The 72,089-nt window shown below is 28.2% G+C and overlaps 1 protein-coding gene and 1 pseudogene across 1 annotated transcript; both read right to left on the bottom strand.

The window, feature by feature from the left end:
* Positions 1 to 33,888: 33,888 nt before the first annotated feature.
* LOC111277663 (monooxygenase 1-like) lies at positions 33,889 to 37,773 on the bottom strand. Its single transcript, XM_022864061.2, has 6 exons — positions 37,598 to 37,773; positions 37,247 to 37,393; positions 36,936 to 36,986; positions 36,020 to 36,188; positions 34,958 to 35,186; positions 33,889 to 34,611 (listed from the first exon to the last, which is right to left on the bottom strand). Exons 1-6 carry the CDS (start codon positions 37,702 to 37,704, stop codon positions 34,085 to 34,087), a joined length of 1,230 nt encoding a protein of 409 aa, XP_022719796.1. The 5' UTR covers positions 37,705 to 37,773; the 3' UTR covers positions 33,889 to 34,084.
* Positions 37,774 to 41,687: 3,914 nt separating this feature from the next.
* On the bottom strand, positions 41,688 to 63,181 carry LOC111277989 (monooxygenase 1-like; annotated as a pseudogene).
* Positions 63,182 to 72,089: the final 8,908 nt, after the last annotated feature.

Genomic DNA, 72,089 nt, shown 5'->3' with positions numbered 1-72,089 from the left:
AAGAAAAGTTTCCTTATGAAGGCGTGTAATAAATCGGGGTGAAGCACGTGAATGTTGATTTTTGAGCAATAAAATATGTCTCCTATAGTTATCACACATGTAATAATAATAAAAATATAACATAAAACTTATAAAATATTTCACAAAGGTATTGTTTGTGTCTTACTCAATGAATGGTGCAACGATATCAGAATTGTTTAACTCGTATTGGTGTGCTTTTAGCAAAGTATCATTGTCCAGTGTGAATGTTTCCCCCTTTCCCAAATGACAACCTGGTTTATAAAAAATAGATGATGCTTCTGCATTAGACCTTTCATTAGAACTTTCAAGCACATCATTGTTTCTTATAGGGCGATGAAGTCTTGTTTCAACTCCATCCAAATATCTAGAACATAATATCACACATTCCTCTATTAAGTATCCTTCAACAATTGATCCTTCGGATTTTTTGCTATTACGAACATATGACTTTAAAGTAAACAAATACCTAAAAAGCAAATTAAGAGTGTTAGGGAAAATAATTTCTAACATATTGTAAGACAATATATAATCATCAAAATAATTATAAAAATTACCTTTCAACTTATTACCGATCCTAAAGATACAAAGAAGGCTGTAGAGCCAATAAGGAAAGGAAAACCTTCAAAACTGAGTCCTTTGGATGAAGTAAAAGCCCGAGCTGAAAGGCTAAGAACCTATAAAGCTGATCTTCAGAAACTGAAGCAGGAGAAGGTATGCTGCCTTTTGTGTGCATTGAATACTATGAAAATGCTTATAGTAAAACCTCGGCTCTCCGTGTAGCTATCTCATGTGGTTTATCATATAAATTCTTCATTCATTTTTATTTGTTAATTTATTTTTGGTTTACGCTTTTTTCAAAAAGAGGCTGAGATCAGGCGACTGGAAGCATTGAAGCTTCTGACAAACAATTTAAAAAGGTAAAATATAATATTTAATGTCTATCACAATTTAATTTTAGAATCTCACAATTCTAAAACCACTATTGCATTACGCCACTAATCCTATTATTTTTGTCATAAAAAAAAGTTAATATCAACTTTTTTTATCTATTCTTATGAACCATATCCATACTATCACATTATTTTATAATTAATTTATTCTTATTTCTTAAAAAAACAAAGTTAGCGCAGTCAAACGTCAAATCAAATAAATTTTCATAAAGCATTTGTTGAAATTTATCCATCAATTTATTCCAAGAGCAAGAGCATGATTGATTCCAAGACGAGAGACAAAAAAAAAAAAAAAACTTATTGCATTGACAAGTAGTGAAATAACTAATAAACATTTTAATTTTAAATGTTGTTATTTTTTTATTTTTATCCATCAATTTATTCCAAGAGCATGGTTGATTTCAAGACGAGAGACAAAAAAAAAAAAAAGCACTTATTGCATAGACAAGTAGTGAAATAACTAATAAATATTTTAATTTTAAATGTTGTTATTTTTTTATTTTTATGTAAAGTTAACATATAAATACCTGTTTTCAATAAAAAAGGTTAGAAGGTATATTTAAATCCTTGCCTATTTCGGTGCTATTCATTATTATTTGGTCCACTACATAAATAGTGGAACTAACCAATCCCCCAAAAAAAAAAAATTTTGTGGAACCGGCAGCAAGCATGCCTTCCAGCACGTGATCTTCTCAGCTATAAAATACAGTACACTATACAATAATTTCAGAAGAAAAAAATGTGGTGGAAGGTAAAAAGTTTTGAAAAAAAATTCAATAATTATTTAATTTTTTATAAAATTTATAAAAACTCCTCAAATTTTAAATGTTTTATTTTGAATCGAGTGATTTTTTTAATATTTATTTTAGCAAATTAAATTCATTATTAAATAAAAATATATACTGATGTTTAATTATTTTTTGTTTAATAAAAATTCAATTAATTATAATAAAATAATAAAAACTTCAATTATTATTAAATTTTAATTCAAAAATTTTTTATAGATATGCCAAAAATATTCAAATTTATGATATAAAAGAGAAATTGAATTAATTCTTTTACAAAAAAAAAAAAGTTGAACTGAAATTCTCTTCAAATAAAAAACTCTTTAAGTTTTCTGTGGTTTGTATGTGAAACTGATGCTCATTTTGAGTGAATTTACGCCTTGAGTTTTCTATGATTTGTATGTGAAACTAACTCTCATTTTGGGTGAATTTATGAGAGATTAACTCACTGAATTGAGTTTATTAATATTATAGAATTGTAAATTTCCATCTCATAGCATTATAACATGCATGTAGGCATGCAATTATTTACCAAGCAAAAGCAAAATCAAACCATGCAAAACCAAAAACAAAGATGAGATAAATTTATTGGTTATAAGCAGTTACAATCATAATCAGTGTAGATACCTATTTTGTCCCAAAAAAATAATAAAAAAAAAGATTTGGTTTCAACTTTGGTAGCTTGAAATCAAGCTGTTAGAGTGGTTCTTTTTTTCCTTTTACATTGCCTAACTTGGCAGCTTGAAATCCAGTGACTAAAAGTTATTGGACATGTCTCCAAAATTTTTCGTAAAAGATCCTAAGAGATTTGAGATTTGAATCCTAAAGGCTTTATAAATGGAGCCAATTCTTGCAAGCAGAATTAAAGGAGAATAAAGAGAAAAAAGGGAAAGCCTAGGGGTTTTATAAAAAAAAAAAAAAAAAAAGAAACACATAAACTAAAAAAAAAAATCACAGTCTTCTCAATGAAGAACCACTAGCAAAGAAAATTTTTTTTTCTTTTACTAGAAACTAGAAACCATCACTTAGAAAGCTTGGGATTTTTTTCGATAAATTTTTTTTTTTGAAAAAGTGTTTAAAACAGAAAAAAGAGCATTTAGGATTTTTTAAAAAATTTTTGAATTTTTTTGGGTTGTCAAAATCTGGGAAAATTTAAAATTTTCGACACCAGTTAAAATTTTCAACCATTAGATGAATATTTTAGCCACCAGAATTTAGGAAATGGTTGGAATTTGGGATTTTTTACATTTTTGGGTGCTAGTTAAAGTTTTCGACCATCGGTGCACGACAACCAATTGAAAACTGCGTAGCAAGACGACCAACATGGGAAGATTTTTTTTTCTTATAGAAAGGCTTTGGGTTTTAGAGAGAGAAGGAAAGAAAAAAAAAACAAAAATAGGCCTTTTTATAGGCATACAAAACAACATCGTTTTGGGCATATGACCCACACTTGACCTGCAAAGGATCCAAGTGTCAACTCGCGCGCTAACCCGACCCATTTGATAAGTTTTCCCTTTTTTATTTTTTGTTTTAATTTTTATTTTATTTATTTATGTTTGATTCTTATGTTATTTTATGTTATTTATTTATTTATTTTCTTTTTGTTGTGTCATAACGTCTAGATCCAGGGATCTATCGCTAGACATTGACTTAAGAAGTCGCCACCAATATTTTTTATCTAGGTGCGATTGACCACCTAAAAAATTTATCCTTTCAGGGAACACCTAAGTTTAAGGGTACCTGTAAGAATAGGTTTGGGTCTACTAACCCGAACAGGGTTCGAGAGTTCGGTTACGTGTCAGGAAGGTTATAACACCCTTACAACGCCCATCGAAAGAAGGTACCAGCTTAATTTGTGTTCTCCAATAAGCCTTAAAAATTTATCAAGTAATTAATTATAAAAAATTATTCTCAATTGACTTTAATACTTTTAGCAGAAAATCAAAAAAATCCCCTCACCTCAAGAGTATGCAAGAAAATTACTGTTTCACTTGCAGAGGTTCCGTCGTCGGATTATTTAACATTAAAAAAAAATTCAAGAAAATAAAAAAGAAAAAAATGATCGCTTTTGTACAGGAAAAATCAATATTTTCAACTTCTCCCTAAAAAATAATTTTTGAAAACTTTAATTTCGAGAAAAATTAATACTTTCAACTTTTTCAAAAAAAAAAAACCTTTTTTGAAAATTTATTTTTAAGAAAAATTGATACTTTTAACTTTTTCCCAAAAATAATTTTTTGAAAATTATTTTCAAGGAAAATTGATACTTTCAACTTTTTCTCAAAAATATATTTTTTAAAATTTTATTTAAAGAAAATAAGATAAAAAAATAAAAAAAAATAAAAAAAGGAAAATAAAATAAAAATAAAAAAATTAAACAAATCTAATCTAATAAATAAATAATAATAATAATAAATAAATAAATATATAAAAAAAACCTGTAAAACGGCTCGAAAATGCACCTCGACTTGGCTCAGCTAACGATTCGCACTCAGGTTGAACACGGGTCGAAAGTGGGTCGATGCTCGAGTTGGGTTAGATCTTGGCAAAACACGCAGATCCTCTGGGTTACTAACGCAAAAATGATGTCATTTTGGGGAGGGTATATAATGCTGAAGGTCAACTTTTTTTCTCAGAATCCTCCATCCCTCTCTTTCTCTTCCTTCTTCTTCTCTTCTTTCTCTCTAAAACCCCGAAGAACTCTGGTTAAATGCTCATCGGATTTTGAAAATTTTTGTCGAAATCTAGGTTTTTCGTTGAAAGTTCATAAAAAAACTGATCGGTTTCTGGGAATGGTTGCCAGAAACTGAGAAGTTAGCCAAAAAATTCAAAGTTGGCCGGAATAGTCATCAAAAAATTTAATTTTCGTTAAAAAATTCAACCGAAATCTAAAAATTTTCCAAATATTTCTAGAAAAAATTCACAAAAAAAATTCTTCAAAAATTCCTACCGATTCCTAGAGCTGTTTTAAACGCACTAAAACCTTTTTAGCTTTTAAATCTTCTCTGTGTCTACCTTTTTTTCTCTCAATCAGTATCTCATTTTCTGTCTTTCTGTTCTTCCTTTGATCCATGGGTTTTTTTATAGGGATTGATCAGAAGAGTTTCTAATCAATCTCAACTCCTTCTTGGATTGGGGTTCAATCATTAAATCCAATATGGACTCTAATTGAATCCCCATTCACGATAGGATTCCTCACAAACCAATCCAATCTCAGCAAAAAAAAAAAATCAAATAAAAATCAAATAAAAAATATTAATAGATAATTAAAAGAAAATAATCAGATAAACTAGAATATTAACAGATAAATTAAAAATAATAATAGATAAATTATAATATATAAATAGATAAATAATAAATATATAACTAGATAAATAAAAAAAATATAAATATTAACAGAAAAGAAAGAAAAAGAAAAGAAATAATAATATTAATAATAAAGATATATATATTAATAAATAGTAATAATAAATAAATAATAAATACATAAGATACAAAGGAAAAATATATAAAATATAAAATAAAATTAAAAATAATAAAATATAAAATACAAAATAAAAATGAAAATTTTGGCCTACCCATTTGGACCAAGCCTAATTGATTTGGGCCTGGACCAAATTGGGTGTCTACAGCTGCCCCTCTTTGCACATTTTCTGTAAAACAAAAGTTGCGCAAAGACGTAGACACCCATTCAAGACTCAACTCGACCCTTTTTTCTTTCATTTTTTTGTGTTTAAGATTTGATTAAAGCTCCTCTAAGTAGAGGCTCAACGACTTTGAAAAACATAAACAATGCTCCTCTAATCAAAGGCTCAATGACTTTGAAAATGAATAAAGCTCCTCTAATCAGAGGCTCAATGACTTTAAAAAATAAATAAAACTCCTCTAATCAAATGCTCAATGACTTTGAAAATGAATAAAGCTCCTCTAATCAGAGGCTCAACCACTTTGAAAAATAAATAAGGCTCCTCTAATCAGAGGCTCAACGACTTTGAAAATGAATAAAGCTCCTTTAAACAGAGGCTCAACGACTTTGGAAAATAAATAAGGCTCTTCTAATCAGAGGCTCAACGACTTTGAAAATGAATAAAGCTCTTCTAAACAAAGGCTCAACGACTTTGAAAAATAAATAAGGCTCCTCTAATCAGAGGCTCAACGACTTTGAAAATGAATAAAACTCTTCTAAATAGAGGCTCAACGACTTTAGAAAATAAATGGCTCCTCTAATCAGAGACTCAACGACTTTGAAAAATAAATAGCTCCTCTAATCAGAGGCATCATAACTTTGGAAAGTAAATTACTCCTTGACAATGATGTCCAAAGGAGTTGAAAATTGTGTTTGAAGGAATTTCAGGAGATTATGCCCAAAGGTCTTATAATCAACCCTGATACCAAGAAATATCCTATTTCAAGGATTAGAAACTTACCTGACAAGCTTTTTTTCAAAGTTGAAAATGTCTTCACATCTGTCTTCTCTATGTGGGATTTTGAAATACCCCTGCTTCTTGAATTTATGTAGTATATGCTATGGAATGCATATGAAATTCAATGCATATTATGCAAATGTTGGCTAATTAATTCCTATTCAATTGTGGTCCTCAAATTTCTCAGGCTCTTTTCTTGGGCCCCGAACCCTTGACTCTTCAAAGACCCAATTACACTGCTTTTCTAAGATAGAGCTAGTGTAGCTCTCAATCATCTCTTTCATTCACATTCTTCCTGTATGAAATCTTTTTCCAAATTCAATAACCTCATTAAAAACTGAACATCTCGATTTCGCCTTTATTACTCTTGACTTTTTCAATGTAATGTAAAAATCTTTCATGCTATTATTTATTCATCAATCATTATTTCAAACTCAAAAAGTAAGAATGCATTTGCACATTTCTTCCACTGTAGGGTATTAAAAAAAAAGAATAAGAATGGTTGAGAAACAGTCAACAGAATAAGGACACAAAAAGTGAAATAAAATGTTTTTTATTAACAAAATGTTGGTAAACTTTGGCCAAGGAAGAATTACAAAGATAGGTATTAGGGACAAAGCCCAAAAATGAACAATCGGATAATCATGATAACACATCTAAAGGTTTTTCAAAAAATCCAACCATCTGATGTATTTAACAACTTAGGGTTCCTCCGAATTTGCTAGTCTCCATACCAACAAATTTTCAAATTTGATGTTGTATTCTCTTTATCTAAGTTGCCTTCTCAGGTTTTCAATTTAGATAAACCCCCTATGACTCAAACTGCCCTTTTAAGATTTTTGCCTTAAGTCCTCCTTTTTTATTCACTTTTTTCTTTTTTTTTTTAATTTTCTTTTGTTCATTTTTTCATTTTTTCATTTTTCAAGCATAGTATTTCTTCACAGCATCAAAATTTATAAGATGGGATAAATCATTTCCATCCATATCAGTCAGTATCAGCACTCCATCATAGAAAGCCCGTTTCACCACATACGGTCCTTCTCAATTCAAAGTCCATTTTCTCTACTATCGTGCTGGATTGAGAGCATTCTCTTTAAGACTAACTCTCCTTCTCGAAAGTAACGGGATCGAATCTTTTTATCATAAGCCCTCATTATTCTTTTTTGATATAGCTGACTATGGCACAGTGCAGTCAATCTATTTTCTTCTATGAAATTTAAATGTTCGTAGCATTCTCGAATCCATTTAGCTTCTTTCAACTCAACCTCTTTTAAAACTCTTAAAGACGGGATCTCCACTTCCATTGGTAGTACAGCTTCCATCCAATATACCAAAAAAAATGAAGTTACCCAAGTAAAGGTATGTATTGATGTTCGATATGCATGCAGTGCAAATGGTAACTTATCATGCCAATCTTTATAAGTCTCAATCATCTTTTCTAAAATCTTTTTTATGTTCTTGTTGGTTGCCTCAACTGCCTCATTCATTTTTTGATGGTATGGTGTAGAGTTATGATGCATGATCTTGTATTGAGTACATATTTTTTACATCATCTTACTATTTAGATTTTTGGCATTATCTAAAATAATTCTCTTTGAAAGTTCATATCTACAGATGATCTCTCTTTTTATGAATTTACAAACCATAGATCATGTTACACTTGTATATGATGCTGTCTCTGCCCATTTTATGAAGTAATCTATCATCACAAAAATAAATCTATACCCATTAGAAACCTTTGGGGTGATAGGACCAATGACATCCATGCCCCACATTGAAAATGATCAAGGTGGTGCCATAACATGTAAAGCAGATGGTGGAGCATGGATCTTATCAGTATATATCTGGCATTTATGGCATTTACGAGCATAATCAATACAATCATTTTTCATCATCAACCAGTAATATCTCACTCTCATGATCTATCTTACCATCATATGTCCACTGATATGTGCCCTACATATTCTATCATGCACCTCTTCAATGATTTTCTTTACTTTAGCCTTACTTACACACCTTAGTAATACTTGATCCCAATTTTTTTTATACAGAACATCCTCATCCAGGAAAAAACTCATAGCCAATCTTCGAATGACTTTTTTATCATTTTTTATTACTTGAATTGGGTACTGTTGATCCTTAATATACTGTAAGATATCATAATACTAGGGCTTCCCATCTTTTTTCTCTTTTACATTGAAGCAATGAGTTGGCATATCTTTAACATCTAGCTTGATGGGTTGAATGTCAGTATTATCATTAATTCGAATCATTACAATCGGAGTAGCCAATACATCAGTAATTAGATTCTTTTCTCGAGGTAAATGATCAAACTGGACATCTTTAAATTATTTTATCAACTCTAAAATGTATTTATGATATATTTTGAGTTTTGAATCTCTCGTCTGCCATTCCCCTTTCAATTGATATATGACTAGAGTTGAGTCTCCGAACACTTTTAATGCTCTCACTCTTCTATTTATAGCAACTTGTAAGCCCATAACACATGTCTCATATTCAGCGATGTTATTTGTGCAATTAAAATTTAACCTTGCTATTACAGGACAGTATTGTTCCTCTGAAGAGATCAAAATTACCCCAATTTCATGTCCTAAGGCATTGGCAGCTCCATTAAAATATATTTTCTAACACTTTTGTCCATGCTCCCCTTTCTCCAGTTGGGAAATAGTCATTAGATCTTCATCAGAGAATTCCAACCTCATTGGTTCATACTCTTCAATAGCGCGATCTACAAGGAACTCTGCTACAGTGCCCCTTTTTATTACCTTTTGGTTCACATATATAATATCATACTCTGAAAGCATTACTTGCCATCTAGCAATTCTTTCAGATAAAGAAGACTTCTCGAATATATCTTTAATTGGATCCAATTTTGCTATGAGCCATGTGGTATGATAGAACATATACTGCTTGAGTCTCTTGGCAGTCCATGCTAATGCACAATATAATTTCTCTAATGAGAAATACTTAGATTTGTACTCTGTAAACTTTTTACTCAGATAGTAAATAGCTCTCTCCTTTCGACTAGACTTATCTTGCTGCCCCAACACACATCTTATTAAATTTTTACATACTGTTAAGTATAGAATTAAAGATTTTCCTAGAACAGATGGTACCAACACTAGAGGGTTGGACAAGTATTGTTTAATTTTATCAAATGCCTCTTGGCATTCTTCATTCCATTTTCCAAGATTATTCTTACGGAGAAGCTTAAATATGGGATCATATTTGTAAGTAAGCTGAGAGATAAATCGAGAAATGTAGTTCAATCTTCTCAGAAAACCTCGAACTTCTTTTGATGTGCTGGGAGGTGACAAATTCTGAATGGCATGTATCTTATCTGGATCGATTTTAATTCATCTTTCATTGACCACAAAGCCTAGTAACTTCTCTGACTTTATCCCAAAAATACACTTGGTTGGATTTAATTTGAGCTAGAATCTTCTCAACCTCTCAAATAACTTTCTGAGGCTGGTGACATGATCTTCATCCTCACAAGACTTTGCAATCATATCGTCTACATACACTTCGATTTTTTTATGCATCATGTCATGAAAGAGTGTTAACATGGCCCTTTGATATGTTGCCCCAGCATTCTTTAACCCAAAAGGTATGAACTTGTAACAAAAAGTTCCCCACATAGTCACGAAAGTGGTCTTTTTCATATCATCTGCAGCCATTTTTATCTAATTATACCTTAAAAAACCATCCATAAAGGAGAAAATTGAATGCCTAGCCGTATTATCTACCAGTGTGTCAATATGAGGTAAAGAAAAGTTATCCTTTGGACTAGCTTTATTCAAATCACGATAGTCTACACATATTTGTACTTTTCCATTTTTCTTAAAAATGGGTACTATATTGGCTACCCACTCTGGATACTTAGTCACTTGTAGAAAACTTACATCAAATTATTTCTTCACCTCTTTTTTGATCTTTAGTAGCATTTCAGGCTTTATCCATCTCAATTTTTATTGAACTAGCTTACATTCTAGCTTTAAAGGCAATCTGTGCTCCACTATCTCTGTGTTTAGCTCTGACATATCCTGGTAAGACCAAACAAATATATCTATGAATTCTCAAAATAGGTCTGCCAATCGTTGTCTATCTCTTGATGAAAGTGAAACGCCAATTCTGACATCTTTCTTATTCTCTTCATCACCCAGATTCACTAAGTCAACTATCTCCTGATGAGGCTCAATTGGTTTATTTTCTTGTTCAATCAATCTCATTAGGTCTGGAGGCATGACATATTCTTCAGAATTCTCTTCATTGTCAAGTTCATCAGTGTTAATTGAATTCTCAAAACTAACCTTTTGATTGTTATCATAATTATCTTCATGTTTATTTAGAGACCTGAAATTGAATGAAATGGGATATGTTGGCAAGATATGTTTGAAAAGATGAAAATAATGAAGACACAAGAAAAAGTGAATGAAAATACATCTTTCCTAATTTTTATTAAAAATAATAAAAGATAAATGGCGCAAACAATAAAGATCACCCCAATGCCTTGGGCAATAGCTATTGGGATGTTACAATTACATTGTATTAGTTTTAAAAGTCACAGGCATCTCGATGGCACTCCAATTATTTAGCTCATAATCTGGCGAATAAAGGCAAACCCACCCCTCTTGATTAAGCCTCACTTCATCTTCAACAGCATTAATGGTTAACTGGGTAAAAGCCTTTTCCACGTATTTTTTTGTATCTGGGTACATGAATCCTCTAGGTATGAAAGTTTCATACAGGTGTGGGATGACCATTAGTCTTACTATTTTTCCTGTTAGCCTTCTCTTGATTTCCTATTCTGCTACTTCATAGCCCAGGCCTAACTTTTTACTATTGTCTATCACCGTCGGAGGTTCTTTTATTCCCTGTAAGTTCTTACCTAGCCCTAATCCTGGATACCAGCCCTTATTGATGACTTGGCTCATCACTGTCCTTGAAAATTTTGATTTTTAAGTCCTTCACCTATAGAATTAACTAACTCAAAAGATCGATAAGAGCATTCTAATGCTTGTTAAGCAGCCTCTACATATGAAGTATTCAACGGTTGGGTTACTAGCATGTCTTCCTCTCTAACTACCACTATTAATTGACCTTTTACATTAAACTTGATCTTTTGGTGAAAGGTAGAGGGCACAGCTCCTGCCATGTGAATCCATGACCTTTTCAATAGACAGTTATATGATAGAGAGATGTCCATCACTTGAAACTTCACATTAAAAGTGTATGGCCTAATTTATAAAGGCATCTCGATATCCCCCAAGACTTCTCTTTTAGTCTTATCAAAAGCTCTCACACTCACAATCATCTGACTATCCTTCATATGAAAGTAGTCAATGGGTAGCCTCGTCAAAATTGACATAGGTATGACATTGATAGCAGAGCCATTATCGATAAGGACCTTGGCTATGATATGGCTCTTGCACTTGACTGTGATATGCAGAGCCTTGAAATTTTTTTTCCCTCCAAAGGAATCTTATCATCACTGAACAAAATATGATTCGGCATGACTAGATTTCTAGCCAGGTGGTTCACATATTCAACAGATACATTATGTGTCACATATGCCTGGTTCAATACTTTCAACAGGGCATTTCAGTGTGGCTCTGAGTTTAACAGCAATGATAGTAATGAGATTCGAGCTGGCATTTTATTCAACTATTCAACAACTGAATACTCACTATGTTTTACTAGCTTCAAGAATTCATAAACCTCTTTTTCTGATACCAACTTTGGGTGATCTTTTTCAGGTTCTACTTCGGTGTTATTCCATCTTTTTCCTTCTTTGGCTTTCTCTCTTCTAGCCTTCTTCAATATTTCAAGAGTGTAGCACCTTCCACTTTAGGTAATACCTCTTACACTAATTATATTGGAAGTGTCAACTTTAGAGACATCCTTTTCTTACCCCTGAACTACTGTATCACAGCCATATCTCCAGGGTACAACTTTATCATCCTTGTACGGGAAAAGAGTCGAAACTTTAAAAGTTATTGACCTGGGAATGAGTTTGTCTATGATTGACTTTGACTTGTTCCCATAATGAATTGTCACTGGCTTTGGAAACAACTTTGCAGGCTTATCTGTCATGGACACCTCAACACTTCTTAACTCTTCTCTTTTTTTATAGACCTCTATTTGGTATGAATCCAAGAGTTTTTACACCTCTTGGTGAAACTACTCATAGGTTTCAATAGAGTGGCCTATTGCCCACTATGATTTACAAATAGTGCTAGCTATATATACTCTATGATAATTGTGTGGACTCACTAGTTGTATCATGTCAACTTTTCATAGAACATCAAACAGTTGGCTAAGAGGTGTTTTAATATCTGCCATTTTTTTTGCAAATGACACTCTTGTTTTTCACTTAGAGCATTCACATTATGATTAGGCAAGGGATTGCCACTAACATTCGGTGCAGTCACCCTTCCTGTATCAAAGCTAATCATTCCATCTTTGATCAACCATTGCACTTTGTGTTTTAGAACGTGTAATTTTTGATGGAATGACCAGTAATCCCATAATAGTAGTCACAATGGGCTATGATATCATACCATTTGGGGTAAGGTGGCTTAAGGGTTTTAACTTACTAGGAGCAATCAAATGACTATTGTAAAGCTCCCTATATAGTTCTGTATAAGTAATTGGAATTGGGTTAAATACAAGTTTTTCGCGAGTAGTTCATTGTTCTCGCGAACTACCCATTGGGTTAGCTGGATGAGTTTGAGGTCTTGGGGTAAGCTGAGTGTTAGGACTATATGTGGTGTTCTTAGGTCTAGGAGGAGGTGATATGTTTGGGAATAAGGTGACTGTACAAATGGTTGGTATGGATAAAGAGAAGTGTTATTTACAGTAGGGTAATATGGAAAGTATCCTTGTAGTGAGTAGGGTTGATAACCCCCAAATTATTGTCTATCAAAGCTCACAGCCTGAGCTTCAGTCTCTTTCTTCTTCAGAACTCTCTTACTAAATGCTTCATTTCTTTCTAGCTTCCCATTCTTAATGGCACTCTTGATAATTTCTCTCGAAATTACCATATCAGTAAAATTTTTTATTGCATTCCCTATCATCTTTTCATAATATAGATGGTTCAAAGTGCTAACAAATAACACAGTGGTCTTTTTTTAGTTAGAGAAGATTGTACCTGAGAAGCTATATCCCTCAATCTCTGGGTATATTCTTTAAAAGACTCATTTGCCTTTTTTTCCAGGTTTTCTAAAGACAAACGATCAGGAGCCAAATCGATAATATGTCGATATTGACTGATGAAGTCATGAGCCATATCGCTCCAAGAGCGAATACGACTTCTATCCAGCTGCACATATCACCTGGTAGCTGAGCCTGTAAGGCTATCCTGAAAGACATGCATCAAGAGTTTTTCATCATGAGCATGGGCTACCATATTCCGACAATACATGGTGATGTGGGTTTTGGGGCACTTCGTACCATCATATTTTTTAAATTCTGATACTTTGAACTTTAGTAGAATGACTACATCTGGGACTAAGCATAGCCCAGCAACGTCAACAGAGCCATAAAATCCAATCCCCTCTACTGCCTGTAACCTTTGTTCAAGCTTACTAATCTTTAGATCTCCCTGAGACTCCACCACTTTTACTTTTTCTTTCTCTTTCTCTTTCAAATCATCTAGATCAAGAATTGGTTCTACTGCCCTTTTAGTAAAGACAAGAGTTACATAGCTATGGTAATACCCTAGATTGGAGGCTGATGGCATTCCAGGATATGTAGGATATGCGAAGTGTTATGGTGGAACCTCTTGTGCAGATTGGGCTTGAAGTGGACCAAAACCTAGAGGGTACAAAAGGTCAGCCACTTCTTGTAATGAGAGAACTTATTGGCTTGTATTTTTTTCAACTCTTTTTCCTTTATTCAGCTTATTGAGAGCATCTAGAATCTTGCTCAACTCATTTTCAATCTTTTCCTGTGCTTTTTCTAGCTTTTCAAATCTGTGAAAATTTTCTTACTCCATTTGTTTGGCTCTGGATCTTGTGTTGTATCGATGGACATGGTTCTCGCTAGATGGAGCTATCCTTAAATCTTGAGTACCATATCTTAGAATTAGTAAATTTACATGACTATCACATGGTTACTTTGTTAAGTGTAATGAATGAGAATGTAATGAATGAAAAATGCATATATGTAAAGAACATTTACCTTAAAGACGATATTCAACTAAAAAATTTCATTTATTTTAAAAAAACTTTTATTTACATTGAGTTTATCATCCTAGAACTATAACCATAAAATTACTTGATCTGTTCATACTGGGCCTTGGCTTCCTCGATGAAGTTCAATAGACGTTGTCCATGTTCTCCTACTGGAGTCACCACTTATTTCAATGCCTCTGCCTTTTCTACCATCTCCCTTACCTTGCATACCCTTTTATAAATTTGGGTCGTTAGGTGCTCAATGTATTTCTGTCTTCTTAAGTTCTCTCTTTTACCATACCAGACTTGGTACGATAACTCTCTATGTTCCCTAACTAATGTAGCAATGTAGTCTTCTTATTTATCCAACTTTTATCTTAGCCTACTCAGATAATTGTTTAGCATGTTATTCTCTGTTTGTACTTGGGTACTTTTTTCTTCTAATTCAGCATGCTCTTGCTTCAATCTTGCATTCTCCTCAATCAGCTCAACAATGGTTATTTCTTTGGCCTTTTCTCTCACACATAACCTTTTATGCTCTTGGTGTAGCTCTCTAAGTCTTCAATAGCTGTATCACGCTTTCTAGCAATCTTACGAACTTTAGCTTCATGACTTTCAGCTCTATCTTTCCACTGGTCTTTTTCATCTTGAAGCCTCTGGATTTCTTGCTTTAACTTACCCTTTTCAGACTCAAATTCTTTTGTTGCAAGCTCTAATTCTGATAATGTCTCTACAAGTTTTTCTTTTGTTGGTGGTTGAGAACTTGCGTAAGTGAATACCATTTCTTGTCTTCATTTTGCTCTTCAAACCAAGTACCCTGGAGTGACTTTATCAGTAAACGGTCTAGGACTCGCTTTTTGAGGATTTTTTCATGCTTTAATCATCTCATTCATCCTCTGAAATGCTTTAGGCTCACTGTAAGAGAAATCTAACTGATTAAGCCCATAAGTCATAGGAATGAATTATTCTGCCCCAAACTGCCTTCTCACTGGGAGTGGTGCATAATTTGTCCCTCTCCATAAACCCAGAAGTGGGACCACTGTATTATCCCCACATTGGTATAACATAGGTTCACGATTCATCCAAGGGGCCAACCATCTTACATCGGCACTAATCAACTTTTGTAGAAAAGTTATCCATTTCTTTTTAGACTTTCATTTTGACCACCCACTTTCACAGAATTCCTTGATTGGAGCTCGATTATGAATATAAAGCTTCGAGAAAGCACCCTTTCCCCATTCGAAGTGGCTTTTCATCCGTAAGTATAACAACTGTATGTAACTTATAAAACACTTTTTATTTCGACGACAGTAACTCAAAGATCTGATAGTCTCTGCTAATATTATCGTTGAAGCATTATAGCCATTGATAACACTCTCAAAGAAGTTAACCACCGCTATCTCAATATAACCCAAAACCTTTAGAAAGATCACCATTCCGTATATGGCCAAGGCAAATATATCTAACCCCCTTTCTTCATTGGCACGTTACACTCGAAACTCATGAAAGAACTTTCAAGGTAAGCAAACCTATTCTTGTTTCTTCTTTGTATGAGAATCCATAACTTCTTTGTCTATCCCCATAAGTTGAGCCATACCCTTACAAAATCCTGACTTGTGTTTTTTGACATATACCTTATTAGGAGCCTTGAGGTGCAAACCCAATAAAATCAAATATTCTTCAATAGTTGGAGTCATATCAACTTCATTAAAGATGAAACACTTGTATGCAGGATCTCAGAATTGTGCTGCAGCTCTGATTAGTTGATCATCAATAACTACTAATAAAAGGTGTGCTATATGCCCGTGTTTTTGGCAAAATTGCTCTTGTCTTGACAGATTCATCTTCTTCCAGATATCAACCAAATCCTCTAAATTATTCTATTTGAAGAGGATAGATTTCTCTTGAGACAAGGTAGAGTCATATCCAATTGGTAAATAATCCCCCATCTTTTGTTGAATATTTTCTAACTGGACCCTTACTTTGTTGGGTGTCTCATAAGGTGCTAATACAGATGAAAAACAAACTAGTCGTTCTGTGGAGTCCATGAAAAATTTTTGTTGAAGATCGTCTTTCAAGCAAATGTTCTTTATGCAACTGTATGATATGAGCATGAACTAATGCAAAAGAATGAGAGAAAAGGTTAGTATGCCCAGAGAAAAGAAATAAATAAATAACTAAGTAAATTTAAACATCACACAGAATAAGAGGAATGAATCTTATGCTTTTAGTCAATTCTAAAAGGGAAGATTGATGGCTCTATCTATAGGTTAGGCACTCTTAAGGTTCACTATATATGGTTTAAGGTCAAAGTTTAAAGGTTCCCAAATTACTCCTTACATCCTTGTCTATCATAGACTAGTAAGGCATCATAATCCTCACCCATTACAGGCTACAAGCGAAAAATGTTCAATTTTGAGTGGGAGTATTTCGCTAGCCACTACGGAGGCATTAAACCTCACAAAAGCAATAGGTACTTTACTCCCTCCTAGAGGGACGGAGCTCGGGTATAGAACTCATGTTATGCACATGCATATGAATGACATAATTAATAAGGTAAATAAACATGAATGAATAATAACACATATATACAAAAAGGTTCAATTTTATTAGGTTTTTGGATAACATAAATTTATTTGTTGGCCTGACTCTCAGTGTCTCCAGCGGAGTTGTCAAGCTGTCATAACGTCTAGATCCGGGGATCTATCACTAGACATTGACTTAAGGAGTCACCACAAATCTTTTTTATCTAGGTGCGATTGGTCACCTAAGGAATCTATCCTTTCAAGGAACACCTAAGTTTAAGAGTACCTATAAGAATAGGTTTAGGTCTACTAACCAGAACAAGGTTCGGGAGTTCGGTTACATGTGAAGAAGGTTACAGCACCCTCACAACGCCCATTAAAAGATGGTACCAGCTTAATTTATGTTATCCAATAAGCCTTAAAAATTTATCAAGTAATTAATTATTAAAAATTATTCTCAATTGACTCTAATACTTTTAACAAAAAATCGAGAAAATCCCCTCACCTTAAGAGTATGCAAGAAAACTACTTTTTTACTTGCAGAGGCTTCGTCGTCGGATTATTTAATATTAAAAGAAAATTCAAGAAAATAAAAAAGAAAAAAAATGATCGCTTTTATACAGTAAAAATTGATATTTTCAACTTCTTCCCAAAAAATATTTTTTGAAAACTTTAATTTCGAGAAAAATTGATACTTTCAACTTTTCCAAAAAAACAAACCTTTTTTGAAAATTTATTTTTAAGGAAAATTGATACTTTCAACTTTTCCCCAAAAATATTTTTTTTGAAAACTTTAATTTCAAGGAAAATTGATATTTTCAACTTTTTCTAAAAAAAAAAAACTTTTTTTGAAAATTTATTTTTAAGAAAAATTAATATTTTCAACTTTTCCCCAAAAATATTTTTTTGGAAACTTATTTTCAAGAAAAATTGATACTTTTAACTTTTCTTCAAAAATATTTTTTTTAAAAAGCTTATTTTCAAGAAAAATTGATACTTTCAATTTTTTTCCAAAAATATATTTTTTAAAATTTTATTTAAAGAAAATAAGATAAAAAAATAAAAATAAAATAAATGAAAATAAAAATAAAATAAAAAATATTAAACAAATCTAATCTAATAAATAATAATAATAATAAATATATATATAAATAAATAAAAAAACCTGAAAACGGCTCGGCTTAGCTCGACTTGAGGAAGAAAAACGACTCGAAAAAGCTGCTCGGCTTGGCTCGGCTAACGACTCGCACTCGGGTTGAACGCAGGTCAAAAGTTGATCGATGCTCGGGTCAGGTCGGATCTTGAAAAAACGCGCGGATCCTTTAGGTTACTAACGTAAAAACGACATCGTTTTGGGGAGGGTATATAAGGTTGAAGGTCAGTTTTTTTTCTTAGAATCCTCCTTCCCTCTCTCTCTCTTCTTTCCTCTTTTCTCCCTTATCTCTAAAACCCTGAAGAACTCTGGTTGAATGCCCGTCGGATTCTAAAAATTTTTATCGAAATCTGGATTTTTCGTCAGAAGTTCGTTAAAAAATTGATCGGTTTCTAGGAATGGTTGCCGAAAACTAGGAAGTTGGCCAAAATATTCAAACTTGATCGGAATAGTCACCGAAAAATTCAATCTTTCCCAAAAAATTCAACCGAAATCTGAAAATTTTTCAAAAATTTTCAGAAAAAATTCACAAAAAAAATTCTTCAAAAATTTTTACCGATTCCTAGAGCTATTCTAAAGGCACCAAAAATTTTTTAGCTTTTAAATCTTCTCTGTGTCTAACTTTTTTTTCTCTCAACTAGTATCTCTTTTTCTGTCTCTTTGTTTTTCCTTTGATCCGTGGGTCTTTTTATAGGGATTGATCGGAAGAGTTTCTGATCAATCTCAACTCCTTCTTGGATTGAGATTTAATAATTAAATCTAATATGGATTCTGATTGAATCTCCATTCACGGTAGGATTCCCCACAAACCAATCCAATCTCAGCAAAAAAAAAAAAAAATAAAAGAAAATAAAAATCAAATAAAAAAAATATTAATAGATAATTAAAAGAAAATAATCAGATAAACCAGAATATTAACAGATAAATTAAAAATAATAATAGATAAATTATAATATATAAATAGATAAATAATAATAAATATATAGCTTGATAAATAAAATATATATAAAAATATTAACAGAAAAGAAAGAAAAAGAAAAAAAATAAAGATATATATATTAATAAATAGTAATAATAAATAAATAAATAATAAATACATAAGATACAAAGGAAAAATATATATATATATATATAAAAAATATACAATAGAAAATAATAAAATAAAAAAAAAAAAAAAAAGAAAAGCAAAAATGGGCCTACCCATTTTTGCTTTTTATTTTCTATTTTACCCATTTGGACCAGGCCCAATTGATCCGAGCCTAGACTAAATTGGATGTCTACATGTTGTTTATTTATTTATTTATTTTATTGATATTATTGTTATTATTATTATTATTATTTTATGTTATTACTAATAATAATTTTTTTTAGAAATAAATAAAAGAAATGAAAAATAGAATTAAAATAAAATATGGACCTAAAAAACTATAATATGCATAAATCTTTTAAAAAAAAACTAATATTAATAATAGCTATTTAAGGAAAATAAAATTTTAATGAAACCAAAACGGTTATTTAAATTTCACCAAAGTTTTGAGATAATTTAAAATTAATTTTTGCAAAAAAATAAAAACAAAATAAAAAAGATAAAATAAAATCAAAAGGAAATAATAAAATTGTTTAAATGGATCTTTTAAATGTAATTTTTAGAGAAAATTGAAAAAGTTTAGTTTTCTTTAATTATTGCATGTAAAAATATTTTTTTTGGATTTTACCATGGAGCTGAAATAATCCAAAATTATTTCTACTAGAATAAAGGTTTATGTAAACAATATAAAAAAAACCAACATAATAATAATAATAATAATAATAATAATAATATTAATAATAATAATAATAATAATAATAATGAATTATTTGAATAAATATTCTAAAAAAATGTAATTTTTAAAGAAAATTAAAAAAGTTTGATTTTCTTTAACACAAGTAAAGATTAATATTTTTAAATTTCGCCGGTGAGTTAGGATAATCTAAAATTTTTTAAATAATAAAAAATAATAATAACAAAAAAATAATCATAATAAAAATTAATTAATTAATTAAATCCTTTAATTATCATTAATAAAAAATAAATTTATTTAGGATATCATCAGAAAGTTGAGATGATCTTAAAATTTGTTAAGATTTTGCTAAAAAGTCGGGATAATTCTAAAATCTATTTAATAAATTTTAAGAACTCATGAATGAGTCGAAATGTTTCCAAAATCCTTTTTTAATAAATAAATAAAATATCATATGACGAGATTTTGAGAATTTTGTGAATGGTTAATTTTTTTCAAAATACTTTCTAAATAAAGATGTTTTTAACAAATGAATTTTAGGAAATTAAATTTAAATATAAAAAAGATCACATTATTAAAATTAAATGATTATACATGTTTAATTGATATCGTTCCTTGAACAGGCGACATAAGGGTGCTAATACCTTTATTACTCTTAATCATATCCCTGAACCTAATCTTGATTTCATAGATCTAAACTTCTCTTAGTAAATCTTAATTAATTTTATGATTTTTATTAAAAGATGATATTTTTGGGTGGCCAATCACACCCTCCAAAAAAGATTGGTGGCAACTTTAAAAATTTTCTCCAAGTATAGCGATCGAGTCCTCATGGATGAAAATTTGTTATGACAGCTTGACGACACCACTGGAGATAGAGCCATATCCTTTCCTTTTATAGAAATTACCCAAATTTAGGTCACATAACTATTGTTTTACATAAGTTGTGCACTAACTTGCTTTGTCTTTTTCATTATTTATATTGTATGCTAACTCTATTCTTGTTTGTTGCGCTTTTTTGCATAAATCATGTTAACATCAATAGGTTTGCATTTATTTATTTGTTTATCTATTTTCATTCATTTCATGCATTTCACTCATTCATAGATTATTATCATTCATTCATCATGTCAATGCATAATATAGAAATCTTGCTTTATTGGGGTTAGCAATTCAAAAGACATGAGAGATCAATTGGAAGCACATATATGGGTTTTGAAACTCAACCAAGAGGAATTTGATCATGACATTCAAGAAAAAAAAATGTAACTTACCAAATTGGGGGAAAAGTTTAAAGTAGCTTATTTTCAAGAAGCCTTATCATACCCAATTTGTTTATGCACAAACAAACACTAGGTTAGGACCAAAAAAACTTTTCACAATACTGATGCTACCAATGTATCTTATGGCTCAAGAAATGATCAAGTAAAAAAGAAAACAGAAAAGATAAGACCTTTTCACTTCGTCCAGACTCTACAAATTGGTTTATACCTAAATCTACATCCCCATCTAGTTATTCTTCAATGATCCTTTTTAGCAGCCCAAACAAACTAGCTCACATTCAACCCTCACAAATCAACCCAAACCCTTACTATTTCCCAGTTATGAACAATTCATCCTAAAACCTTGGTGCTTATCAATCCATCAAATAGCCAAGTTTCCCAATAAATCATCCAACATAAACACCTAATTTTATTTCAAGGCCTACAACAGTGAGACAAATAAATACTCAACCTAATAAATCATTGAGTCAAAAGAGAGAGAGAACCATCATTGATCCAATCTTCATGACTTACGCTAAGCTATTCTCATAACTCTTTAAAAATCATCTAATCGTGCCATTTCCTTAAAGTCACTAAAACCTTCTTATCCTAAGTAGTATGATACTGATGGTTGGTGTGATTATCATTATAAGAATATGGGCCATTAAATAAAAAACCGACATGCTTTCAAACATAAAATGCATGGTTTAGTCAAAGCTGGTCGATTAAGTTTTGATAACGAAATAGAGCTTAAGATTACTGAAAGTTCATTGCTTAATTATATCAGTTAAAAAACTTGTCAATAACAGTATCATGATCTTAAAGTTGAAATATAAGATCAGAAAATATATTTTAAAATTATTTAAAAATGTTATTTGGAGATTTTTTTGTCATGATTATTTTTAATGGATGCATCTATCCATTCATTCATATAAATCTTTTTTATTTGCATATATTTATAGCTACACATCATCCTTATTCTTAATTATGGTAATAATGATTCAAGGGCTCGATCATTGAAAGTTTCAAAAAAATAAACTTGCCACTTATCTAATACCCATAAAGCAAAAACGAAATAATTGAATTAAGAAATTTGAGAAAGCTCAAGATAAAATGAAAGGACACATGGCCCGGATAATGGGAATGTTGAAAATTTTGAGTGGAGGAATGAAGGAAGCCCACGATTGAAGAATCGAGGAGTCCTTATACCTATTAGGTTTGGTTCACATCAAGTCTAAAAATTCTAAGGAGAACAATCATAACAAGCCCTAGTTTTTAGACATACTCTTATCTCGAAATGCCTTCAGTAGTTACACAAAGATAATCCCAAGGATATATTATACCTGGAGATAAATCTGATCCAATTTGAATCCCTAACGATTTTAAAAAGCTAAAAAAATTGTAAAAAAAATTCATTTGAAGTAATAAAAAATTCAAGCACCCAAAAGAAGATAGATCTCACAGAGAAGAGCTTTCGAGTTATTAAGAAAATAGATTTTTATGGCAACGAAGCTTTGTTTGGTGCCAAATGTAATTGTTTAACCTAAATTTAAGGTCCCAAAATTTGATAAGTATAATAGAACTAAATGCCCAGTGATCCATGTCAATATGTATTGTAGAAAAATGGCTTCCCATGTTCATGATGACAAGCTTTTAATTCATATATTTCAAGACAGTCTTACGGGTTTGCTATTATATGGTATGCTTAGTTAGACAAAATTCGCATCATTTCATGTAAAGAACTGATTAAGGCATTTGTAACCTAACACAAGCACATTGTAGATTTAGCTCTAGGTCGTCTGTCATTGCAAAATATGTTAAAAAAAACTATTGAAAGCTTTAAAAAAAATACTTAAAGATTGAGAGATGTGGTCACTCAAGTTCAGTCACCTATCACAAAAAAATCACTATTTTATTTGTTAACACTCTTCGAGCACCTTATTATGACAAGATGGTTGAGAATGTCACAAAAAATTTTACAAACATGTTAATTTCTAGAGAGAAATTGAGAATGCAATCAAGAGTGAAAAACTTGATGACAGAGATATAGAAAAAGATAGGACATATAAGAAAAAAAAAGATGTGTAAATTGTAACTTATAAGAAGCAATTAGACAGTGGTTTTGTCTCGTATTATCCTTATCCAGTTTACCATCCTTACTACCCTACCATAAATAATATCTTATCAAATCTTTACCCGAACTAGTTAGGTATTCAACCAAGCTTTCAACTTCAAACACCTGCACCTATGCCCTAACCAGTCAATCAATCAAATCCCTTCAGGAATAACAAAAAAGGGTAGCAAAGTAACAAAAACAAAAGAATTTTATTAACCTTATTCCCATATCTTACATAGAATTGTTGCCTCAACTTATTCATAATCAACTTTTAAAGCCTATGGGTCTAGAACCCCTCTAACCCTTTTACCCAAAATGGTATGATCCTAATGCAAGATGTGATTACTATAGTGAAAATCAAGGCCACTCAATAGAGATTACCTCGTACTGAAATACGAGGTTAGAGATCTCATTGTAGTTGAAAAAATAGAGTTTGGAATGAAGAGGGATTATCATGTTGCTAAAGACTCTCTACTTTGATATATTGGAGAAAAAGTGAACTAAAGATGTTAAAACATTGATATAAATAATTTTGATGAATGCAATGGTTAGAAAAGGAATTGGAGAATTGTTTTGTTAGCTTTTATGGGTAAATGGTGAATACTTCGTTCAGTATTGCAAAGAGGTTGATTGATTCAAAGTAAAAAATGTGACCTTTTTGTTTTTTTTTTAATCTTTCACTTGTGTATTGGACATACATATGAGCTTCATAACTTGTATGAAGTTTGAATCTAATGCTAATTGAAAGAATTTATTTTTTATTTCTTTTTTTGTCTCAATTTTTTTAAAAAATAAAATCTTGTCTTTTCATAATAAAAAGTCTCAAAAAAATTGGTGGTCGTTATTATGAATTTATCCAAATAAAATATTTTCGTGTCTTTTTCAAGTGTTAAAACCAATTGAAAAACCTTAATGCTCCAAACAATACAAGTTAAAACTTTGTAACATCTCTCTTCAAGGCAACAAACACTAAAACGATCAATTTGGAAAAACCTTATGAGTTTCTTGAAAATCAAACAAAATATGATTCTTTTTTATGTAGATGTTGGTGATTTGATAAGTGTCAAGGCTATGCTTCAAACACAAAGACATTCAAATAGCCACGAATACACAAATGCACCATTTTTCTCTATGGGCATATTTACAAAAGAGCATGATTTTCAATTTTCCCAAGACTATCTAGTTCATGTCACTATCTAATTTGGTGATGATGTGTGCAAGCGGGACCTAAATAAAGCCTTTCAACATAATTTTCATTGTCACATAAACCTTGTTGGTGTATCAAGATAGGACAAAGATTGGTTGTCATATGAGTTGTGAAAATAAGAAAAAAATAGAGAAAAAGAAAAAAAAAAGGTTGATGGTTATATTGTGCACTCTAGATATTGAAATGATCTAAAAAAAAACCTAAAAAAATGAAAAATGATGAAATTAAAAAAAAAAAAAAAAGAGATGTGATAAAAACAAAATTTATGTTTTTCAAGAAATCATTTTTCAGCACAAGTGATCGGATTTAAAATGATAAATGATCATTTTTCTTCATCTTTTCACAAATAATAAATTATCCATTTGATACCCCTTTGAGCCTAATGAATTCTTGACCAAAGATTACCATCTACATTAGGGAAAATATAAAGAATGATTTATTAGATGAAGTTATGCTTTGACAATAAAGGAAGAATAACTTATGTTATAAGGGCAAATGTCAGATAAATTGAGTTTTAAAAATTTTAAACATATTCTAGCAAAAGTTAAAATATGCAAGAAAAAGAAAAAGTGAAACGATAAAAAAAAAAGAAGAGAAAAAGAAACAAGATGATGGGATGTTAAGACTGAAGGAATAAAAAAGATAAATGTCTGAAGGAAAGTCCTTCACTTGATATGAAATGATCCTTGGTATGAACCTTGGTATGATCTTTGGTTTGATCACCTTCAAGCATAATGTTTTGGGCCTATTTATCCATTTTTTCAGAATCTCAAACCTTGGCCTGTGTTACATATCTCAAAAAGTCTATTTTAATCAAACATGGATACTTGAACTGAATAGTTTATTCCTTGTAGAATCTTCATGACCAACTTTGCTTTTGCTTATTTTTTTTGTAAAATTTTCTCTATCACAAGAATACTTGAGTGCATGATGAAATTGTCAAAAAAAAAAAGAGAAAAAGAATGGAAGAACGAAGCACTAAGGTGAAAACCTAAAAATAGGTAGTTTAGAGCAGAACTGATATTGCAACATGAAAACTCATTGCAACCAATGATTGAGATGTGTGAAAGGGCTATCATAGAAAATCTTAGCATGATTATAAACCTACCATAATTAATCTTGACATCTATTAAAAAACCACATTATGATATTAAAAAGGGTATCAAATCTAATTATACCTCAAAAGAACTTTCCAATAGAATTTGTGGTTAAGTTTGGATAAATAGAAATTCAATTTTCCCCATCAAGTCGTGAGGTCTTTTTTGATAATCAAGACTTCAATTTGACAATTAACCACCCAAGCTATTTGAAAAGATGGAATTTCCTCCCTATCCAAACATGTGCATAATAATCATAACCATTTTTTTTAGATACTTAAGAGTCACATTGTTTCATAAAAGTTGACTAAGGAAAATTTTTTTTTGGGTGAGAATTTTGTCATTGAAATAAAATGTTTTTGGGGAAGGAAAATAACATTTAAAAAAATAAACAATTTTGGGAAAAATAAATAGCACTATGTGATGCATTCTTTTATGCAAAAATATGTTTAATCAATTGAGTTTCATCACAGTGTGATGGTTTATTTTCTTCAATTCCCTTTTCATCAAGTTCAAGCTGATCATATGCATGTTTAACCTAAAAATGAAGATAAAATGGAAAGAAAAGTTAAGAAATCGAAGTTGTGAAGAAAAAAAGTATAAATTAATGAAAAATGAGCTGTAGGGAAAGGATGTGGAATTGAAATGGGATGAAACATTCAGGAAAATTGGAAAATTTAAGAAAAAAAGATTTTGGGCATTTGCATATTTTGACCTTTTGTTAAATTAACAAAAAAAAATTTTTTTTAGACATTTGCATCTTTTGACTTTGCTTTTGTATCATTAGCTTGTCCATCATTGATAAGGATGTATGCATTGGCATCTTTGTAAAAGACATTTACATTGTATTTGTATCATCAATTTAAAAGAAGACATTTGCATCGTAGGGGCATTTGTCAATTTTGGAAACATTAAAGAAGAAAAAAAAAAAGAAAGGGGCAAAATCATATTTAAACGATCAAGAATTTTTAAGAATTTCAATGAGATGACATAAGATGAGAGCTTTAAAATTTAGCTGGCATGAAAGTTGTAAACCCAGTGAAATTAGTATTAGTCAAGAAAAATGTGATAAATTGTTTTCAAAATATTCGATGGTGATATTCGAGTACTAAAATATGGATTTCATTCTCTTTGTTGGTGATATTCGAGTCCATTTTCAAAATCACTCAATGGTGATATCTAAGTTTAAAGTTTGAATTTGTATTTTTTTCTCTATATTTCTATTTTCTCGATGGTGATATTCGAGTTTCTTCTTGGTGGTAATATGCGAGACATTTTCAAAATCACATGGTGGTGATATTCGAGTTTAAAGTTTGAATTTGCATTTTTCTCTACAATTGTATTTTTTCGATAGTGATATTTGAGTTTCTCTTTGATGGCGATATTCAAGCTTATTTGCATTTTCTCTATGGTGATATTCAAGTTTCTTTTGATGGTAATATCTGAAGTCATTTGTATTTTTTTGAAGGTTATATCCGAGTGCCTTTCGATAATGATATCTAGAGTCATTTGCATTCACTCGAAGATAATATCCAAGTCCTCGATAATGATATTTGAGTTTCTCATCGGTGGCAATATTCAAAATTATTTGTATCTTCTCGATAGTGATATCTGAGTTTCTTTTGGTGATGATATCTAAAGTTATTTTTTTAAGGTGATATTTATGTTTTCGTTTCAATTTATTTTTTGTTAAGCCTTTAATTAGAAGTGCTTTTAGATTTGAATATAAAAAAATTAAAAAAAATTCTTTATATCCTTGCGTGGACAAAATTGTTATCTTTTGGTCTTTGCTTTATTACTGATTTTTAATAATGTGTAAAAAGGGACAACTGTAGACACCAAAATTTATCCGGATTGATCAAAATTGCTTCGAATTGTATTTCTATCCAATTTGAATTCAATTAAGAATTTTGATCACATTTATTATATATTGGGTTCAATAATTATTATTATTATTCATATAAAAAGGTCAAAAAAAGAAAGCAAGAAAGTTAAAAAAGAAAAAATCAAAATCAATAAAAAAAAGATGTTGCAGAATTTGTTTGGAACTAAAGTAAGTTCCAACCATTTGCCACCCTAAATTTACTCCTACCAATGCAAAGTTTGTCAAAAATTTTTGAAAAGTTGCAACAAAACATTTGGTGGCATGGCTTTAAAACAAAATCCCTTAATCCCAAATTTTCTGTGATTTGATTTCCTATGCAAACTTTATATATCCAATCCACATATAATAGTAGTGAGAAAGCTTGGAGGTCATATTGGGGACAAAAACACATTATTTAATCATCCACACATGGCCCTACCAAATCAGACCCCTACCATAACCAACGCACACCTGAAACCATCATAACTAGTAACATCCTTATAGTCTCCCATTAACCAAACCTAAAAATAACATGCCACTGTAAAAAAAAATGAATTTACCCATAACACATCCCAAGAAGGGAATAATAGCAACTACAGAAAACAAAAAAATACCATCCCCAAACGGGGAACTAGCAGCAGTAAAAAAGATAACAAAAAAAAGATAAAGAAAGAGTGAAAGTTTTCGATTTAAAAGATTTTAGGTTTGGAAATGTTTCTGAGCCAAATCTAGGAAAGATATGAGGGTCTTGGCCATGGGAAGGACGTAGTGAAAACTTATGGAGTTTAGAGCGACAACGAAAGAGATTTTGGAATATTTGTGATACAGCTTTAAGGTTAGATCAATGATGAATCAAAGGCCATTTGGTAAGACCAAGTAGAAAACAAGAAATAGGAGATCGAGAAAATATTTTTAGGAAAATTTTGGGTATTTTTTGGCTCTGTTGACTGACGATTGAAGGCGGCTAATGTGGTAGCTAATGGTCGATTTTTAGGCAACCTTGAATTTTTCGATGGGGTGTTTTGGTTCTTACAGAGAGAGAAAGCAAAGAAAAATGAAAGAAAAAAAAATTAAGGATTTTATAGTCTGAAAGAAACAAAGAAAACGACATCATTTTGGGCAAAAGAGAGTTTACATGTGGACCCAAACCCACCTAGGATCCGCATGTGCAACCCTCTTTGAGTCTTCTTAAATCATTGGACAGACTGCACTAGACCAGCTTGAATTACCTAGAATCGGTTTAGACCGTTTTGAACTGCTCAGACCATTCCATACTATTTTGAATCATTTGATTCGCCCCTTGAACCTTTAACCAGAGTTAACTAGGGGTATTGTAGGTATTTTTGTCATTTTTTATTTTTTGCTCAATTTTTTATATATATATTTTATTTAATTTTTTAATTTTTTAATTTTTGTAGTATTTTTATTTTATTTTTGTATAAAATTTTGATAGAAAAATAAAATAAATGGTAGAAAATATAAAATATTTTTAGTTGAAATTAATTTAAAATAATTGTTAAAAAATAAACTTAGGAAAATTTGAAAATTTATTTTCTCTTAAATAAAATAAAAAAATAAAATGAAATAATGAAAATAAAAATTTTAATGAACAAGAATAAAGAAAAATATAAAAAAAGAAAAAAATAATAAATAAAATAATAAAAACAATAAAGTCAAAAGTTGTGATTTTATTAAAAATATTCACATGAAAAAATTTTCTAAAATATTCTAAAAGTGTTGAAAATATTTTAAAAATTTTCAAACATAAAAATAATAACAATAATATTCACTTTGAATAAATAGCAATAATTAAATAAATATAGAAAGAAAAGAATAATAATAATAGTAATAAAATCACAAGTGGTGATTTTTAAAAAAGTATTTTTCAAAATTTTGCCAAAAATGTTGATAAAAGTATTTGAAAATCTTTTCAAAAAAATAATAAAATATAAAATATTTAAATTGTTAAGGTAAGTAAAATTTTACAAGAATAAAATCAGAAGTGATGATTTTATTAAAATTTTTTAGGTCAGCAATTTTCTCAAAATATTTTAAAAATGTTAGAAATATTTAGGGAATTTAACCAATAATTTTTTTTACAAAATAAATAATAAATAAATATTACAAAATAGATTAAAATTTTTGTTGATGATGAAATTAAGAGGAATTCATAAGTGGTGATTTTTCTTCAATTTTTTTCTTAAATCATAATATGTGTTTATATAAGGAAATTATAATATACTTTGCTTTCAAAATATAAAAATAAATCCAATCACAGAGCTTTTTCAAAAAAATAAGCGGCTCCTGTGAATATTCTTGAAGTGAAAAATTTTTTTAAGTTATACCAAAAGTATCAAAAATAACTTAGAAAATTTTTAATATTCAAATAATAAAAATAAAAAATAAAAAAATATAAGTAAAAGAATATTTGAACAAGATTAATTTAGGATTATATAAGATTAATTGGTATCGTCTTCAGACGAGTGTTGTGAAGGTACTATAACCTTTGTCACACATAACTATACTTCCAAATCCAACATTAAATTCGTAGACCAAAAAATAAGATTGGTTGTCAATCGCACCTCAACAAAAAAAATTAGTAGTGACTCTTGATATATTATCTCTAGCGATCGAGTCCTTGAACCGATGCATTATGACAGTAACCATTGTCTCTTTTTCTTACATCTATAAATATATGACAAATGCATAGAAAAAAAATCCAAAGGAAAAGAAAGAAGCAAATATCAACAAGGAAAAAGAAACTTTTAAAGAACTTATTGCATTAAAAGTGAAGGATTTACTAATGAACAATTTTCACTTTGTGATTTGTTCTTTATTAATGAATCAAGTCAAGCAATATTTTGTAATTTTGAAAGGGTTTAAATTCAGGATTATTTCTGATATTCACCACATCTCGAAAATTTCAAATAATTAAATAAATTGAATCTAAACCAATTTATATAAAGGGGTATGCATTTAATTTATCAATAAATTAAATTCATATTAATTCTCTAAAACTTATTTTCTCAAAGTATAATTGTTTGATTTATTTTTTAGTTATTTAGACACTTCAATGTTCAGTTAGGGGTCATATTTGTTAAAACCAAAGTTAAAAGTTCCAATAATTTAAACAGACCTTAATGCCTAATCTATTATTCTATATAGATGGTTGCTAAGGAGCCTAACTAGAGGCTTAGTTGGCAGGCATTAATTTATTTGTTAATTAAGATGCTTATCCTTTAATATAATCTTTTTAAAAGATAATAAAGAACATTATTTATGATAAAATAAAAATATATACTTAAATAAATTAAATAATATATTTATTTCAAAAACATTAAATAATATATTTAAATTTTCTAAATATTATAATTGATAAAATCACACATAAATTTTTAATAAAAGGTGTATCAATTAACAGTTATTTTCATGATGATGAATATCTACTTAATGAAAATTAATATAATGAAAATGTTAAAATTAATTTTAAAAATTTTATTTCCTTCTAGAAAGATAATTATATTTTTATATATGGGTGATTTACATAATTAAATTTGATCAAAAGGTTCTAAAAGATATATCCATTTATCTTTAATTTAACAAATAATATTCTTTCATTCTAATTGTTTAACTTTCACTAAGTTTTAAAAAAATTAATGTATTTTATGCTATTAAATTTTTTATAAAATTAATTAATCATAATTAGTAATGGATTTAGTTTTTTTTTTTTTTTTTCAGAGTATCCATTGGAAAATTGTCGATGAAATTTATCGGTTATGTCAATGAAAATAGTGTTTAAAAAAACTTTGGAGGAATCAAAAGAAATTTTTTCTTTAAAATTTTTTGTTTTTTAATCTTTGGAATGTCTATAAATACATTACTTTAAACTTTAAAACATGAATTTGCCTCTTATCATAATTTTTTATATAAAAATTAAAGAAAATGAAAAGTCATTGTTAGCTCAAAGTGATAAATCAATTAAGAGGGGATGAGTTGGTTAATTAAAAATTTTGATAATTTGATTACCAAATTTTACAATAGTCACAAATATAGATTTGAAGCTAACGAAGACCGTATATATGCAAAAATAAATAATTTGAAAAGGTAAAAAAATAGAGGTAAAAAATCAAATATCAAGAATTATAGAGTTTCAATCATTCCGTATGACATTTATGTCTTTTTCCTTAAACTCACTTGCCCAAAAATCTCAATCTACTTTATGTTGAATATTAAAACTAACTCGTCCAAAATTATTAATACAATCAATCAATGAACCTCTTAATGATTTTCTTAAGTTCTTCAAAGAATCATTCAAGTGTTACACTCTCCCTTAAGCTCATAAGTATTTTTGTAAACTTAAAAACAACTCTAAAATTGGATAGTTATTAATTTGAAGCACAAATCTTTTAGTAATTGAAAAAGATGAATAATGGATAACAATAAATTTTATCCCACGACGCCAACTTTGATCTACTGCTAGCTAACTTTTTTTAAGAAATGCGACGCCCGTGCCATTTGTCGTTCAGACATAATATTAAAACGAAAACATCGTGGGTGAGTACCTCATGTTAATCCTCACCCCACAGGTTAGTAGTATCCCCTATCAAATCAGCTTAAAAGTTAAAACGACACGGAGAAATCCGTCCATGAATTGAATTTAAGAAAATATTTGAATATTAAATAATATTTAATTTTAATTCTAAATATATTTCTAAATATTAATATTTAATATATTAATTAATTTTTTTACTTATAAATTTAAATTAAACAAGATTGAATTAGGACATGAATAAAATTTTAAAGGCTTCATATTTTTAAATTAAACAAGTTTAAATTAATATTTTTAAACGTTGAACTCCTCTACCCTGATATTTATATTGGCTAAAAAAATATTACATACATAAATTTTTTAAAATTTATAATTTTTAAATGTTAATTTCAATTATCTGTCAATTATCTCTATTGAAACTAGTATGTTGTAGCATTATACTTTGTATTTTGGTACAATATTTGTCAAACGTGAATAAAAAAAAATCTTTTATCAAGTTTATTCTTTTATGTCAAAAAAAATTCTATTCTCATTACATATTGACCAATTTTATCTCAAATCAAACGTCTAGTGTTAAAATTAAACCAATTCAAAAAGATACACAAGTGACTATTATTTCTTCGGTTTCAAATTGAATGTCCACATTTTTTTTGGATTTTTCTAAAATTATGTCTTTTTTTTCAATAACAATAATTCTTACTTTTTATATGTTTCACATTAATTTTTTGTATTTTTTGAAAATTTTGACATTATAATTAAAGTATAATTTTTTAAATATCAAAAACACTAAAATTAAAGAAAAAATTAAAATCATAAAACCTTTTTGAAAAAATTAGAAACAATTAAATACCAAAATTATATTTAAATAGTTAAGTATAACATGTATAATTTTTTTAACATAAGGAATGTTTTTCTTAAATTGGTACTCCTTCCTTCCTAAAACATTTTAGTGCTATTGATTTTTGTGAAATTTAAAAATTTTTAATTTTAATATATTTAATATTAAATTTAAAATTTTTTATAAAATTAAATTTGATAATTTTTAATATAAAAAAATAAAAATATATAAAAATAATTTTAAAATATATATAAAAAAAGTTTTAAGTGTTAAATATATAAATAATTTTAGAACATTAAATTTTTTTTTTTTTAAATGAGTCGAACAGCGTAATTTGAAACATAGAAAATACTGGTCCCCTGGTTCTGAATCCATGTGCTATAAAAAACATGTCCAAAGAGTTTTCAGACATGAAAGTTAAGCAGACCGAATCGATTTGAATTGCATCCTTACCCAGAAAGGAAAAAAGTCTGTGTGTGAACCTTGGCGGATCCTTACCCACTTCGGTGCCATTCATTATTATTCGGTCCACTACATAAATATTGGAACTAAACCATCCAAAAAAAAAAAAATTGTGGAACCGGCAGCAAGCTTGCCTTCCACCACGTGATCTTCTCAGCTTTAAAGCACAGTACACTATAAAATAATTTCATAAGAAAAAAATATGGTGAAAGGTAAAAAAGTTTGAAAAAAAAATCAATAATTATTTAATTTTTAATAAAATTTATAAAAATCACTCAAATTTTAAATGTTTTATTTTGAATCGAGTGATTTTTTAAATATTTATTTTTAACAAATTAAATTCAATATTAGATAAAAATAAATATTGACGTTTAATTATTTTTTATTTTATAAAAAATTAATTAATGAAATAAATATCTTAAAATTTAATTAATTATAATAAAATAATAAAAACTTCAATTATTATTTAATTTTAGTTCAAAAACTTTTTATTGATACGCCGAAAATATTCAAGTTTATGGTAGAAAAGAGAAATTGAATTAAATTCTTTTATTAACCTAAAAAAAAAAAAGTTGAATTGAAATTCTCTTCAAATAAAAAAATGCATTAGTTCTCCGTGATTTGTATGTGAAACCGATGGTCATTTTAGGTGATTTACGAGAGATCAACTCACTGAATTGAGTTTATTAATATTATAGAACTGTAAGTTTCCATCACATAGCATTACAACATGCATGTAAGCATGCAATTATTCACTAAGCAAAAGCAAAAGCAAACATGCAATTATTCACTAAGCAAAGGCAAAAACAAACCCAGCAAAACCAAAAATAAAGATGAGATAAATTTTATTGGTTACAGGTGGCCACAATCATAATCAGTATGACTTTTCTGGTCTCCAAAGATGAGAACTAGAGTGATAATACCCAACACTTTCTTCATCTTGGACGAATTGTCAAGTGTCAATCCAACTAAATAAGTCTGCAAAGAAAGCCAGAAAAGTCTTATCCTCCTCTCTTTAACGTACAAATCAAGAGCTTCTTCGACCATCAATTTTCGTCCAAGTTGGTTTTGATTAGCAGCCTGCATCAATTTCTCTGACAAGCATCTTGCCAGTACAACAGCGTCCTCCAGAGAAGCCCCTCCACCCTGTGCGATGAAAGGACACATCGCATGCATTGCATCTCCTGCCACAACCACTGTCCCTTTGCTAAACCTGGCTCGCAACAGGTTACATGGCGTTCGGTATCTCAGTTCTGTGAGGTACAATGCCTTGGGTTCACTGAGCTTTATCATTTCCACCATATCTTCTGGGAAACCCTTCATTGCTTCCATTGATGCTTCTATCATGTATGCTGGATCTTTCTTTGAAGCACCCGAATCTGACCATTTCCATGCAATTTAATTATTATAATTTCAAAAATTATATTTATTTAAAAATTTTAATGTTACAAATAATTTTTAAATTATAATAAAATATTTTTAAAATAAAATATTTAATATAATATTTAAATTTTAAAATTTTTTTATATAATATTTGAATTATAAATATGTTAATTAATATGATATTTAATTAATTTTAAATTATAACATATAATAAATAAATAATTTTTAAATATTAAATTAAACATTTATTGTAATTTATAATTTATAATTTATTAATAACATTAACACCAAAACCATGATTAACTTTTTATGATTTAACCTAAAAAAAAATAAAAAGATTACCTTGAGAAGTAAATGATCGAGTCAAAAACCAATAGACAAGCTTGTCCGTGACAGGAAGTTGTCCCAGTTGAACAGTTTGTGAGTTATATAGATGAAATTGATCATCAAAATTATGACCTCTTTCGTAATATGTGAAACCTCTGGTCGCACATCGAGAGAAAAGCTTTGGAGAATTTATGCCTAGAAATTTTGATACTATAGAGTTCACACCATCGCATCCAATTACAATCTGTCGTGAAAGAAGCAACTAATCACACATTGCTCCAATTCCAAAGAATAAAAACCCAAAATTCATTAGCATTGGAGGGACAATTTTGTAAATCTATTATATAAATAAAATTACATGTTTGGTGTACACTCAATATGGTATAACAAATAAATTTTGTTATTCAAACTAAACACCATAACCTTTTACAAAAGATTCATTATCATTGGAGATGTCCAGGAATCTATTCGTAAAGACTCACGAGCTTTGACCATACTCGATTTTTAGTACATAGAATTTTAGGCCCTTCTCTATTTATTTTTATTTTAATTTTAAAAACATATATTAGAATATTATATAAAATAATATATTATTATTTTATAATAAAATAATTATCGGATGGGCTGGCTTTCCTTTTTAAATGCTCAACCCAAACCGTCAACATATCCAATTAATTATTATATCTGGAATGAAATCCTTCAGCAATTTTTCTTCAATATAAAATTTAATGAAATTCAAAGAAAACTAAAATGCATATTAATTAAAATATTCTTGAAAAGCGATAACTTTACAGGATTTGGTGAATCAAGTAATTTCCTTCTCCATAACTCTTTGTTACAAAAAATAAAATAGGTTTGCTAACAAAAAAGAAAAAATGAGTTTTATAGGCTTTCAATTCATTAAAAAATTAAAACACAAATTAATATATGTTTAAAAATAAATAATACGAAAATAATAAATTCAAAATTTTAATAAATATAAATTTAATAAAAATATATATTTTATATTTATCATGACAATAGGAATTATTATTCATTAATTTTTATATTTTATATATAATTAACATAAAAAATTACCTTGGCTTTAATCATACTTCCATCGTGAAGTTGAATAATGGGATACGAAGTTACAGGATCGAGAATGATGGAGAGCACCTGACATCCCAAATGCACGACGTCGGCCGGTAATGGCTCTGCTAATGCCTTAATCAGATCCATCCGTTTCAAACATCGGAGTTCCCCTTTCCTGAAAATTTTTTTCTCATTCAGCCACACACCACACCTACCTTGGAAAAAACAACTATACAGTACTCATTCTTGTTTTACTCACATACACGTCCTTTATATTATAATAATAAAATCCAAGATTAACATATATTTTAACTTAATTAATTCATATAATTATTCATAAATAATAACATCCAATAAATTTAAAATTTTTTATTTTCAAACTTATTCCATTTATAAAAAAAAAATATATAAACCAAGATATCTTTTTATTTTACTTGAATTTAATTTATTTTTCTAATTATTTGAAATAAATTCAACATACAATTTAATTAATTTATATAATTATTCTTAAAATATAAAATTCAACAAATTTTAAATTCCGATATCTTAAAACTTTGCTTTTATTTTCAATCTGAACTATTATATACTCAAATAAATTATTTAAAAAATAAATTATTTTACAATAATTTAAAATTTTATTCTCAAATTATTTTTATAAAAATTAGACTTTGATTTATATAAAAAAACTCAATTTCTTATCAAATGAACTAATAATCATTGTGATGATATATTTACTTTTTTGTCAATTAATAGATCTACATTATGGTTTAAAAAAATTACAGATTCAGACCAATAAATAAAAAAATATAGAAACAAATATAATTGTTATAGTGGATTGAATGTTGCTGAAAATAATAAATTTACTTCAATTTATAGCTAAAAATTGAAATGCAAGAAATATTTCAAAGGATATCCAACTTACCCAAGAGCTATTTCATGTCGCTCGCCGTCATCAACCGTCATAAGTTCTCCCCTGCACACATACAAAAATTATACAGTTCTATCTAATAAAAACTATAATCATTCATATTCAATTATGATAGTTATAGTAGTATTTAAAATCTGAAATTACTTATTTGTTTCTTTTAATAGGTACAACAAAATGACCAATACTTACTAATAATAGGAGAATTTATTAATTTTGGTGAAAAAACGTACTAACTTATTATGATAAAAAAAAATGATTTTAATGATTCTTTTGAATGTGTTGGAGAGGGAGAGATATAAGCTCACGAAGGAATGTCAATGGCAGTCTGTCGAAGCTTGGAGGCAACACCCAACTGAACAAGTGCCCGCCATCCATTCGGATGGATAAGGATGCCAACGCCGGCGGCTCGCAGCGTTTCTGATCTCTCTAACACAATGCTCCTTATTCCTTTCCTGCAAAACCCAAAGAAACATACTTCAAATTACTATATATTTCAGCCTGAACGGGTCCATTAACTCGTATGGTTGAGAGCTTCTGGTTTCACAGCCAGAAAAAGGGAAGGAAAAAACCAAAAACAAAAACAAAAACAAAAAAGAAAAAGGGAAACGGAAAACGGGTGATCATCGAACAGCAGGAAGCGGCGGAAGAGGGAGAACCTGTGAAGAGCAAGGGCGGTGGCCAAGCCACAAATGCCACCGCCTACAATGACGATGTCCTGCTCTTCACCCATCTTCATCACTTCATCTCTTTTTTGCCCTGCCATTTCTTTTTCCTTCTTTCTTTCTCTCTCCCATATAATTCAAGCTAGCTTGTCTCGCTTGGACCTACTAAGCGGGTAAAGGGGAAAAAGTAGTTGGAAAAAAAAGTGTGACAGGGTTTTGAATTACCACCACCACACTAATTTTCACTATTCCCAAATTTTATAACAATATATTTATAAAAAAATCTAGGAGTAGGTAAACGAAAGCTAAATAAATATTATAAGAAGTGATTCTAAATACATTACAAAGTACGTATTAAACAATCTAATATTTTTATTGCAAAAATATTTATATATGAAATAATTTATTTATCTTTTGATAAATTATATTTTTAACCCTCTTACACCCCTCTAGGATTTCTTTTCTTCTTCTTTTCTTTCTTTTGTTTGTCTTCGTGGTACCAAAAACCCTAAGTTGAACAGTTCACAAATCGTAAATCTTTGAAATAATTATTAAATTTTGTAAAAATAGATTGTCAAATGAAAAATTAAACCGGAATGGATGAAAAGTAGCTGGACAAGGTAAATCGTTTAAAGTCGATTTTGAATTGAAAATTTAATGCTTATAAAAATAAATATTTAATATTAATATTATATTATTGGATATGTATATCCAATATGTTTATTATGTCACTTGAAATGGATATTTAATAATATAATATAATTTTTGGATATACATATTTAAAAATCATATTGGATTACGGAATATATTTGTTTTGAAAATTATATTACATTATCACATGTGTATATTCGATAACATAAAAAATATTCGAATATACATATTTGGTAATGTAAAATTGATTACTTAATTCACCTCCTTAATGGTATAAATTTTTAATATTTTGTAACATACAGACCAATTTAAGAATTACATTGATAAAACAGAACCAATCACCAAATAATTTAAATATAAGATATGATTATAATTTTTTACTTACTATTGAAGAGGTAAGATTGTATTTTTTAAGTTAGTTTGTTATAAAGGTATAATATGTTGTGTAAGTGTTATGTAATAGAGAAGTTTTGATTTTATAAATTAAGCCGGTTGTAAAAGATAATGATTTTATAATTGTGATTACAAATTTTAATTTTGAAAGTTTAATAAGGAAAATAAAATTGACATGTTAACAAAGTAAAAAATATAAGCAATAAAAAAATAAAGTGAAAGTAGAAGAAATGTTGTATAAAGAAACGAGAACGAAAAAATATGATTGTCTATTTGACTTATATAGGATTAAATTGTTAATGGATTGTGAGTGAAGCTTGAAAGTTGCCAATGGATTTCAAAATCATTTACTAACAAAATAATTAGAAAAATATTTTTTACAAGTTGATTATTTAAAAAATAAATAAATATAAAAGTATTATATTTTTTTGTCGGTAAGTATTAATGGTAAAAAATTTAAAAAATATGATCTATGTTAAAATTTTTTATTTTTATCTCCCATTTTTTTCTCTCCCTTATTTTAATTATTTTAAGAAATGTATAACTTATATAAATTAAAAATAGAAAAAGATTGATTAATATATCTTTGTTTCTTTATTTATTACTCCTGTAATAATGCAGGGACATTTTCTAGTGTACTTAGTCACAACCCGCTTTTTAATAATATTCTTTTTTGTATTTTGTCAAGTCTTTGTCTACGGAGGTCCCAAGAAAAAGCTTTGAGGCTAATATTGTCACAAAAAAAGACAAACTTTCCAGTTTCAAAGCGTGCGTAATAATGCCAACCCCTATTCCTGGTCGATGGGGCCACGGGGGATCACAACAAAATGATGAGAAGCAGAATCAATTGAATTAATTGCTATTGGATAAAAAAGTTATGAAAAAACAAAATCACATGATTTTTTCTTTTTTAATTAAGTGGTGTGGTTTAATGAATTGCATCGATCAGTCCATCATGATTAGCTGCTGACACAGTATCAATTTTTACTGCACAGTATCCTAGTGAAGTGGAGCGCCCATCAGCCATGTTATGGTGGAGCCTTGAAGTTGTCCCGAGTGCGCCAATGGTGGTGGCCTCGTCCTCACCGTTCAATTTACCGAACCACAAAGCACGGATAGGGTCGCATTGTATACCTCGTCATTATCCTGCGCGTTACATCTGATAATTTAAAAGAAGATAAAAGGGGATAAAATATACGAAAACTATACTTTTTTTTTTTATAGAAAAGTTATATGTTTTAAAATTTTAATAAAAATTATACATAAATTTAAAAAAAATTAAAAATATATATTTAATATTTAATATATAATACAAATTATAGTACGATCATTTTTAAATAAATAAATATAAACATATAAATTAGCATATACATTGTACTTCCACACATGCGTTAGCATTAAGGTACTTTTTCAAGCTAATCCAGCATCTCACCTCTGGCGGATATACGATCTCAATCTACTCAATTCAATCATGAATTAACTGATTTTAAAATGATTTAATTTTAAATAAATCAAAATGATTTAAAATTAATTTGATTTTAAAATTTAATAACTTAAATTCTTAATATTTAAAACTTAAATAATTCAAATATTAAACTCGAAATAATATGAAATGATCGGACCGGAAGTGAATAGGTTCAACTCCAATTTGAATTATCCTAATATTATCTTACATTAGTCAACTTGTAAGTTCACAAGAAAATAATTTGGTGAAAGGTAAAAATGTTTTGAAACAAAAATCAATAATATTTAATTTTTAATATTTATAAAAGTCACTCAAATTTTAAATTTTTTACTTTGAAGAGTGATTTTTTAAATATTTATCTTTATCAAATTAAATTCGTTATTAGATACAAATAAATATTGACGCTTAATTAATTTTTATTTAATAAAAATTTAATTGATGAAAATAAATATTTAAAAACTTCATTAATTATAATAAAATAATAAAAACTTAAATCATTATTTAATTTTAATTCAAAAATTGTTTTATAGATATACCAAAAAGATTCAAATTTATGATGAAAAGAGAAATTGAATTAAATTCTTTTACTAACTTAAAAAAAGAGTTGAAGTGAAATTTTCTTCAAATAAAAAACTGTGGTTTGTCTGTAAATCTGATGCTCATTTTGGGTGAGTGTACAAGAGATTAACTTAATGAGGGAAAGACTTAAATGAAGTTTTTTAAGTGAAGTTTATAAAATTTTTTATTAGAAATGATTAAATAAAAATTAAAATCAAAAATTAAAAATGATATATTAAAAGATCTCACTACATAGATTAAGTATATAAAATTTGAAAATTTTTTTTACATAGATCAAAATTTTTTTTTATAGATATACTAAAAATATTCAAATTTATGAGGAAAAGAGAAACTAAATTAAATTCTTTTACTAACTTAAAAGAAAAAAGTTGAAGTGAAATTTTCTTCAAATAAAAAACTCTGTGGTTTGTCTGTGAATTTGATGCTCATTTTGGGTGAGTGTATGAGAGATTAACTCAATAAAAGACTTAAATGAAGTTTTTTAAGTAAAGTTTATAAAATTTTTTATTAAAAATGATTAAATAAAAATTAAAATCGAAAGTCAAAATCGATAGATTAAAATGTTTCGTTTCATAGATTAAGTATATAAATTTTGAAAAAATTTTGATATATATTTTGAGATAGATATTTTTAGTAAAATGTTGATAAAATTTTTATTGTTGATTAAATATCGATAAAATTTGAGTTATAAATAATATTTTTAATAATTTATTATTTATTATTTATTTTCATATCAAACTCTATCAATTTATATTTTTTATTGAAGTTTTTATCAAACTATTTAAAAAAAAATTCACAAACTTTTCTTAAAGAATTTCATATAAATTTTTTTTTCACTCATTGAATTGAGCTTATTAATATTATAGAACTGTAAGTTTCCATCACATAACATTACAACATGCATGTAGGCATGCGATTATTCGCCAAGAAAAAGCAAAAGCAAAAGCAAAAAGAAACCAAACAAAACAAAAAACAAAGATGAGATAAATTTATTGATTACGGGCGGCCACAATCATAATCAGTATGACTTTTCTGGTCTCCAAAGACGAGAATAAGGATGATAATACCCAAAACATTCTTCATCTTGGATGTATTATCAAGTGTCGATCCAAATATAAGTTTGCAAATATGTCACATGGTTCACTTTGCAAGTATATCTCTACAACTTCAGTAAATCCTTCTTCATTCATTCTATAGTAATCTCGTGGAGTTGTCTTAATAGTAACATGCCAATCATTATCAATAGGATCTTAAATATAAAAAGATTATTCTCCTTGAAATGCCAATGACTCCTTGTCGTCCATTAATCTTGAAAGATTGAAAATCTTGAAAAATTGACTAATGTAAACCCAAACTTATCTTTTTTTCAATTCTCTATCATTTGATACTCAATTACACTTAAATAATATATCTTTCTTGTCTATTAATCAGTAATCTAATTTTATGATTTCCTTCAAAATACCATAACACGTCACATCATCACCACCAGGATGTTATCATTGGCACTGGCAAAACTTTAAGTCTTTGCAATTACAACCACCTCACTGATTTAGTTTTTTCATTTTCTCTGAAGTTTTTTCGTGTGAAACCGAAAGTCATTAATGATAAAAACCCTTAAATTTTCTACCAACATTATTTGGAAAGTAAACCAAATATCTTAAATCTTCTGAAATCTCTTCATCATTTGAATTATTCCCTGTCGAACCTAAACAATAAAGAGATGTAAAAAAAATATATAATATTTTGATAGTAAAATATAAAAACCAAATTTAATAAGAGATTAAGATCACTTACATGGCTGGAAAACCAGGAAGGAAAAGTTTCCTTATGAAGGCGTGTAATAAATCGGGGTGAAGCACGTGAATGTTGATTTTTGAGCAATAAAATGTCTCCTATAGTTATCACAAAATGTAATAATAGTAAAAATATAACATAAAACTTAAAAAATATTTCACAAAGGTACTAGTTTGTGTCTTACTCAATGAATGGTGCAACGATATCAGAATTGTTTAACTCGTATTGGTGTGCTTTTAGCAAAGTATCATTGTCCAGTGTGAATTTTTCCCCCTTTCCCAAATGACAACCTGGTCTATGAAAAATAGATGATGCTTCTGCATTAGATCTTTCATTAGAACTTTCAAGCACATCATTGTTTGTTATAGGGTGATGAAGTCTTAGTTTCAACTCCATCCAAATATTTAGAACATAATATTACACATTCCTCTAATAAGTATCCTTTAAAAATTAATCCTTCGGATTTATTTCTATTACGAACATATGACTGTAAAGTAAATGAGTACCTAAAAAGCAAATTAAATGTATTAGAGAAAATAATTTATAACATATTTTAAGATAATATACAATCATCAAAATAATTATAAAAATTACCTTTCAACTTATTACTGATCCTAAAGATACAAAGAAGGCTGTAGAGTCAATAAGGAAAGGAAAACCTTCAAAACTGAGTCCTTTGGATGAAGTTAAAGTCCGAGCTGAAAGGCTAAGAACCTACAAAGCTGATCTTCGGAAAATGAAGAAGGAGAAGGTATGCTGCCTTTGGTGTGCATTGAATACTATGAAAATGCTGATAGTAGAACCTCGGCTCTCCTTATAACTAGCTCGTGTGGTTTATCATATAAATTCTTCATTCATTTTTATTTGTTAATTTATTTTTCTTTTACACTTTTTTGAAAAAGAGGCAGAGATTAGGCGACTGGAAGGATTGAAGCTTCTGACAAACAATTTAAAAAGGTAAAATATAATATTTAATGCCTATCACAACTTAATTTTAGAATCTTCACAATTCCAAAACCACTATTATATTAGCCACTTATCCTTTTATTTTTCTCATAAAAAAAGTTAATATCAACATTTGTTATCTATTCTTATGAACCATATCCATGATATTAAAAAAGCTAGTGCAACCAAACGTCAATTCAAATAAATTTTCATGAAGCATTTCTTGAAATTTATCCGTCAATTTATTTTAAGATTAGGATTGATTTCAAGATAAAAGACAAAAAAAAAAAAAAGAAGAAGCACTTATTGCATTGACAAGTAGTGAAATAACTAATAAAATTTTTAATTTTACATGTTGTTATTTTTTTAATTTTATATAAAAAATCTGTTTTCAATAAAAAAGGTGAGAAGGTATATTTAGATCCTTACCTATTTCTGTGATATTCATTATTATTTGGTCCACTACATAAATAGCGGAACTAACCAATCCCAAAAAAAAAATTTGTGGAACCGGCAGCAAGCATGCCTTCCAGCACGTGATCTTCTCAGCTTTAAAATACAGTACACTACACGATAATTTCACAAGAAAAAAAAATATGGTGAAAGGAAAAAAAGTTTTGAAAAAAAAATCAATAATTATTTAATTTTTAATAAAATTTATAAAAACTCCTCAAATTTTAAATGTTTTATTTTGAATCGAGTGATTTTTTTAATATTTATTTTAGCAAATTACATTCATTATTAGATAAAAATAAATATTGATGTTTAATTATTTTTTGTTTAATAAAAATTTAATTAATAAAAATAAATAATTAAAAAATTAATTAATTAAAATAAAATAATAAAATCTTCAATTATTATTTAATTTTAATTCAAAATTTTTTTATAGATATGCCAAAAATATTCAAATTTATGATATAAAAGAGAAATTGAATTAATTCTTTTACTAAAAAAAAAGTTGAATTGAAATTCTCTTTAAATAAAAAACTCTTTAAGTTTTTCGTGGTTTGTATGTAAAACTGATGCTCATTTTAGGTGAATTCACATCCTGAGTTTTCCATGATTTGTACGTGAAACTGATGCTCATTTTGGATGAATTTACGAGAGATCAACTCACTAAATTGATTTTATTAATATTATAGAACTGTAAATTTTCATCTCATAGCATTACAATATGCATGTAGGCATACAATTATTTACCAAGCAAAAGCAAAAACAAAGATGAGATAAATTTATTGGTTATAGGCTGTTACAATCATAATCAGTGTGGTCACTTTGGTTGTCCAAAATAAATTAATAAAAAAAAGATAGAAATTAAAAAAAAAAGATTAGGTTGCAACTCTGGTAGCTTGAAATCAGGCTGTCAAAGTGGTTTTTTTTTCCCTTTACATTGCCTAACTTGGCAACTTGAAATATAGTAACTAAAAGTCATCGAATATATCTTCGAAATTTTTCACAAAGGATCTCAGAAAATCTGAGATTTGAATCCTAGAGGCTCTATAAATAGAGCCACTTATTGCAAGTCGAATGGGAGGAGAATAAAGAGAAAAAAGGGGAAGCCTAGGGGTTTTATAAAAAAAAAGGAGAAAAACAAGAAACACATAAGCTAAAAAAAAATATACCACAGTTCTCTCAATAAAAAACCACTGGCAAAGAAAATTTTTTTTTGGTAGAAACAAAAAAAAATTTCTTTTACTAGAAACTGGAAACCATCACTTAGAAAGCTTGGGATTTTTTTTTTGATAAGTTTTTTTAGAAAAAAGTGTTTAAAATAGAAAAAAAAGGAGCATTTGGGGTTTTTAAAAATTTTTGGATTTTTGGGTTGTCAAAATTTGGGAAAATTTAAAATTTTTGGCACCGATTGAATTTTCTGGCCACAAGATGAATTTTTTAGCCATTGAAATATGAGAAATGGTTGGAATTTGGGATTTTTTACAATTTTTGGTGCCAGTTAAAGTTTTTCGATCACCGGTGCATGATAACCAGTCGAAAATTGGGTAGTACAATGGCCAACATAGAAAGATTTTTCTTTCCTATAGAGAGAGGTTCTGTGTTTTAGAGAGAGAGAGGAAAAAATAGAAATAGGCTTATTTATAGGCATATAAAATAACATTGTTTTGGGCGTTTGACTTGCACTTGACCTGCGAAGGATCCAGGTGTCAAATTGCGAGCTGACCCGACTCGTTTGATAAGTTTTTCCTTTTCTTTTTCTTTTTATTTTTTGTTTTGATTTTTATTTTATTTTTTTGTATTTGATTCTTATGTTATTTATTTATTTATTTTATTGATATTATTGTTATTATTATTATTGTTATTTTATGTTATTACTAATAATATTTTTTTTAGAAATAAATAAAAGAAATGAAAAATAGAATTAAAATAAAATATGGACTTAAAAAAAATAATATGCATAAATCTTTAAAAAATACTAATATTAATAATAGCTATTTAAGGAAAATAAAATTTTATTACAAGCAAAAATGTTATTTAAATTTCACCACAGTGTTAAATAATTTAAAAATAATTTTTGCTAAAAAATAAAAATAAAATAAAAAATAAACAAAATCAAAAGGAAATAATAAATTGTTTAAATGGATCTTTTAAATGTAATTTTTAGAGAAAATTGAAAAAGTTTAGTTTTCTTTAATTATTGTAAGTAAAAATAATTTTTTTGGATTTCACCATAGAGCTAAAATAATTCAAAATTATTTTTACAAGAATAAAGGTTTATGTAAACAATATAAAAAAAACCAACATAATAATATAATAATGATAATGAAAAAAGATTAATATTTTAAAATTTCGCCAGTGAGTCAAGATAATCTAAATTTTTTTAAATAATAAAAAATAATAATAAGCAGTAAATAATAACAAAAAAATCACAATAAAAATTAATTAATTAATTAAATTCTTTAATTATCATCAATAAAAAATAATTTTATTTAGAATATCATCAGAAAGTTGATATGATTTTAAAATTTGTTAGGATTTTACTAAAGAGTCGGGATAATCTTAAAATCTATTTAATAAAATTTAAGAACTCACCAAAGAGTCGGAATGTTGCCAAAATCATTTTTTAATAAATAAAAAAAATATCTTAGACAAGATTTTGAGAATTTTGTGAATGGTCAATTTTTTTGAAATATTTTCTAAATAAAGATGTTTTTCACAAATAAATTTTAGGAAATTAAATTTAAATATAAAAAGGACCATATCATCAAAATTAAATGATTATACATGTTTAATTGATACCGTTCCTTGAACAAGCAACATAAGGGTGCCAATACCTTCATTATCATAACTGTACCTCCGAACCTAATCCTAATTTCACAGATCTAAACTTTTTTTTGTAAATCTTAATTAATTTTATAATTTTTATTAAAAGATGATATTTCTGGGTGGCCAATCACACCCTCTAAAAAAGATTGGTGGTAACTTTGAAAATTTTCTCCAAGTATAGTGGTTGAGTCCCCACGGACAAAAAATCGTTATGACAGCATGGCAACACCACTGGAGACGAAAAGAGTCAAGCCAAAAATTAAACATGTGTCATCCAAACTTTGATTTTTTGGGATTTTTGATATTTTATTTTAATTTCTTATCTCATCTTCGAATAAAAATAAGAAAAAATGGGTAAAAATTTGATGGATTTATTTAGTTTTGTTATGTTATTTTATTTGTTGCTAATTGTATTGTTAATTTTATTTTGATTAATAATTGCCACATTCCCTCACACACATGCACATTTGCATTCATGCACTAGCTCTATACCCAGGCTCCTAAATCTATCCCTTTTTAGAGGGAGTAGATACCTACGCTTTTGTGAGGTTATAATACCTCTGCTTGGGCTAGTGAAATATTTCCACTCAAGTTAAATTTGTTTTGCTAGCAGCCCATTATAGGTGAGGATTAGGGGTCTTACTAGTCCAAAGTGGATGATAGTGATGATCAATTTGAGAACCTTTTTAGACTATGTTAATTACCAAACCCTACATATAGTGAACTTAAGAAAACAACCTTAGATAAAGCCATACAATTTTGTAAATTATACCTTAAATTAAAACACAAGAGGGAATATTTATTTTAATACGATTACTAACCTTAATTTGTTTTTCTCTCTTTTTGTTTCATGATTATGCATCATCATAAACACTTGCATATGGGATATGCTTGTCAATGTACTAATATCAGTAAGAAGATTTTCAGTCTTACTTTGAAAACATTATCATGTTCTTGGTTTTGAAGGCCACTGTGTATAAAGAGATTAATGTGGTGATCACTCTATCTTTAGAAGCCCAAAGTAGAATGCGAAATTGTTTAAAAGAATTTGAATAGGAAATTTTAGCTAAAAAAATCAAACTGAGGCTTCAACAAAATGACATCTCTGAGTTGGTCGAGATTTGGCACCATGTAACAATTCCTAAGAAGATGGTTTTCAAGGAAAAATATGATCAAATTGTTTTACTCCTTGAGGTGCCTACGAAAAATCAGTTGATAAAAGCTGTAGTTTAGTTTTGGGATCCCGTTTATAGATGTTTCATATTTAATAAGACAGATATGACCTCGATAATCAAAGAGTATACTACATTGTTATGGTTGCATCTCTCAAATCTAGATAAAATCTAATGGCAAAGTCAAAAGTTTGGATCTCGAAAGAAACTTACTATATGATAAAGGTTCCTACTCAGAATATGAACACATATATCCAAATGAAAGGCAAAAGTGATTGCATCCCATGAAAAATCTTATGTGATTACATCGTCAAACACTTAGAGGAAGAATGAGGCATAAGAATGATAGCTTTAGCAATTTGGCTTGATCATTTTTTCCAAAAGTCTTAGGGCACATTGAAGTATCATTAATGATAAAAACCCTTAAATTTTCTACCAACATTATTTGGAAAGTAAACCAAATATCTTAAATCTTCTGAAATCTCTTCATCATTTGAATTATTCCCTGTCGAACCTAAACAATAAAGAGATGTAAAAAAATATATATAATATTTTGATAGTAAAATATAAAAACCAAATTTAATAAGAGATTAAGATCACTTACATGGCTTGAAAACTAGGAAGGAAAAGTTTTATGGCACATTGAAGTATCAGTGATTGACTTTCTCGAGCAAATGGACAACAAAATCAATCATATTTTTTCTATACTTACAAAAACTTTTAGATCATTGAATCATTGTCAAAAAAGAAGGGAACACTTCATAAGATGTGCACATTTACTCTATATTTGGGTAAAAAGTCATCTTCAGCATTTTGTGAGCAAATTTTCTTCTACTTATAGGAATAAAAGTAGGCCAATTGAAGAATTCTGTAATGTTGAGTGGCCAGAATCAAAGTCTAAAGAAGAATGGGTATCAATATTCCAAAATCTCACTAGTGCTCAAGTTATATGGAGAGCTTCATGGATGCCACGAGAAGCCATGTTGTACAAGTGTGGTGACAAACCATGGGTTCCATTTTAGGATCATGGGGAGGTATAAGCTATGCTCTAGTAATGGTTCATTGATAATTAGGGTCAGAGCAATTTGTTCCAATGTCTTATGGGTTTCAGGAATTAAAATTTTCTTTTGAGGAATAAGGATTTTTGGGAAAGGTGAAAGAAATTATCAAAGAATGGAAGTAGACTCGAAGAATAGATCGTGAGAGGTATACAGACAAAGCTATATTTGAATATCTGCTATGGAGAAGTCAATATGTCATAAGCAAAGTTGAACCCAAAGAAAAGAGACTATGCTATCAAAAAGATGCCCATCATAAAGAGGTTCCTGAAGACATGAAGATTATAAAGTACAAATTTAAAGAAGAGAAAGAAATATGAGAGCTTCAAAGAAAAAGCTTCAGGATGAGATTAATGATTGAAAAGATAAGATTGATAAGAGTGAAGCAAAATCTTGAAAGCTTGAAAGAAAACAAGAAAATATTTCTAAAAGCTAGTATAGGTCCCTCATTTAAATAATCCTAGAGCTTGAAAAATTTAAAAAAAACACAAAACAACATTGGTCTAATTTGTTATCTAAAAAAGAAGAATGTAGTCAGTCCATAGAAAAAAAAAAAGATACTATAAGGTCTTGTCGAAGACTTAAAATAACAAATGCACTATTAACAAGAAACCATTCAACTTTTGATAGAAAAACAAGATTAATTTGAATATAGAGCACAATATTATAAGAAAGGCATGTCTGCTAAAAGAATCTTAAGCAACTCGCTTGATAGAATAGATAAGAGAAGTCAGCTTCGAAGTAAGAGACATAGCCCAAAAAGCTAAACAAATAAAGGAAAAAACTTACCTAGAACAGTGTAACCAATATTTGACCAATTTTTTAAATAGTGCTTATGAGTAATACAAGTATGTGGGGTACTTCTTTTGAAAATTTTAATATTGTAACGAAAGAAGTATTCAATAAGAATAATGTGACATTATGATGTGGTAGTTTATGTTTAAACTTAAAATCTTTTGCAAATATTAGATACATAACAAGCATATCCTTTGCATTCATGCATTCATACATCATATGTATGTTCCATTCAATGTTGAAATTAAAAAAAAAATACATCATGAGTAAAATAAAAAGGCCTCGAAATACAAATCTTAAAGAGTTTCCTTTAACTTGATCGGGTGCAAGGATAGTTAAGCTTTCAAAAAACATAAATCAAACCACTTGTCATCATTACAATACTGGCTCACAGGTTAGAATCATAGATAATGAGCAAGCATCTAGAATGAAAGGATGGGAAAAGTTCAGTTTGATATGCAATAGTAGATGATTAGGTCTCAACAAAAGTTGATAGAATAAATGACTAGGTTTCAAGAAGAGATTTAAAGAGAAATAGCTGCAATGATGGACATGATAAGGAAAATGACTAAAAGAAAAGAGGTAGCTGAAGAAGTGACTACTGTGAAAGAGCCTTAAGTCTAAGAAAATACTAAGAAAGATCCATTGTATCCATTAAGGTTTACCCTACCCTATTTTCAAGCCTCTCATCAAGTGTATCCATAAATGACATAGCCTGAAAGGTAGCCACATACTCAGTTTAATTTACCTCACTTTACGGTTCAACCATGAAGTTAAGGATATGTTGGTCTAAACATTGAGGCAAGTCATGTTGAGCCCATTATGGTCTCAAATTTAGATGATCCAAAAGAATAAGAGAAATTAAAAAAAAAAAACACATCTGAACAATCTAAGAATATAAAAGTGCAGTAGAAATTAGATCTCTTAGAAAAAAAGCTATAAGTTATTGAAAATGTAAATATTTTTGGCACAATTGATGCGAGTGAACTCAGTTTGATTCTAGATCTAATAATACCACCAAAGTTTAAAGTACTAAAATTTGAAAAATATGATGAAACCAAATGCCCTCAAGCACATATCATCTTGTTTTGCTAAAAAATGATCGGGCATACAGACAATGATAAGTTGCTTATCTATTATTTTTAGGATAATCTTACTGGATCAATTGTCAGATAGTATATTTAATTAAATAAAAGTCGTATTCATTCATGAAAATATTTGACTAAGAATTTATTATTCAATATAAGCATGTCACAAACATAACTCTAGATAGACTACCCTTGAAAAACATGAAAAAAAAAAAGTCAATTAAAATTTTAAGAATATGCCCAGAGATGACGAGATGTTGCCACCTAAGTTCAGCCTCTTTTCACTGAAAAAACAATAACAATTCTATTCATCAATACCTTTTGAGCCACTACTATGATATGCTTAGTGGTCATGCTATTAAAAATTTTATTGATATGGTGATTATGGGTGAAATAATAGAAAATGCCATTAAAAATGGAAAGATTGATGGAGATGATGTTCTGGATCAAAGAAAGAAAGACCACATAAGAAGAAAGAAGCAGAAGTGCAAGCTATCACCACTAAAAAACCAAAACCAAGATATTTTACTCCATACCATTTATATTTTATATACCAACCTTCTTACCCTACCATTTCCAACATTTCTCAGAACCCATACCATTACCAACCAATTTAAACCAAGATACCTACCTTTCAAACTAATATTTATCCTCGAGTACCTCTATCACGACTTTCCCCTTAGCAAATACCATAGACTTTAATAAAAAGGAATCTTGAAATAATTGAGAGCAACAACCATTTGATCCAATTCCTATGACTTACATGAAATTGTTACCTTAGTTATTTCAGAACACTTGGTGGCCTGACAACCTATAGAGCCTTTAAAACCTTCATATTTGAAGTGGTATGATCTTGAAGCTTCCTATGATTACCATTATAGGATTTAGGGTCATTCTCTAGAAAATTTTATAGCTTTCAATTGTAAAGTGCAAAGGTTGATTGATAATGAAAATTTGAATTTCATAACAAAAGGCCCAACCAAGTGTAGAGGCCAATCTGTTGCCTAATTATGATGGGTGATCAGTAAATGCTTTAAGTAGTGAGACAACTCAAAACATTAAAAGAGAAGTAAGCAAGATTAAAACTCTTATGGACCGAATATTTGCTATCATATTGAAAGCCAATATGATTCACCCAATACCTAAAACACAGAAAATAAGAATTTCACATATAATCCTAATCAAACTTGTGAATTTCATATGAGGGAGGGTGGTTGGTTATTCATTTCAGGATTGTGAAACCTTTAGACAGGAATTGCAAAAGATGATGGATTCTTTTTTGATCGAATTTTATGAGAAACATGAAAAAAGTTTAATGCATGTTGTGATAAGATATTCATTTGAAAATAGGCTTTATCGAATGAATTTTGAGCCTATTACCATATTTTATGAAGAAAAACCAAGTGTTAAGCTTGATAAGCCAATTCATATGAATTTTGAGCTTGTCACCATATTTTATGATGAGAAATTAGTGCTAAAATTGATGAACCAGTTTATACAACTATGCTAAAGGTGACAATTAAGGTCCATAGCACATTTTCATACAAAATTGATAAGGCAATCCTTTGGAAATATGATTGTAATATCATATCACAAGGTTTGGGTAATGGTTCCCTTTAATGTGGCTCATATGATGTAAGCATAGCAAACATAACTGGTGTAGGGGGCATAACTCGAAGTAAGTGGTGTTATACCTTAAAAGTGCTTGAGAGAGCATAAAAAGCAAAAATAAAAGAAAGGGAGACAAGTTTAGAAAAAAAAGATAGACCACCCAATGATCAAGAGACTTATTTGACATCAGTCCTAGACCGAGAACATAAGAATCTAGTCATAGAAAAGAAAGCTTGTGAGTTTTTGAAACTTATTAAACATAGTGAGTATAATGTGGTGGAGTAATTGAATCACTTACCAACTTGAATTTCTATGCTTTTATTGTTGCTAAATTTTGAGCCTCATAGAAATGCCTTGTTCAAAGTACTTAATAAGATTTGTGTAGCTCATAATATATCTATAAAGAAATTTGATCGTATAGTGAAAAATATCATAGTAAAAAATTTTATATCATTTAGTGATGACAAAATTTCATCTGGTAGTAAAGGCAATGCTAAGGCCTTACATATTTCTATAAGATGCAAAGATCATACACTGACCAAGATGTTTACTGATAATGGATCTTCTTTAAATGTCATGCCTATGACCACACTATCTAGATTACCAATTGACATGTGTTACATAAAGACAAGTCACATAATAGTAAAGGCTTTTGATAAAACTCACTGTGAAGTGATAGGTAATATCAAGCTGTCAATTTAAATCAGCCCATGTACTTTTGACATAGTCTTCCAAGTCATGGATATCGCTTCTTCCTATAGCTATATTTTAAGAAGGCTATAGATTCACATGACAGGAGTTATCCCTTCGACTCTACTTCAAAAGGCAAAATTCATAATTAATGAAACTATGGTCATTATTGCTGGTGAAAAAGATCTACTGGTGACTAAACCATCTATAACATTATATGTTAAAGTAATTGAAGAAGCCCTAGAATGTTCTTTTAGATCCATTGAATTCGTTAATGCAACCTATGTAGGTGAAGGATCAAAAGTGCCCATTTCATGTCTATCACGAGCTTTCAAGATGGCTTTTAAAGAAGTGGCAAAAAAAAAAAGACAACAAGTATGGGTTGACTTGTAAGAGATGAAATGACCATGGATGGTACCTAAGAAAAATGATTGATTTTGCCAATGATACAAGCTAACTTGAAAAGAAAGAATGAAGTTCATGGAAGAGAAAAGAAAAAAAAGGTTGGCTCATTGTTTGGGGTAAGAGGTAAAAACTGGAGGCATGTCTTTTCTTTCCTTTTATGAGACTTTCATCCCAGCTAGCTATATCTAACCAGATGTAGCAAAAAACATTGAGAAGGGGCATACACCATCATTGAAAGATATCTCCACTAAATTTTTAATATAGATTTTGGGTGAAGAAGAGGTGAATGAAGATCTATGTTGGCTAGGGGTGTATCCTACTCCTCTTGGTATAGAATTGAAGAATTGGCATGTTGAGTAACTACTTGTTGTTTTTAAATTTTCTTTAAAATAATATGTTGAACCTAATCTAAATGCTTTTGTTAAAAGCATTAAATGTCTTATGTGTGTTTGTTCCCTTATTTAGAATGACAAGCATAGCACATTTGTCCATTTATTTTTCCTCTTTCATTTCAATTCCTCGCATTATTATACGTCCCTCTACATTTCATACATTTTACTTACTTTCAGGTACTCAAATAATGAATGTGAAGATCATCATGACAATATTCTTGGATTTGATTTTTAAAATTCTATTTATATTGGTGAACTGGACGATGAAAAAAATGAGGAAGACCATGCAATATCCCTAGAATTATTAAGATTAATGGAATAAGAAGATATATAAATCATGCCTTATCAAGAATCCACTGAAGTTGTGAATCTGAGGGATGAAGAAATTAAAAAAGAGATTGAGATTGGTACTTCAATGCCACTGCCAATAAAATAAGAGTTGATAAAGTTGGTATATGAATATGTTAATGTATTTGCTTGGTCATACCAAGATATGTCAAGGCCAAATACCAAAATTAAAGTGCATAAGCTACCTTTGAAGCTCGAGTGCAAACCAATTAAATAAAAGTTGAGAATGATGAAGCCTGAAATGTTGTTGAAAATAAAAGAAAAAGTGAAAAAGTAATTTGATATTGGATTTTTAAAAGTAGCCAAATATCCCAAATGGGTGGCAAACATAGTTTCAATACTCAAGAAAGATGGAAAAATGAGGATGTGTGTTGATTATTGGGATCTAAATAGAGCAAGTCCAAAAGATAACTTTCTATTACCCCATATTGACATCTTAAGGGATAATACTGCTAGGCACTCTCTATTTTCATTCATGAATGGGCTTTTAGGCTACAATAAACTCAAGATGGCACAAGAAGATATGGAAAAAACTACTTTTATGACATTGTAGGGAACTTAAACTATAAACTGATGTCTTTCGATTTGAAAAATGTTGGGACAACTTATCAAAGAACCATGGTAATGCTATTCCATGATATGATGCATAAAAAAATAGAGATGGATGTGGATGACATGATTGCCAAATCTTGTGAAGAAGAAAATCATGTAGCTAATCTCATAAACTTATTTGAAAGATTAAAAAAGTTTCAACTCATGCTTAATCTAGCTAAATGCATTTTTGGCATAACTTTTGAAAAATTACTTAGATTTATGGTCAGTAAAAAAGGTATTGAAGTGGATCCAGATAAGATATACATCATCTAAGAACTACCACATTCACGCACACACAAAAATGTAAGGAGATATCTAAGAAGGTTGAATTGTATTAAACATTTCATTTCCCAACTTACAATCAAATGTGACCTCATATTCAAGATTCTATGAAAATATAGGTTAAAAGAATGGGGTGAAGATTGTTAAATGAAATTAAAAGTTAAAGAATACTTTTCAAACCTACCAATATTAATGCCACCCATCTTTAGAAGACCTCTTATCTTTTATTTGATGGTGCATAAAAAATCAATAGGATGTGTTTTAGGGCAACATGATAAAAAAAGAAAGAAAGAATAAGCCATTTACTACTTGAGTAAAAAGTTCATTGATTATGAGTCAAAGTTTCATCATTGAAAAAGATATGTTGTGCACTAACTTAGATAGTTCATCAGCTCAAACAATACATGTTGTATCATACTACTTAACTAATTATGAAGCTGGATCCAATCAAGTACATCTTTGAAAAGCCTTCATTATCAGGAAGAATAGTAAGATGACAAGTGTTACTTTTTGAATATGACATCATGCATATGTCCCAAAAGATAATCTAAAGAAGTGTTATTGTTGAATTTCTCATAGAACGCACTCATGAAGATTATGTGCCTATGACATTCAATTTTCTTGATGAAGATTTAATGTTTATATTGCACATAGATAAAGAAAAGCCTAATGAAGAGCTGTGAAAGATGTATTTTGATGCCATATTTAATGCTTTGAGGCATAGTATAGATTAGTTTGATATCTCTAAAAGGAAATTACTACCCAATCACTATAAAATTAAGCTTTGATTGTACCAATAATGTGACAAAATATGAAGAATGTGTTATGGGTCTTCAAGCTACTCTTGAAAGAAAAGTCTATGCATTGAAAGTTTATAAAGATTTTACCTTAGTCATATACCAATTACGAGAAAAATAGGAAACCCGAGGTTCAAAGTTAGTTTTATACTAAAAGTACATATCATAATTGATTAAAAAATTTAAAATATTTGGTTTGATCATTTACCCCGAGAAAAGAATTAGATGGCTGATACTTTGGCTACATTGGCAGTAATGTTCAAGTTGAGCATGCAAAAGAAACTAGCTCACTATATTGAGAAAAAAGTTGATGAAAAACTAAAGTATTTTGACATATTACAATATATCAAGTATTAAGAATACCCATAATATATATAAGAGAATGATAAGAGAACTTTGAGAAGACTAGCTATAGGTTTCTTTCTGGATGAAAAAATTTTGTATAAGAGAAGTCGAGACTAAACACTATTAAGATGTGTGAATGCTGCTGAAGCCAAAAAATTGCTAGAAGAAATCCACGGAGGTGTTTGTGGAACTTATGCAAATGGCCACATAATGACTAAACGGATCATGAAAGTAGGATACTATTGATTGATAATGAAAAAGATTACATCGATTATGCTAGAAAATGCCACATATGTCAAATTTATGTAGATAAGATGTAGGTTCCTCCAACATAATTGTATGTTATGTCAACACCTTGACCTTTTTTTATACGGGGAATGGATGTGATAGGGCCCATTATGCCAAAAGCTTCAAATGAACATCGATTCATTCTAGTGGTGATTGACTACTTTACAAAGTAGGTAGATATGGTTTCATATGCTAATGTAACAAGAATGGTGATTTGCAAGTTCATCAAGAAAGAGATCATATGTTAATATGGACTTCTAAAAAAAGATCATTTTGGATAATGCTTTTAATTTAATAACAAAATAATAAGTGAGGTTTGTGCTCAATTCAAAATCAAATACCATAAATCGATGCCTTATCATCTGAAGATGAATAAGGCAAATAAAGTAGCCAATAAAAACATAAAGAGAATTATTGAAAATATGATGGATGTGTATAAAGATTGGTATGAAAAGCTACCATTTACATTACATGTGTATTAAACTTTGATTCGCACATCTAAATGAGCCATACCATTTTCATTGGTTTATGGGATAAAGGTAGTGTTGCCCATTAAAGTTAAAATTCCTTTCTTACATGCTCTCATACAAGTTGAGTTGGAAGAAGCTGAATAGGTTCGTGCTCATTAAGAATAATTGAATCTCATTGAAGAAAAAAACTAGTTGCACTTTGTCATAGTCAATTGTATCAAAAAAGAATGATGTGAGCTCATAACAAGAAAGTTCACCTTTAACAATTTCAAGAAGAAACATTAGTATTGAAAAAGATTCTTCTTAACCAACAGGATCCTTAGAGAAAATGGACTCCTAATTGGAAAGGCCCATATATGCTGAAAAAAGTCTTCTCTGGTAGGGCACTGATCTTGGCAAGAATGGATAAGGATGATTTATCAAATTCAATCAATGTTGATGTAGTAAAAAAGTACTATGCTTAAAAAAAAGTAAAAAAGTAAAATGAATGAAAAAGATATCTAAGTTAAAAACTTAAAAATGTGACTTAAATAAAGAGCATTGAATTGAGTGGGTCAATTCTTAATATATTTCAGAAGATCTTATTAGTTTTAGGCTAGCTTAGTCTACTGCATTTTTAAAAAGTCAAAGGGCATTAATCAAGAGTTTTTAGAAAAGAATCCATGATGAATTAGTTCATGATAATCCGAATATTTGTTATGTGTTTACTTGTTTTCTTGTGATATCTTTTAGATAATGCCTGAAACACTTATCCCTTTTATTGAAATAAAATACCCTTTTTATTTATCCTTATTTTGTCCCTTTCATTAAAAAGAGAAATGTGTAATGTGTTATAATTGTCGTGAAATTCAAAAGACGATGAAGGAACAACAATGACCATAAAAAACACACACATTATTTTGAAAGAGATTTAAAATTATGAGCAAAATAGTAAGGAACAAAGGTCAATGAGAAAGAAAGCCTAGAAGTCATAAAAGTGATAGACATTGAAAATGGGAAATGTGGAGAGAATTATTAATCGGCTACTAGAATGCATGAGATTCAAGAGAAAAAGAAAGAAAACAAACATTGAGAAATTTTGAAAATTAAAAGAAAAAAAAAAGATGGTCCCTTCATTTGCATCATAAGTGCATTTGCATTATGATCATTATTCATTGCATGACATTGCAAAAACATGAACATGTCATTTATGCATGCATGTGACATAACATATATATGAATCTAGGATAATTCAAGACCAATAAAAGGAAAAGTCAAAAGTAGAAAAGATGTGAACCCTCTGTTTAGAGGAATCTTTCAAATACCATTGTCTCTCAGCCTTTTCTCATTTAAAGTTTTATTGCCTCTAGTCAGAGAAGCAATTTAAAGTTTCATCACCTTTAGTCAGAGGGGTATTTTAAATCGAAAGTTTTGTAGCCTCTAGTCAGAGGAGCTTTTTAATTTTAAGAACATTTGGTTAGAGGACTCCATCAAAATTAGCCATGGTTGTAAGACCCAAGGGCATAACCTATAAGTCCTTTCAGATTTTTAATTTAAAGTTTCATTACCTTTGGTCAGAGAAGTAATTTAAAGTTTCATGGCTTCTAGCCAAATGAGCCTTTTGAATTGAAAGTTTTATAGCCTCTGGTCAAAGGAGCTTTTTAATTTTAAGAGCCTCTGGTCAGAGGATTCCATCAAAATTAGGCATGGTTTGTAAGACCCAAGGGCATAACCTATAAGTACTTTCAGATTTTTAATTTAAAGTTTCTTTATCTTTGGTCAAATGAGCCATTTAAAGTTTCATGGCCTCTGGTTAGAGGAACCTTTTAAATTTAAAGTTTCATAGCCTTTGCTTATAAGAGCTTTTTGTATTTAAAATTTTATAGCCTTTGGTCAAATGAGCCTTTTAAATTTAAAGTTTCATAACCTCTAGTCAAATAAGCCTTTTGAATTTAAAATTATGTTACCTCTGGTCAGAGAAGCCTTTTGAATTTAAAGTTTCATAGCTTGAATTTAAAGTTTCATAGCTTCTGCTTAGATGAGCCTTTTGCATTTAAAGTTTAGTAGTCTCTGGTTAGAGGAGCTTTTTAAATTTAAAGTTTCATTCTCTCTAATCAAAGGAGCCTTTTAAATTTAAAGTTTCATAGCTTCTAGTCATATGAGCCTTTTGAATTTAAAGTTTCATAACCTCTAGTTAGATAAGCCTTTTAAATTTAAAGTTTCATAGCCTTTGGTCAAATGAGCCTTTTGAATTTAAAGTTATGTTACCTTTGCTCCTTTTGAATTTAAAGTTTCATTACCTTTAGTCAAATGAGCTTTTTGAATTTAAATTTTTGTTGCCTCTGGTTAGAGGAGATTTTTTAATTTAAAGTTTCATTACCACTAGTTAGAGGAGCCTTTTGAATTTAAAGTTTCATAGCCTTTGGTCTGAGGAGTCTTTTTAAATTTTCAAAAGTTGTTAAGCCTCTGTTTAAAAAAGCCTTTCAAATTTTCTTCCAAAAAAAAAAAAACTTTTTGTTCAATATTTCGTCTTTTGTATATGTTTACTCAAACAAAATTAGTGTCTTTTTATCTTTGCCTTATTCTTAATTCTCAACAATGTGGAAAGAGGGACAATTGTAGACATCTATTTTGTCCTAAAATAAATTTATAAAAAAAAAAGAAACTAAAAAAAAAATTTGGTTTCAATTCTGACAGCTGAAATCAAGCTGCTAGAGTGATTCTTTTTCTCCCTTAACACTGCTTAACTAGGCAGCTTGAAATTCGAGACTAAAAGTTATTGGACTGGCCTCTAAAATTTCATGAAGGATTTTAAAAGATCTAAGATTTGAATCCTAGAGGCTTTATAAAAGGACACAATTCTTGCAAGCATAATGGAAGGATAACAGAGAGAAAAATGAGGAAGCCTAGGTGTTTTGCAAAAAAAAAAAAAGGGAAACAAGAAACATAGAAGCTAAAAAAAAAACACCACAATCCTTTCAACAAGGAACCATCAAAAAAAATTTTTTTTTTGGCAAAATAAATTTTTTTAGCTGAAACTAGAAACCATCATTTAGAAAGCTTGGGATTTTTTTTTTTTTTGATAATTTGTTTTTCAGGAAAAGTGTTTAAAACATAAAAGGTTCATTTTGGTATTTTATAGAAAATTTTTGAATTTTTTTAAGTTGTCAAAATTTAAGAAAATTTAAATTTTTTGGTGATTAGTGAAATTTTTCGGCCACTAAAATTTGGAAAAGTGGTTGAAATCTAGGACTTTTTACATTTTCTGGCTCTGCTTAAAGTTTTCACTCCACCGGTGCATGGTGACAACTGACTGAAAACTAGGTAGCATAGTGACCGACAAGTAGGTTTTTTTTTTTAGAGAGAGACTTTGGGTTTTAGAGAGAGAATGTAAAGAAAAAAAAAATAAAAACAGGCCTATTGGCCTCCAAAATGATGTCATTTTGGGCATTTGACCTACTCTTGACTCATGCAGGATTTGCACATCAACTTTCGTGCTGACCCAACCATTTGGCAGGTTTTTTCTTTTATTTTTCTTTTTATTTTTTGTTTTGATTTTGATTTTATTTATGTTATGTTTGATTCTTATATTATTTTATGCTATTTATTTATTTAGTTTATTGATATTATTGTTATTATTATTATTGTTATTTTATGTTATCACTAATAAAAGGTTTTTTAGAAATAAATAAAAGAAATGAAAAGTAGAATTAAAATAAAGTATGGACCTAAAAAAATATAATATGCTTAAGTCTTAAAAAATATATTAATAATAGCTATTTAAGGAAAAGAAAATTTTATTGCAAGCAACAATATTATTTAAATTTTACTAAAGTGTTGAGATAATTTAAAAAATATTTTGTGCTAAAAAATAAAAATAAAATAAAAAAGATAAATAAAATAAAAAGGAAATGAAAAATTGTTTAAATGAATATTTTAAATGTAATTTTTAGAGAAAATGAAATGAGTTTAGTTTTCTTTAATTATTACAAGTAAAAATAAATTTTTTCGAATTTTTTCTTAGAGTTGAAATAATCCAAAATTATTTTTACTAGAATAAAGGTTTATATAAACAATATAAAAAGAATAAAAACAACATAAAAGATAATAATAATGATAATGAATTATTTGAATAAATATTCTAAAAAAAATGTAATTTTTAAAGAAAATTGAAAGAGTTTAATTTTCTTTAATATAAGTAAAAGATTAATATTTTTGATTTCGTCAATGAGTCGAGATAATTTAGATTTTTTTAAATAAAAAAATTAATAATAATAAACAGTAAATAATCACAATAAAATTTTTTTAATAAATAAATAAATAAAATATCTTATAATGAGATTTCGAGAATTTTGTGAATAGTTAATTTTTTTGAAATATTTTCTAAATAAAGATTTTTTATAAATTCCATCAAAGTGTTAAAGAATTTATAAAATACAAAATAATAATAATAATAATAATAATAATAATAATAATAATTTCACAACAAAAGATGCTTTTCACAAATAAATTTTAAGCAATTAAATTTGAATATAAAAAAAACTACATCATCAAGATTAAAGTATTATATATATTTAATTGATACCATTCGTTGATGGACAATGTGAATGTGTTAATATTTTTTTCACTCGTAATCATACTCCAAAGCCCAATCTTAATTTTGTAAACCTAAAATTCTCTTAATAAATCTTAATTAATTTTAAAATTTTGATTAAAAAATAATATTTTTAGTTGATCAATCACATCTTTCAAAAAAGATAAATAACAACTCTAAATTGTTTTTTTTTTTAAATCTAACGAATAAAAAACCGTTATGATAACCAATATGACTTTTTTGGTATCTGAAAATGAGAATTAGGGTGATAATATCCAAAACTTTCGTCACCTTGTATTATCCAATGTTAATCCAATTAAATAAGTCTACAAAGAAAGTCAGAAAAGTCTCATCCTCCTCTTTTTAACGTACAAATCAAGAGCTTCTTCGACCGTCAATTTTCGTCCAAGTTGGTTTTGATTAGCAACCTGCATCAATTTCTCTGACATGCACCTCGCCGGCACAACAGCGTTCTCGAGAGAAGCCCCTCCACCCTGTGAGATCAAAGAAAACATCGCATGCATTGCATCTCCTGCCACAACCACTGTCCCTTTGCTAAACCTGGCTCGCAACAGGTCACATGGCGTTCGGAATCTCAGTTCTGTGAGGTACAATGCCTTGGGTTCACTGAGCTTTATCATTTCTACCATATCTTCTGGGAAACCCTTCTTTGCTTCCATTGATGCTTCTTTTATGTTTTCTGGATCTTTCTTTGAAGCACCCAAATCTGATAATTACCATGCAATTTAATTATTATAATTTTTAAAAAATATTTATTTAAAAATTTTAATATTACAAATAATCATGAAATTAAAAAAATATATTTTTAAAATAAAATAAAATAATTAATATAATATTTAAATTTAAAAATTTTTTATATAATATTTACATTATAAATTGATTAATTAATATGATACTTAATTAATTTAAATTATAATATATAACAAATAAATAATTTTAAAATATTAAATTAAACATTTATTATAATTTAAAAATTATTAATAACATTAACCCCAAAACCATAATTAACTTTTTATGATTTAACCTAAAAAAAAAAGATTACCTTGAGAAGTTAATGATCGAATCAAAAACCAATAAACAAGCTTGTCCGTGACAGGAAGTCCCATTTGACCATTTGAACAGTTTGTGAGTGATATAGACGAAATTGATCATCAAAATCATGACCTCATTCGTAATCTGTGGAACCTCTGGTCCCACATCGAGAGAAAAGCTTTGGAGAATTTATGCCTAGAAAATTTGATATTATAGAGCTCACACCATCGCATCCATTTACATTCTGTCATGAAAGAACAATTAATCACACATTGCTCCAATTCTAAAGAATAAAAACCTAAAATTCGTTAGCCTAGTTATGGATTGGAGGGACAATTTTGTCAATCTATTATATAAATAAAAATTAAATGCTTGGTGTACAGTCAATATGGTATAATATATAAATTTTATTATTCAAACTAAACACCATAACCTTTTACAAAAGATTAATTATCATTGGAGATGTCCAGAAATCTATTTGTACAGACTCACAAGCTTGACCATACTCCATTTCTTGTATAGAATTTTATGCCCTTCTCTGTTAATTTTATTTTAATTTTAGAAACATGTATTAGAATATATATAAAATAATATTTTTATTATTTTATAATAAAATAATTATCGAATGGGCTGGCTTTGCTTTCTAAATTATTATTATATCTAAAATGAAATCTTTCAACAATTTTTTTAATATAAAATTAATTTATAATTCGTGCGATACACAAATTAATTTTATTTATTTAAATATATGTATAAACATATAAATAAACATGATTTAATTTACATGTATAATGTATATATAAAATACATATAATAGTTTTGGGTTAATTTGTTAAAAGTAAGATAATTATGAAAGAATGTAAATGTTAATTAAAATATCAATTATTAAAATTAAAAATATGGTAGTAGTAATAGTAATAATTATATACTTTTTTTCATTCACATTGTCCAATTTTCATTTAAAATAGAAATAATGCAAACATGTTAAATAAAAATTTCATTTGCCCAAAAGAACAAAAAATATTATGATTCATGATTTATCAATTGCGTAGCACTTGGGCATGAATATACACAAGTTCAAAATCAACGTAGAGCAAAAAAATATAGATATGAATTCAATATTGTTAAAAAAAACAATAGAAAGATTAATGTCTTTATCTTTAAAAGATTAATTTGACGCAAAGGTAAAAACAAAAACATCTTAGAAAGTATATTGGGAGTATAATTTAATGAGAAAATTATAGTTATCTACGATTTTCATTAAATTTGAGAGATTGTTAATAAATCATAAGTGATAAGATAATTTTTTTAAAATTAATAGATATATATTTAAATTGAAAAAGAATATCTTTTATTAAATTAAAAAAATAATTACTAATATTCCTAATGAATTTTACTACTGCTTGAGAAATATGATTTAAGAGATGTCTTATATATTATTTAAATTAATATAAAACTATTATATAATTTGAAAGAATTGGATAAGTATATTTTTAAATTTTAAAAGCATTTAAAAATTGAATAATCAAATGAAAATATTTAAATGATATGAAAAGCTTACAATTATCTAGTGAAAAAAATGCAAATTTGAAGTAATTTATTGTTCATTTCAAAAAAATCATATCATATATATAGCTAATGTTTTCTTTTAACTTAAAAAAAATCATAAATTTGACAGTAATATATATAGCTAATGTATCATTCTCCTAATCAATAAATTCAACATAAAAGAATAAAAAAAAATTACCTCTTTCCCTATTGCAACATGTTTATATATATATATATATATATATAAATTATGTCTGGTTTATGTAGACAATTACTTTAATGAGCTTTTATTAAGAAAAAAAAAAGTTTTACCTCATCACTTATATCCTTAATATATTTCCTTTTCAACCTAAATCACCATCGTAAAAAAAGACATTAAGAAGAAAAGAAATCGATGAATGAAACCGAAAAGAAGTGAAAATTGAAAGTGTAAACATAAATTAAAAAAATAAAAGGTTACAAGACTAGGCTATCTGAGACATATTAAGGTTAATTTGAAAAAGTTATAAAAAGTGACATGTTTTTAGTAAATATTAGGTCAAAGTTACAAACCTTTCCACATGATTTACTGAAAACATAAAAAGGGGAAAAGGCAAAAGAAAAAAGGGTGAATGATAATATCACAAATCACATGTAGGGATAAAAGTTTTGAGTTTAATTAATGAAAGAAAACTTTTAAAGAATAAAAAAGTTGAATTTGTTAAGAGGTGTGGTAGAGCATCCATGATTAAAACATCCTAAAAATTCATTCATCTGATATGCAAAATCTTTTTTAAGATCCCCTTATGCTTCAAAGCAAGAGTAAATAGACAAATGACAATGAAAAAGGATAAAATTAATACATAAGAAAAAAGTTATAGGATTTGAGACTATAAAATTGATTTGTTTCAGAGATTAAAAAAAAAAAAAAAAAAGCAATCAAAGTATGTCATTGAGTTCAGAGTTAACCGGCAAGTGTAGAATCGTAGTGGCCATAAAAGGTATATATAAATAATTAATTAAGTGACTTAATTTAAAAAAAAAAAAGCTCACCGGCTAATCTTAATATAAATAACCTTATGTCTAGAACTACTAAACACATATCTATCATAACTAATCTACATAGCTGGTGAAATCTAAGCCAAATAAGATAAACATTTTTAAATTTCAAATTTGTATTAGAATTTAATCTATAATAGATAATTGGGCAAGGAATTTTTTTGAAAAAATAGCATAATATTGTATTTTATCATATGTGTCATTATTAGAATATGCAAATCAGATAATATGGAAAGACTATTTAAAATTTAAAATTTGTAGATAAATTTGAAAAAAGCAAGCTTTAAGATAAATTTTATCTAATTTAAATTAGATTTTTTTGCCAATAATTCAAAAATTATTTACATAGATATACAAATAAACAAAATTTATTGAGTAATTTTTTATATGTTAAAAAAATTTTTTTAAGTTAATTTATTGCTACATTTGAAAATTTTAAATTTTTAAAAAATATTTTTAGATTATTAGGAAATTAATTTAATTTAAAAAGATAATTTATCTAAATTAAATTTTGTTGTCAACAGTTTGAAAGTAATTATTAAAATAGATATCCACATAAATAAACTTTTTAAGTAATTTTATATGTGTCAAATATAAAGACTATCCATATAAATAAATATAAAGACTATCCATATAAATATCTATGTAAGTAAAACTTATCAAGTATCTTTATATTTTGTAATATAATATTATATATGTTATCAATAAGATTTAAAGTAAATTAAAATACATATTAATTAAACTATTCTTGAAAAGCGACAACTCGATAGAAGTTGGTGAATCAAGTAATTTCCTTCTCTATTAACTTTTCGTTACATAAAATAAAATAGGTTTGCTAACAAAAAAAGACAAAATGGGTTTAAAAGGCTTTCAATTCATTATAAAATTATTTCAAAATATAAATTAAAAAACTAAAACAAAAATTAATATATGTTTAAAAATATATAATAAAAAAATAATATAATTCAAATTTTTTTAAAAAAATATATTTTATATTTAACATGGCAATATGAATTATTATTCATTAATTTTTATATTTTATATATAATTAACATAAAATAAATAAATATAAATACTGTATTTAAAAGTTATTATTGATCAGTGTATTACATAATGAAAATCATATATAACTAGAAATAACACTTAGAAGTTGTATATAAGCCCAGCACATTAATTTTAATTTAAGTAATGCAAATCATATATAAGCCAGCACTGGCACCATAAAGAGCGACATCAAAAGTTGTGTCCCAACCACATTAATTTATCTAATAAAACATACAATAATCATTCATAATCAATTATGATAGTTATAGTAGCATTTAGTTGATATTAAATTCAAGTACATAAAAACTTAAAGTACTTGTTTGTTTCCTAGAATTGTTACAACAAATGCTTATTAGTAATAATTTACAAAAAAATAATAATTTATTTATCTTTTAATAAATTATATTCTTAACTCTCTTACACCTTTAAAGGATTTTTTTTTCTATTCTTCTTGGTATCGTAAACCCAAAATTGAATAGTTCACAAGCTATAAATTTTTTAAACAATTTTATAAAAATGGATGATCAAATGAAAAACAAAACCGTTAAAGATGAATATAAGTTGGACGAAGTAAGTCATTTAAAGCTCATTTTAAATTGAAAATTTGATGCTTATAAAATTCAAGTTTGGAATTATTATTGCATTACTGAATAGGTATATTTGATACGTTTTTTATGTCATTTGAAATACATATTTGATAATATAATATGATTTTTAAATATACTTATACGACATAATGTGAAAACAAAAATGTGGGTGAATAGCTCATGTTATTCTTCACCCGACAGGTTAGCCCTACATCCAATCAGCTTAGAAAAGTTTTGAAAAGCTTTTTTCTTTATAACTAAACAACGGATTTTCGTTGATAGTCTTTTATGATTGCCAACTTTTCTTCTTTATGTATTACAATTCACTTTGTTGAACACAACAATTCACTTTATTGAACACAACAATTCATTGAATAGGAAGTATATGCATTCATCATTGAATCAAGATACAAGGTATAAATTTATCATTTGTTAGTAATTCAAACTTATAATTAATCTTTTAATTTATGTAATTTTATCCTGATATTTTTTATTTTGAGATAAATTTATCACTATTTCTTATTTTAAAATAAAATTGATCAAAATATAACAATTGAAAATATTTTAAGAATAATTTGTTAAAAGCTATTTTATGATTAAAAAATAAAATTACGTGGCAAAGAATACAATATCATATCAATTGAGAAAAGCATGATGTGACATGTTATTTGGTAGAAAATGTGCCATATGAAAGAAGAAAAAAATTCCAAAAAAAAAAAGAAGAATTGTGTGACGTTTTATTTTAAAATAATCATAATAAAAAAATCAAATAAAAAGAAATTTTAATTTTATGACTATTTTTTCCTTGTCAAGTCATTTTAAAACTATTTTTTGAATTATAAAAGAGTTTTTAATAAAATATTTTATTCTTGAATTACTTTAATATTAAAAAGTAGATGATAAATTTATTTTAAAATTAAAAATATAATAGTAAAATTCAATTGGTTAAAAGATTATTAATATATTTTATGACACTTACATAAATATAATCATAAGATAAATTCAGATTTTCTACTTGAATCAAATGTTCAAATTTACCTAATAACTTTTATAAGGTTGAAAAAGTGGAAGTAACCCTAAATAAATTTATAAATCTCATCAAAATTTCACATGACATAGTAGTTTTAGACATTGTAATATCAAGTAAATGAGAATAAAAAAAAATGGACAGCAAAATAGAAATTAGATTGAAAGCTAAAATTTTAGCAATAGAAATTGATGATAACTGTAGATACTTAATTTTATCTGAAATAATCTAGCATTATTGATCTGGGCTCATTTTTACGCATGGTTCGAGATTTTTATTTTTCAAGTCTATTACATGATCCATTTAATGAAACCCTAAAATGGAGACCTAAATTAATAATTTAAAATGGCCCACTTTTTGGTGCAATTAAAAGCCGAAACTGACCATCAAATTTGGCTCAAAACAAAAACATGCAAAACCAAGGAATGAGGCTCGAAACTGATAAAAAATGGAAGGCCCATTTGCAACTTAAATGAAGGCTTAATTGTGGGCTTAATTTATAGCCCAATTATTGTCTATTTAAAGTCCAATGGGTAACCCATTATACAACCTTTTTAGTGGTCTTTTACAAAGCCTTAAATAGGCCCAAATCAACCCAAACCAAACCCACTTGAAGCCCACAAGGTGACCCTTTTAGAGACCTACTTACAAGCTGAACTCATGGTCCATTTAGAGGCCTGGTATATAGATAAAAGCATAGTCCAAAGCATAAAAAGGCCCATAAACAAGGACCTAAATGAGACATTAAACATGACTTCAAAAATTAGGCCAAAATGAAAATGAAAAACCTAAAAAGGAAAAAAGAATGAATGAAGGAGAAATAAGCCCATTCGGGTAGGGACGATTTGTTTTGCATGGGACCATGGGGAGTGCACATTAGTTACAAAAAAAAAAAAGACAAAAAAGTGGAGTGAACGAAGAAAAGGCTGAAACTATGAGAACCAAAATGAAGTAAACCTATTTTCTTCATACGAAGCCTGTATGCACTTAGAGACAACCAGCTACAAAACAAGTTAATTTATCATAAAGAGGATGAAACAAAAAACCTGTAGTAGAACAAACAAAAAAATAAATGTTCTGCAGGTGGTAGTAGGGGGAGTAAAAGAAAACAAAAGAAAAAACTTGAAGAAGAAGGAAGAGGAAACCTTTGGGCAGTATAAAAGCTTTCTAAATGAAGGTTTAAGAGGGCTTTTTTTTTTTTTTTTTTTTTTGAGGAGAGGGCCAAAAGCCATTCAAAGAAAGGGAAGAAAACATAAAAGAAAGCTATAAAAAAAGAGAAAAAAAAAAAGGAAAAAAAGATGGTTATAGATTAGCAAAAGAAAAATAATGAATAAACTGGAAAGAAAAAAAAATTTTAAAAAAAGAACACAAAAAAGGGGTTTGGGTTCTTTAGCAGTCAATGATAAAATCTTCTAAAAAAGAAAAAAGGCCATAACTTTTAGGAATTCAGAAAAAGAGTAGTTCCTTTAATCCTATCTCAAACATTTCACATGCCTAATGTCATTTTAATGCTTGCTTTTATATATATATATATATATTTATATATATATATATGCTCTTTCATGTTGAATTTAGGATATAAATGGCTGTCATGTTCCTTGGATGTGTATTTTGGACATACAAAAGTTATGCTTGTACCTATGTAGAACCAAAGTTTGATACATAAGGGCTCGTGTCCCTATTATTATGAATGTTCCTTGATTGATATGATAAAAAAAAGGTTTTTTTAGAAAGTTAGTGTCTTTCGAAATCAAAGTGAAAGTGAAGTATAAAAAAAAATAATTGTGCTTTCTGAGGAAGCTTAGGTTCTATTTTTATGATTTTTATCCAAGGAATTCTTAGTTTAATTTTAAAGGCTTTAGCCTTTGTTTCTATGTCAAAGGGAACCTTTTTTTTTTTTTTTAGTGTTTCTACAAGAAACCTGAGAATTCTAGAAGCAAGTGGAAGGAGAAACAAGATAAGATTAGGGGTCCAAAAGCTAGTTTGGAAGAAGGTTTTGGGTTTGTATAGTTCTACTATATATGGAGGTTCATGTTCTTTCCGTTAGTTTATCTTTGCTTGTTTTGTAATGAAAAAAAGTTCTCTTTGTTTTTTTTTCTTTGAAACCGAGACTCCTCTTAAAACCTATGAAAAAATGGTCCATAACAGCTATAAGAGTTAAAGTTCCTTTCTTAAGCCAGTCATTTTCATGCTTTTTTTTTTTTGCCTGTTAATTATTTGTGAAAGAAAGCTTAAAGTTTCAAATCTTTAAAGTCCATAATAATAATCCTTTCCCTGTATGAAGTACATACACTAGAGCATAAAACTCAATCATCCTTGGGTCTTTTGTTAGCTTACTTTAGCATGAAGACACATGTATAACTTTTTATGAGATGGTTATATGTGGGGCTAGGGAAAGCTTTAAATATTTATGGCTTTTTTTTAAATGTTGGACGGATATGGGAAAAAGAAAGTTCATGCTTTCGTCTTTTGTTTCAGCTTATGTTTTTTATAGATAAATGTGGCTCATGGATGATCAAGCAAAACCTGTCTTTATGTTATACCTATGCACATTTCTTTTATGTTACTTATACTTAATTACAGTTTAAATTTCGTGTATTTTAATTTTCTTATCGTTCAAAATTTTATGTTTGCTTTAATTTTTATGTGATTCAATTTCTCATACCTTAATTTATTTTTTGCTGCAATTTATTCTTCAATAATAATAATAATAATAATAATAATAATAATAATAAAGATTAAAATTTTCTAAAAACGAGATTTTAAAAAGGTCCAAGTAACAATTCTTTAAAATCTTTAGGTGATGATTTTTTTTAAAGAATACTACCAAAATAACAAAGTATTAAGGAAAATATTCAATACAAGAAAATTTTCATTAATTCATCTTACTAAAAATATATTTATAGCTAAATGATGATATAAGCAAAAGATGGAAATAGTGAAAAGGAAAAATGACTTTTTTAGTAGTGAAATTAATATAATCATACATGAATGTTATGATTAACTATTTTTATTTTTTTAAATAAAAAATAGAAATAATAATAATTAAAGGTTAGAATTAGAATAAAAATATAATAAAAACTAGATAGGAGGAAATAAATGAAAATCTTCAAGGATGCGATTCTAAAGAAGTTTGAGTAGAAATTCCTAAGAAAATCCCTAGTTGAGAGAATTCTTCTAAAAATACTCTCAAAGTATTAGAGTATTTAGAAAAAATTTCAATAAAAAGATTTTTTTTTCTTTGCTCAATTTAAAATTTTTAATAATAATGATTGTGAAATAATTAGGTAATTAAGACAAAATTAGAATGAATAATGAAGAAGCATAATGTAAGGAAAATAAGTAATATGTCTTTTATATACCAATAATATGGTCTTTTTCAAATTCTTGGTCTTGGGTATAAGCACAATATTGGTACCTTTTGCATCTTCCAAAGTGGTTGATCCATTCAAAAAGGCCAAACAGAAAGTAGTAACATTGGAACCCATAATGCTCCAATATTTTTTATAGAAAAAAATAGGCATACCATTTGGGCCTGATGCCTTAAATGGATGCATCTGTTTGATAGCTTTGTAAACCACCTTCAGCTTAAACTCTGCTACTAGTTTAGAATTCATTTGCAATGAAATTTTACTTTTCACTGCTTCTAAAACCCCTTTAATTAGGCTAGGATGTTGCGTTCTAAATATTTTCTGGAAGCGTTTTACTGCCATGTCTTTGATTTCATCTTCATTGACAATACATTCTCTTTTTTCATTTTCCAACCCTTTGATCATGTTATTCCTTCTCTTAGATGATGCAAGGGCATGAAAATAGGTTGTGTTTTTGTCACCATGTCAGAGCCATTACACCTTTGCTCGTTAAGCCTAATAAACTTCTTCTTTTTCCAAGGCTTCATTTAGTTCTTTGAGTGCAATCTTAGCTATACTAAGATTCTCCACCATAGGGTCCTTTTCTTTGAACTTATTAAACTTTTTTTGTAACCTGGTAACTCTACGTTAGATGCCTTTTTTTTTTTGCTATATTCTATATTTTGAACTCTATTCCCATCTTTTATAGCTTCACATGGATATTATCTTTCATGTGATTGGTCCACACCCTTTCTACTAGCCTCTTTGTATTTGTCTCTTTGGTCTATGCATTTTGAAAAAAAAAAATCTGTCTTTCTTCTTTTT

The sequence above is a fragment of the Durio zibethinus genome, chromosome 7 (assembly GCF_047325235.1).
Source record: "Durio zibethinus cultivar Kanyao isolate XHJ-2024 chromosome 7, ASM4732523v1, whole genome shotgun sequence".
NCBI classification, from domain to species: domain Eukaryota; kingdom Viridiplantae; phylum Streptophyta; class Magnoliopsida; order Malvales; family Malvaceae; genus Durio; species Durio zibethinus.
Note: the sequence above shows the minus strand (reverse complement) of the source record. Positions and strands in the feature narration are given on the sequence as shown.

What these genes read in the sequence shown, in the direction of transcription:
- LOC111277663 (XM_022864061.2), bottom strand. Translation starts at nt 37,704, where the DNA reads ATGGCAGGGCAAAAAAGAGATGAAGTGATGAAGATGGGTGAAGAGCAG. An exon ending in CGACATGAAATAGCTCTTGG is followed by an intron (nt 36,189 to 36,935) that starts GTAAGTTGGATA and finishes AAAAATTTTCAG; the next exon opens with GAAAGGGGAACTCCGATGTT. An exon ending in GAAGTATGATTAAAGCCAAG is followed by an intron (nt 35,187 to 36,019) that starts GTAATTTTTTAT and finishes CTTTCACGACAG; the next exon opens with ATTGTAATTGGATGCGATGG.